We start from the raw sequence: 72,089 nt of genomic DNA, 5'->3' as shown, positions 1-72,089 counted from the left end.
AATGATGTCTTCCTCATTACATTTTAAGTTTGACATGAGCAAGACTTTGTCATGTTCACCTCTATCACATCATAAATATAGCAAAGGGTAAAACTTTTGCAACGTGACTAATGTATTGAATGATGCTTCAGCTTTCTTCTTACATTCAATCACAGGACATACAACTAAAGAACTTCCTTCTCCTACAAAGGACATGAACTCATCCTTTTTTATGGCTGCATAGTATTCCATGGTGTATATGTGTCACATTTTCTTAATCCAGTCTGTCACTGATGGACATTTGGTGGATGCAGCTGGAAACCATCATTCTCAGCAAACTATCACAAGAACAAAACCAAATACCACATGTTCTCACTCATAGGTGGTAATCGAACAATGAGATCACTTGAACACAGGAAGGGGAGCATCACACACCGGGTCCTATTGTGGGGAGGGGGTAGGGGACAGGGATAGCATTAGGAGATATACCTAATGTAAATGACGGGTTAATGGGTGCAGCACACCAACATGGCACATGTATACATGTGTAACAAACCTGCACGTTGTGCACATGTACCCTAGAACTTAGAGTATAATAATAATTTTTTTAAAAAGTCTAAAGAGCAAAAAAAAAAAAAAGAACTTCCTTCTCTTTTTAATCTCCTTTTTTATTCTCAATTAATTTCCTCTGCCTGCATCACCTCAAGTCTCTGGGGTGAAATCCACTAATGAATTCCTTTTGCAGCTTAAGCCAACTCCAATCTTGAGCCAATCTCAGGTGAAGAAGCCTGTAAATTATCACTCTCAGTCCTCTCTTGTACTCCTAGGTCTCATGAACTCTTCATTAACAACTCCAGCTTCTCTGTTACCCCAAAAGCCTTTTGCTGCCAAGAAAACCCATGATTCATGCCTCAGGAGATAGCCTTCAAATCACAACATGTTCTGTATCTGGCTGGCCAAGTGCCTAAAACTTATTTCTGCCTAGATCCTCCTTCATTCATTTCAATAAGCTGTTCTGCCTGGTACCCCAGTTTCCCACTTAGAACAATGGCACATCAGGACAGGAGAACATTGGCATAACAGAATGACTTATGTACTGCTCACTGTGTTGCAGAAGAGAACTATGTAGGGGCAACAGAAGAGATTTTCCTCTCATGTCACTGTACTTGTGGTTTCGCTAAGCACCTAAACTGTTTTACCTCATCTTATGTAGACAATGATTCATGTAATTGACTGTGTATCCTAATTTTAGTAAATATTTCTGCCCACATTATTCTGCTTACATCTTTTTGGAATGTTACTATTTTTCAAAAATTAATTTGGGATTAACCAACATTTTTTATTCTGCGCTGTTCTAGAGAAAATCATTTTCTTCATTTCTGAATAAGAGAAAATGAAATACAGATCTAAACAAATGCCACTGTAAACCAAGGTAGAGCCTTTGCACTTTCAGGTCACCATGATAACCTGGAGATTAGATTTTTCTGTGTCTGCACATCAATAATAAAACCAGGTTTCTCCAGGGGGGATCTACTAGGCTTGTCTCAATGGCTCAATACAGGTCCTTTGTTGTATTATTATCTCACCCTCATGGAAACATACTCTTGTTACAGACAACTCAGAATGACTCTCTATAATTTTTCTTTTATATTTGTATCTGTTTTTCCAATACCTCTGAAAAAGTTGATCCAAAAAATATAAGTTTTAATTGTAACCAGTCAATTCAGGAAGGATAAAGGTCAAAAACTTTCAAAGAAACCTTCATCCCCAACACCCTAAAGTTTGGGAGCACAGGTAGGCATCCAGAGGTAAACATTTGCTGTAACTGATAACAGGAGAAGGATCTGCTTATTCACCTATTATCAATTATGGGCACTGTATTTAAAGATCAGATGTTTTAGATTTATTTCTTTAAATTTCATTCATGGTACCATAAGTGAAGGTATGTCTGTCCACCCTGAATATATTTCCACTCCCTCATCTCAGTCACTCCAAACAATTCATATGCTAAAATTACCCATGCTAAATGGGGATTCTTTTTTACTAGCCAATATAGTACCTCAAATCCTTCCTTCTTTCCCTCTATTTCATCAGCAGGCAACTCTTTTGATACTTTTCTCTTGAGGAAATAGTGTGAATCAGAGATCTAGTCCCCCAGAGAAACTAATAATGGGCTGAGTATTGCCTGTCTCAGCAGCATCAGTGGGTCACTCTCCTGCGCAGGTAATTAGCTTCCTTTCCAATATGAAGAATCTTATATATAGCTTTGTCTTTGGGGTATTAATTACATAAATGAAGATGAAGTTATCTGAATTTCTCCTTCTAAAAATGCACATCCTATGACTGAAAAGACAGGTAAAAGAGATGCTTTTAATTACAAAACTTTTCCTGTCATGGTTGCTTCTATCTCTCTATCCTTCTAAACTCCTTTTCAATTTCTTCTCTTCTGTAAAATATTTGTGCCCCAAATCTTCTGCTTTCTGAAATATTTTATCTTTTTCTTCCACACTCTTTTCAAAATTTAATGATTATGTCTTATAAAACTAATCCCAAGTATAAACCCCTATGATAATTTCAGTTTGTCCCCTTAGTATGAAGTTCTTTAAAGATGCATAGTTTTCTGACTTTCATTATCTCCAATTCGTTATAAACTTCATTTTCCACTGCGAAAAGGATGTCTGGTCTCAGTTATTCCCATCCTATTTGAAAACCAGATTTAGTTTTAAACCAGAGGAAGGGAATCTCAAGTCTTTACCTCCCATAGTCTGGTATGATTCTCTCTCTTTTGATATTATCTTCCTCCACATTGGAACACTCCAGCCAATGCATAGGCTGAGAGGCTATCTCAGATTCAGAAAGATTCTGGCCTTATCCCAGGGGAGGGTACAGAGGAGCTGATGGCTATGAATTCCGAAATGGAACTGTTCAAGGTTGTTTGAAGAAATAAGAAAGGGAGTTGGGAAGAGAAATGCCCTGTGTAAAAGAAGAAATAATCTTTTTGGAAAGCAAGGCTAATTTTATTTTAAAACAAAATAAGAACTCAAGAAATAAGAGGGTTCTTCCAATAGGTTACAGTGATCCTGTCAAACATATATAGGCTTCTAGGTTTTTCTAAAGACTGTTTCTACTAAGAAAGTATGACCACTATTGAGAAAGACCATTAAACTGGAATTTAGGAGGTCTGACTTCTGATTCTGACTTCTTGAATGTATTGTTAGCCATTTAAACACACTATTGTTTCTCTTTCTACCTGTAGAATCTCAAAGTTCTTTCCCACTTCTGCACAAAACTGTAATTCTGAATATCCTTTTTTGTTTAATATATGTCTGCATTTCCTGTTTGAAGATATGTGTCCCAGATCCTAAATGACTGACAAATTTTAAATCTCCAATAGGAAAGATGACAAACTCTATGGAAACTTGGCTTCTGAAGAACTCCTAGGAGTTTCCCAAAGTCACCAGTGTTTCCTAAGAAGGCAGAGAAATCAAACACATGGTCTTTTCCTCCAAACAAGCTCCTTTGGGTCATCAGGATTTCTTTAACAATAATATGTAATAATTCCAAATGTTTGGAATTATTTAACAGAAGGGGTGGGACTTTCTTCACTTATTTAAATAATCCCTTTTTTATACTACTGAGTTTTCATCAACAAATACAAGCTTGTGGAGGAGTACTTTAAAATGCAACTTCTCTCTGTTTTTGTGGGGGCTACTATTTATTTCTCATATTAATAATTTATTACTCTGTTTTTTAGAAAATTCATTCATCAAGTATTTCTTGAGCTTTTTCTATGAGGCAGGCACTGTTTTGGGCAGGTAATACAGCACTGAACAAAGTAAAAAGTTTCCCTGCACTCATGGACTTTAGTTTTACTTTATGAAAAGCTACAAATATTAGAATAAGTAAAATACTGCCTGGAAGCTAAAGGCATATTGTGATCACTTATTCCCTAATTCTTTTAGGAGAGAACTAGAACTCACCTGTCAGTTAGCGGAACCACTACCAGTGATAGCCAACTATACATTCCATCCCACCATACCTCATTATCACACCCATTCACTCACAAGCTTAAAGTCTTAACTTTTCTCCACATCAGTGACTATTTCTTACAGCTTTTCTTTTACTTTCCATGTTTGCAGTGACAATATACATAAACAGTGTATGAAAACTCAAGTGAAATCTACTCTTTCAGGTGTTCATAATGCATCAATGTATATTGCTTTAAGCCATGAAGGTAACCTAAGTAAACACGTACCATGTTCCACCAATGCTTCTTTTGATCATCATTTTATCCTTCTCTTTTTTCTTTAGGATCCTTTCTTATTCCTTCACCTGACCCTTCTTTCATTCTCCACCTTTCTTTCCAATTCATCTTTATTCTTCCCTTTCCTTTTTACTCTCTTTAAACATTCTATTAACTCTGACTCCTCCACACTGATATTGAACACCCATAGTTTCATATTTTGGATTGTGATTGTTTTATTTTAAAATGGTAAATGTTCATGTTATAAAGATAATTTTTCAGTCTTTAGACTAATAGGTTCATGTAGCTTGGAATTTTCCTCTTTAAAAAAATTAATGATCACCCACACTCCAAGACAAACACCATTTCAGTAGCAATATGAATTTCAGTAGTAATAGGAATCTCCAAATCTGAAAAGTAATTCAGACATTAATTGCTTTAATTGTTTTGTAAATGATCTTATAAGATGAAATATCACTTTCATGATGAGAGTCCTAGAGTGCTTGGTTTATATATTGTATCTTAGTTTTAACAGGAAAAAACACTTGATCCTAAGCAGTAAACATGATTCTTCAGCTTCAACTTTATTTCCTTATAAATAAATATTTATGAATATGTGTTGAGCTTAGTAAGTCACCAAACACCTTCTGCTCAGCAGCATAAAGGACATACCCATGAAACCTCCCAGGCATAATCTTATTTACTCTATAATGCTTCCCAGGTTCAATTCCTCTCCCAAAATTCTTTGTTCCTAAGCCCCTGTGATCTGGGTGATCTAAATATGGGCAAGAAGTCCAGGGATAGCAGTATGAATGAAGTAAAAATAGTAAAACATAGTTTAAAAATGTACAGATGCTCTCTGATTTATAATAACGTTATGTCCTGATAAATCCACCATAAGTCAAAAATGCATTGAATATTCCTAATCTACCTCACATCACAGTTTAGCCTAACCTACCTTAAATGTGCTCAGAACACTTAGCTTATATAAGATCACCTAATACAAAGCCTATTTTATAATAAAGTATTGAACAGCTCACGTAATATATTGACTACTATTCTCAAGTACAGTTTCTTCTGAATGCATGTCACTTTCTCACCATTGTAAAGTCAAACAATTGTAGATCAAACTATCACAAACCAGAGACCATCCATATGTATTTCATTCAGAAAATGCTGGAAAGAGCATTTAAGAGAATACCTAGATGACAGAAGGTAGAAAGCCATACGCAAATTGACTGAGAGTTTTAAAAAATGCATGCATATTGTAGAGATAGAAATTAAATCTATTTGTCTCCATCTGCCATATTCTTCCCAAAATATTATCTCTTCTTATCCCATTGTACTATATTGCATTTCTTTGACCATTTATTGTGTATCTCTTAATATTTCCTACTTCATCATTACTAGCCTCACTCACTCTGAACTTGATTAGAGCACCCTAGCATTAATGTTTCTTATAATTATTTAATGATTACCAGAATTCTTTCAGTATGGCCAGCTCTGGTCAAAGTGAGGCAGGCGAGATGCTTTGTCAACTGCCTGGATGGAATGTCTCAAGAGGTTTCCATTTCATGATAGCATTACACTAAGTTCAAGAAGTTTAATCAGGACTCTTCACTTACTTAACTATACCTCCTTGAGAATTCCATCGATGAAAACATTATAGTCATTTGTAAAAATGATTGATTAGATGAGGGAAGTGGTAGAGTTCTTTATTTCTTTAGTTGGTTTGCCCTCTTATAAGAGTCAATCCTAGTTTTCAAAATTCTAAATAAGCCATTTATTCCTTCAGCTTTCTATGCCATTTGATGTTTTGTCAAAATATATACACAATATGTACATATGCACCGAAAGATATTTCAAAATCTAGAAACAGAGCTTTAGAGCTTTGTAAAGCTCTTTTAAAAATCAAAAGCAACTGTTATTTAAAATGTTGTACTATGCAATTTGTTTACCATTATTACTTTTAGTATTTTTAAGAAAAGTCTTTCCAATGTTATTATAAATGTGTCTATCAATATTTATTTTAATAACTGTTATTACAGTCCATCATGTACATACATTATACTTAAACCTAATGTTTGGTATTTAAATCATTTCAAGATTTTATCACTGTCAATAAAGTATGATGAATATTTCTATGCTGAAAACTTCTTCTGTAAAAATAGAATTCCAAGAGTATTATTGCACCAAAAGGCATGGACTTAAAATTCTTGATACATGATTTCAAAATATTTTAAGGTTTGAATCCGTCTATATTCCCTCCAGCAGTGTATAAAAGTGTCAATTTCACTGATCCTCAGCCAGTTTGGGTAATAATAATTGTAAAACTTTTTTTTTTTTTTTTTTTTTTGAGACAGTCTCCATTGCCAGGCTGAAGTGCAGTAGCGCGATCTCGGCTCATTGCAACCTCTGCCTTCTGGGGTCAAGCTATTCTCCTGCCTCAGCCTCCCAAGTAGCTGGGACTACAGGCATGCACCACCACGCCCAGTTAATTTTTGTTATTTTTAGTAGAGTCGGGTTTTCACCATGTTGGACAGGATGGTCTCGATCTCTTGACCTCGTGATCCACCCTCCTCAGCCTCCCAAAGTGCTAGGATTACAGGTGTGAGCCACCATGCCTGACCTGTAAAACTTTTTCCTAATTTAACAGAAAAATAATAGTATTAAATTGTATCATATTTATTTGATTTCTAAGACACACACACACATATATCTATATATACAAATAGATGTATAGCTTACATTTTAATTCTTCCTTCATTTGTTCATTTATTAGGTCTTGGAGATTTTGTGAAATAGTTTAAACTATTTTTTATATTATGAAGATATCAACCTTTTGTCTGTATAGCATTCAAGTATGATTCACGTGTTAGTGCTGGGTAGATCATTATACGCACATGTAGGAAACAGCTTTCAGAGGTACCTTAACTGTAATTATGCATTTGTATTCTCATTTCTAATTTTTATTTAATGTTATTATTGATTACATTTTTTAAGATTCTGTATTTTTAAAACTACTTAATATATTTTTATATATTTGCATACAATCTTGCCATTTTCTGGGATTTCATATTTATTTTTGTTTTTTACCTTTTTTTGCCTGAATTTTTTGAGTTTTTATGCATTCTTTTCCACTTTTTTAAGATGCTAATAAGTTCATGTATTTGAGCAAACGAGAACATTTAAAGCAATAAACTGCCTACAAGCACAGCTTGGTCCATATTACATTAACATTTTATACCCTGGGTTCCCACTATTTTTAAAAAATCTATTATCAAATAAAAGATTTGTTAATAATAAATTTTAAATTATTAACACTTAACACATTATTTTCAGTCCCACTAAGTTGATTCCTTCTTTTCTTTCAGGTTGCTTCAGAGTCTTCCCTTCTGTCTGATTCAATGGACCAAGTAAATGACTCTGTGGTAACAGAATTTGTATTACTTGGACTTGCACAATCCTTGGAAATGCAGTTTTTTCTTCTTCTCTTCTTCTCTTTATTCTCTGTGGGAATTATCCTGGGAAACCTCTTCATCGTGTTGACAGTGATCTTTGATCCTCACTTACACTCCCCCATGTATATTCTGCTGGCCAACCTATCGCTGATTGACTTGAGCCTTTCTTCTACCACAGTTCCTAGGTTGATCTATGATCTTTTTACTGATTGTAAAGTTATTTCCTTCCATAATTGTATGATACAAATGTTCTTTATCCATGTTACGGGAGGAGTTGAAATGGTGCTGCTGACAGTCATGGCATATGATAGGTATACTGCAATCTGCAAGCCGCTCCACTATCTAACTATTATGAATCCCAAAATGTGCGTGCTTTTGGTAGTAGCAGCTTGGGTCATTGGGGTGATTCATGCTATGTCTCAGTTTGTTTTTGTCATAAATTTACCCTTCTGTGGCCCTAACAATGTGGGGAGCTTTTATTGTGATTTCCCTCGGGTTATTAAACTTGCATGCATGGACACTTACGGGCTAGAATTTGTGGTCACTGCCAACAGTGGATTCATATCTATGGGCACCTTCTTTTTCTTAATTGTATCATACATCTTTATACTGGTCACTGTCCGACGACATTCCTCAAATGATTTATCCAAAGCATTCTTCACTTTGTCAGCTCACATGACTGTAGTGGTTTTGTTTTTTGCTCCATGTATATTTCTCTATGTGTGGCCTTTCCCTACTAAGTCATTGGATAAATTTTTTGCCATCGTGAACTTCGTTGTCACCCCTGTCTTAAATCCTGCCATCTATACTTTAAGGAACAAAGATATGAAGGTTGCAATGAGAAGGCTAAGTCAACAGATTTTAAATTCTAGGGAGATGACATAACAGATTTGGTTGATGACAGCACAGGATAAATGCCATGGACCATAGAGACTCTTATGATCACCATGATCACTACGGAATGTGCACATTTTTAGTATTGCCTTAAAAAACTGAGAAATCGGCCGGGCACGGTGGCTCAAGCCTGTAATCCCAGCACTTTGGGAGGCCGAGACGGGTGGATCACGAGGTCAGGAGATCGAGATCATCCTGGCTAACCCGGTGAAACCCTGTCTCTACCAAAAAATACAAAAAACTAGCGGGGCGAGGTGGCGGGTGCCTGTAGTTCCAGCTACTCGGGAGGCTGAAGCAAGAGAATGGCGTAAACCCAGGAGGCGAAACTTGCAGTGAGCTGAGATCCGGCCACTGCACTCCAGCCTGGGAGACAGAGCGAGACTCCGTCTCAAAACAAAACAAAACAAAACAAAACAAACCCAGAAATCTGCAAAAAAGGATGTATTAATTCTAATAATTTTATTTCAGATAAAGTTGCAACACTTTTTGTTAATCATAAAAATAAAGTATTATATATTTCTATCTAATGCATATACTTAAATTATTTTAACAGCAATGACCATCTTTAATTTTCATGTGGTTATTTTGTATCTGTATATAAGCACATACATATATATATATATATATATATATGACCTAGGTTTATTTATCAGCATTTTTATACTGATAATAAGCATCACTGGAAATTAATTTTCTTATGGAAATTACATAGATCCAATGGATAAAATATGGGTTTATATAAATGAGTAAGTGCTAAAATTAAGGAAGAAACAATTTCTATTTCAACTGTACTTTAAGTTAGATACATGGTAAGGTCAACAGGTTGTTACAACTCTTTAAGTATTATTTGCAGTTTGATTGTCAATATGTTTTGTACAATGTTATTTTAGAAATAGACTCTAGTACTCTGTATTATGCAAAATTTGTCTGTGTTACACTTTTTAACAACACAATTGTATTGCCCTTGAAATCTTCTTCAAAGCATTACTCGAGTCACTCCTAAAAAGCATCTACAACCTAAAAGTATTTGAAGAGATTTATTTCCTGGAGGAGAGACTCCATTGTGATCTTAAAAGAACATTTAATGTGTCTGCACTTAAGGTGCTTAGGACAAAGAAGATGATTGACATCTTTCAGGTAAAACCTGGTAAGCTTGGTGGTCCAGGAACACAACTGAGACATCACTTGGATATATTTCTATGACTGTTTTAAGAAACATTAATTGTGGTGACTCACTCAGCTCACTTTTAACTACTGCATGGTAATTAAAGATGCAAAATAAAATAAGTTACAAGAAATGAGGTTTTTTTATGGGTCAAAGCAATTTTTCTATATTTTCTCCACAAGTTGGTCATAAAAGTTCTAAGCATTCCTCTTTTTCTAAAATCGAAGCATTATTACTTACTCTCTTGTTAACCTATCTGGATTTTAATTTTGTAACTTTATCATATTTGTTTTGCTGTGGTTCTTTTTTTATACATATACTTTAAGTTCTAGCACCTTTAGACTCAGTGAGATAGCAAAAATATTCAAATAGACCAAAAAATTTTTGGCAATGCCCTCTAATTCTGTGTGTTTTCTCTAATGGCCAAGGGAAAACTTGTGAGACTATAAAAGTTAGTCTCAGTACACAAAGTTCAGACTGGCTATTCCCAGATCTCTTCAGGTACATCTGGTCCATTCATAAAGGCTCTTAATTAGCCAAGTGGTTTACTAAAAAGAACAATTCACTATATATTATTCTCTTAAAATTTTTATGCTTCAAGGGAGTACACATAAAGGGAAATTTGTACTCCTCATTCTCTGAAATTTGCTGTAGTCTCTTCCAGTTATGAAGAAGGTAGGTGGAAACAAATATATTAGAAGAATGAACCAAATTGTAGCATTTTATTGACAATGAGATGATTCCATTAGTAGGAATCCATTCTGAATAATTCCATTTTGTGTTTACCTTCTGGGAAAATGAAAGGATTCTGTAGAGTTAGCTTAAATGCTTAGAGGAATTAATATGAATAATGTTAGTAAGAATAACCCTTGTTATAAGTATTATTCTGGCAACAATTGTCGAGTCCTCCTCCTAACTCTTCTGGGCTAATTTGTTCTTTTCTCCCCATTTAATGGTCCTCTTCCCCATCTTTCCCCATGTCCGGTGTTTCTTGCCCACCTCCTTCTCTCCTTTTTATAATACCAGTGAAACCTGGTTTGGGGCATTTCTTTCACATAAAGGTGCAAATCATACTGTTAGAGTTGTGAGGATTTTTAGAGTTTTTGATGGAATAAACTGATTTAAAAACAGGAAAGCTAAGGCCCAGAGATTTTTAAATGATATTCCCATGATTACACTGTGAATTTGTGCCAGAACCCAAATGCCTACTTCCATCTCACTGAGACTTAGTATAAGGACACACAAGGCGTTTTTCTTTAAACCTAGGTAAAAGGTTTTTTTGTAAATGCAAAATTCTAATGGTTGAATTCCAAGAATAATCTACGGCATGAAAGATTTTACCTTTCAACAGTGACTGGCTCTTCCTGGTTGCTACAATGAGTGCGTAAGATTCTGAAGAACTCCTTTAATGGGCCTAAACTTAATGTTCAACTTAGAATAAATACAATTCTTCTAAATTTTTTTGAATAATTTTTGGAAAGTCAGAAATGAGCTTTGAAAGAATTATGGTGGTGAAGGATCCCCTCCGCAGCATAAATTCAGGAGAGAAATGTCTTAACTACGTTAGCAAGAAATTCCTTTTTCTAAAGAAAAGCATTCCTGAATTCTTACTAACAACAACCATCATAGAAAGTATTTTGCTACAGATGAGAACCCTTGGGTCAACCTCATCCTTGGCATATTTCATGTGGAAATATAATTTCAAGTTTGTCCTTGTCGATCAATGAAATGAATTAATTTTATATCAACACATATCTAAGGTCTATTCTAAATTGCACACTTTGATTCAAAAGAAACAGTTCAACCAATCAGTCAGGACAGAAATTATCTCACAATAAAAATCCTATCATTTGTACTGTCAAGGATTAGTATGATTATATTTACTACTGTGCTAAGCAGAAGAGAACTGAACTGAATGTTGATGATGTCTTCCACTATTAGGCTTCTCTTTATTCTTAAAAAAATTTAGAATCACTAAATTTTTATAGGACTTTAAAAACAGTAATATACTGCTTGCGTGTGAAAGACTAAGACATGGGATTCAGAGTAGTAAAGAGAAAAGTGGAATTTCCAAGCACTATGAATTACTGTGATTTAAAAAACAGCAAAAAACAAATAACAGTATTCCTCCAAAAAAGATGCCAAGTGTAAACTCCATACCTTCACATCTCCCATGGAATGTTAGTCATCAATTTCCATTTCTCTCTTTTACATCTTACTTGCCCATTAACTCTTATACCTAATCTAAAGATTGTTAATATGGCTATACCTCACCTTCAGGATACCTTTTATTTGTTACTTCTCTTCACTGCAAAACTTCTTGAAACAGTACTTATTTTCTCTCCTCCATACACAATTGAAATGGCTCTCAACTCACGCCCAGAAGTCAGCGTTCAGTCTCTCACCTAGCAGATAGCAACTTACAAAGGTGCCCCAACAATACCTCCTCGTGTCTAGACAGTTATCATTATCCTTTACCTTTTTTTGTATTTATTTCTGCTCCTAAAAGGGATCTGTATCTAATATATTGTTATACTAGTGCTTGTTATAATTATTATCAGAGTTAAAGCCATCACAATGTTCCCAATTACTTAGACTAAAGAACTGGAATAACTTTTTTTTATTTTCCACATCTTGCTGAAAAAATATTTTGTTATCAGTACCTTAATAATGGCTATTACATATTGACCATTACTATTTGCTAGAAAATTTATATACCTGGTCATATCCAATCCTCACAGAACTTCTATAAAGATGTGTCATTATCACCTATCTTTTCCAGATGTGGCCGTAAGACTCAAATCACTTAAGTAACCTGTCTAAGGTCATTCAGATACATAGTAGATATATACCCAGGATTTGAACACAAGCCTCCTGGCACACAAGCTCACATCTTAACCACTTTAATATGTTGCTCAGTGGGATCTTACAGGTCTTCATTCACCCCTTTCCTGCTCATACAACCACAACCTGCAGTTATCACCTATTGTTAGGCTTAAAATAATTACTTGGCTTCATTCCCAAGCTCCTTCCCTTCCAATTCATGTAGAATCCAGAGCTAAATTAAACAATCATTCAAAATTCTTCAGTAGTTCTTATCTCTATAATAAAACAGAAATCCTTTAGAAAGCATTCCAAAATCTCTTATCAATTTTATCTCCTATGAAACTCCTTCACACTTTCTCTCATTTAAACTTTATTGCATTTTCCTCACTTTTTCTCATTTCACTTTTGAATTCCCTATTCTTTTATCCTCTCTTAATTTTTAAGTATTATATTTATGATATTATTTTTTCTTTTTTCTATTTTTTATCTTTCATTTCATTTTGGCCTATTTTTTTCTCTTAAGAACTTTAATATCACCAAATAACGTGCGCTACAAACTGTTTTGTAGTTCAAAGAAAAAGGAGATAAACATAGGGTTGTGGCATAGACTTAATCTGGCAGAGAGACAAGCATAAATAATGGTATTTTATATTAGGGATAAACCTAACATTAATGGAGACACTGAGAAGATCAAGATAACTGAATTATAAGGCATAGCCAGGGAAGTAGTGTGAGATAAAATTATGATCTTCGGTTGTTGAATTCTGAATGTCTTTAAGTAATCAAGTATAGAAAGTCACTGTAAGAGTGAGCAGAATGATACAAAATGAGGCTTTGAATTTGAATATAATAATTCTGACTTCCTTCTCATTCTCTTCTTCAAGGTAACTGAAGCAGCTATTTCCTGGAATGAATCAACGAGTGAAACAAATAATTCCATAGTGACTGAATTCATTTTTCTGGGTCTCTCTGATTCTCAGGAACTCCAAATCTTCCTATTTGTGTTGTTTCTTGTATTCTATGGAGGAATCGTGTTTGGAAACCTTCTTATTGTCATAACAGTGGTATCTGACTCCCACCTTCACTCTCCCATGTACTTGCTGCTAGCCAACCTCTCAGTCATTGATCTGTCTCTGTCTTCAGTCACAGCCCCCCTGACTTTTTCAGCCAGCGCAAAGCCATCTCTTTCAAGGGCTGCCTTGTTCAGATATTTCTCCTTCACTTCTTTGGTGGGAGTGAGATGGTAATCCTCATAGCCATGGGCTTTGACAGATATGTAGCAATATGCAGACCCCTGCACTATACTACAATTGTGTGTGGCAGTGCATATGTCGGCATTATGGCTGTTGCATGGGGAATTGGCTTTCTCCATTCAGTGAGCCAGTTGGCCTTTGCCGTTCACTTACCCTTCTGTGGTCCCAATGAGGTCGATAGCTTTTATTGTGACCTTCCTAGGGTAATCAAACTTGCCTGTACAGATACCTACAAGCTAGATATTATGGTCATTGTTAACAGTGGTGTGCTCACTGTGTGTTCTTTTGTTCTTCTAATCATCTCATACACTATCATCCTAATGACCATCCAACATCGCCCTTCAGATAGGTCATCCAAAGCTCTGTCCACTTTGACTGCTCACATCACAGTAGTTCTTTTGTTCTTTGGACCATGTGTCTTTATTTCTGCCTGGCCATTCCCCATCAAGTCATTAGATAAATTCCTTGCTGTATTTTATTCTGTGATCACCCCTCTCTTGAACCCAATTATATACACACTGAGGAACAAAGACATGAAGACTGCAATAAGACGGCTGAGAAAATGGGATGTGCATTCTATAAAGTCTTAAATCTTATATCACTGTGAGATTAATCTCAGATAATGACATAAAATATAGTGAAGTTGGTAAGTTATTTAGTAAAAGCTCATGAAAATTGTGCCTTTCATTCCCATATAATTTAGTAATCGTCTAGGAACTTTCACATACATTGCCTCAATTTATCTTTCAACAACTTGTGTGTTATATTTTGGAATATAGATACAAACTTATCATGCTTTCAAAATATTATTTTGTTAATTCTTAAAACAAAGAAAGGCATAAACATAGTATTTGTGTACACCTGTACCTTCCTGTGTGTTCAGTAGAAGTTTAGTAGAAGAAAGGAGAGAAAATATAGCCTAGCTTATAAATTTTTTACTATTTTTATTTGGCCCATTTTGTGAAAAACATAAAAAAAGAACTGTCACATGCTTAATTTAAAAAATATATGCTTATTGGTAAGGAGATATATGTCAACTTTTAAGAGGTTTGAAAAACAAATGCCTCCCATTATAAGCGTTCATACTTCACCCTCCCACCACTGTAACAACCCACAATCCATGAGGGCATTATCAGGAGTGACTGGAAGAGTAATTTTGCCAATGTGAAATGCGCCTTCTAGGTATTTGACATCTGTGGTATAACTGCTCATAAGCAGTAGAAACAATTTAGAAGGATCCAGTCTCTCATCATGTGGCACAAATTACATTACTTGGGGCCGGGCACAGCGGCTCACGCCTGTAATCTCAGCACTTTGGAAGGCTAAGGCGGGCAGATCACGAGGTCAGGAGATCGAGACCATCCTGGCTAACACGGTGAAACCCCATCTCTACTAAAACTACAAAAAATTAGCTGGGCGTGGTGGCGGCCTCCTGTAATCCCAGCTACTCAGGCGGTTGAGGCAGGAGAATGGCGTGAACCCAGGAGACGGAGCCTGCAGTGAGCCAAGATCATGCCACAGCACTCCAGCCTGGGCAACAGAGTGAGACTCTGTCTCAAAAAAAAAAAAAAAAAAAGTATATTACTTGGATCCATCTATGTCATTTTCCATGGTTAATGTTTGAAAGCACAGGTTTTAAAGTAAAAAAAAAAAAAAGAGCTGGGTTCAAATCTACTGGCTCGTATTAATCACGATTTTGGACACATTACTTAGTTTTCATAAGTTTTAGTTTCTACATTTATAAACAGGAGATAATACCTATTATGCATGGTTATTATGAAGGAAAATGACAAAATAGATATAAATCAAATAGCCCACTTTGAGGCATATTAAGCATTAATAAACATTAGATACTATTAAAATCCTATATATCAACAAAGCCAAAAGTTTCAACTTTGATTTTTTCCCAGCATTCTTATGAAATATGACACATTCCAATCTTAACAGATGCTCATTTGGGATACTGTAGTTGTAAGTGGAAGTGTGTATATTTGTGTGCAAGTGTGTACTCATATACTTCCACCTTACCGCCCTAGAAAGGCATGCCGAAAATTTAAGATAGAAGTAAAGGAAAATATAAATTGAAAAAAAAATCCTTAACAAATGATTCTGACAAATATCTTCTCTTTCCAGGGAGAATCACTGAGTCAGAACAAAATTGAACATTAAATATTCTAAGAAAAAAGTAATCCAGTCTGTCAAAATGTGACTTGAATTATTAGATAAGGAGAGTCAGATGATAAGAGGGTTAAAATTATGTTTATCTTAGGAAAAGTAGAATAGAAAATTCATAAGCAGATTAAAAACACATAATAAAAGTAGTAAATAATGATGACAGTATCTCAAATCAGTGCAGGGGGGAAAGACCTACTAATGTGATGGTGGGATAATTGGATAGCAATAAGGGAAAATATATATTTAATCTATTTGTTACACCAAATGCCAGGACAATCTCTAAGTGAGTTCAAGACATAACTCTTTTTTCAAAAAACTCTACAAACATTAAAAGAAAACAAGTTAATGTTTTTATAATCTATCAATATGATAAAGATGGATAACATTGACTATCAAATTAATTTTTAATGCATAATAAAATTATCAGAAAAGTTAAAAGATAAGTGAGAAGAAACTACTTTTTTTTTTTTTTTTTTTGAGACAGAGTCTCGCTCTGTCTCCCAGGCTGGAGTGCAGTGGCGCGATCTCGGCTCACTGCAAGCTCCGCCTCCCGGGTTCACGCCATTCTCCTGCCTCAGCCTCCCGAGTAGCTGGGACTACAGGCGCCCACAACCGCGCCCGGCTAATTTTTTGTATTTTTAGTAGAGACGGGGTTTCACTGTGGTCTCGATCTCCTGACCTTGTGATCCGCCCGCCTCGGCCTCCCAAAGTGCTGGGATTACAGGCGTGAGCCACCGCGCCCGGCAAGAAGAAACTACTTATAACTCACATATTAAAATAGTAGTTATAATACATATGGAACTTCTAAAAAAAACCCAAAGTATTAATAGGAAAATGGGCAAAAGAGATAAACTTACAGTTCATACACAAGGAGAGTCAGTCTTTTTTTCTTTTTCTTTACAGTTGTAGGCAAAAAACTTTTATTTTGCATTTATTTGTAAAATTTACCCCCAATTTATTCATAATTCATTTAACTACTAAGTGCATTAATATGTACAATGCCATGGGAGAAACCAATATATTCAGAATTTCTCTTGAAATTTGAACGGAAGTTATGGGCACCCCTCCCCTGGGAAAGAGGCAGGCAAAAAAATTTTGAATCTATGCAGTAAAATATGTTACTTATATGAATACACACACACACACACACATAAACACACATACATACACACATATTATCTGAATTAGGCCTGGTCTTTTTTAAAAAAATAAATTCTGGGATACATGTGCAGAATGTGCAGGTTTGTTACACAGGTATACATGTGCCATGGTGGTTTGCTGCACCCATCAACTCATCATCGACATTAAGTATTTCTCCTAATGCTATCCCTCCCCTTGCCTCCCACCCCCAACAGGCCCTGGTGTGTGATGTTCCCCTCCCTGTGCCCCTATGTTCTCATTGGTCAACTCCCACTTATGAGTAAGAACATGTGGTGTTTGGTTTTCTGTTCTTGTGTCAGTTTGCTGAGAATGATGGTTTCCAGCTTCATCCATGTCCCTGCAAAGGACATGAACTCATTCTTTTTTATGGCTGCAAGAAATGCAAATCAAACCCATAATGAGATACCATCTAGCACCAATTAGAATGGCAATCATTTAAAAGGAAACAATAGATGCTGGAGAGGATGTGGAGAAATAGAAACGCTTTTACACCGTTGGTGAGAGCGTACATTAGTTCGACCATTGTGGAAGACATTGTGGTGTTTCCTCAAGGATCTAGAACTAGAAATACCATTTGACCCAGCAATCGCATTACTGGGTATATACCCAAAGGATTGTAAGTCATTCTACTATAAAGACACATGCACATGTATGTTTATCTCAGCACTATTCACAATAGGAAAGACTTGAAACCAACCCAAATGCCCATCAATGTTAGACTAGATAAAATATGGCACATAGACCTGATCTTAAAATCAAGCACAGAGATTGTTACTTTTACGTCTGTTCCTAATTGATAACCATTCAGTTATACCACATCTTAGCTTCTGGCCTACAGTGACCACATTTGGGGTTTTTCTTTCAAATTTCATTATAGGTTCAGAGGGTACATGTGCAGGTTTGAGACAAAGGTATACTGCATGATTCTAAGGTTTGGAGTACAAATGATTCCACCTGCCAGGTAGCAAGAATAATACCCCACAGGGAGTTTTTCAACTCTTTTCTCTCTTCCTCCACCCTCCCTCTGGTAGTCTATGGTGTCTATTGTTCTCATCTTTATGTCCATCTGTACTCGATGTTTAGCTTCCCCTTGTAGGTGAGAATATGTGGTATTTGGTTTTCTGTTTCAGTGTTATTTCACTTAGGATAATGGCCTCCAGCTGCATTCATGCTGCTGCAAAGGATATGACTTTCTTCTTACTAGCTGCATATATTTTGTGGTAGATATGTACCACATTTACTTTATCTAGTCCAAAGTTGATGGGCACCCAGGTGGATTCCATGTCTGCTATTGTGAATAGCACTGTGACAACCACACAAGTGCATGTGTCTTTTTGGTAAAACAACGTATTTTCCTTTGGGCATATATGCGGTAATGGAATTGCTGGATTGAGTGGTAGTTTAACTCTTAGTTCTTTGAGAAATCCCCAGAGTTCTCCACAGTGGCTGGACTAAGTTGCATTCCTTCCAGCAGTGTAGAAGTGTTCCCCATTCTCTGTAGCCTCACCAGCATCTGTTAAACAATCTTTAAATATATGAAAAAATGTTCAAGTCTCTCAGATTAAGAGACACGCAAAGTAAAATGATACTTAAATATCAATTCTAACCTATAAAATATCAAATATTTGACCTCAATATTTAATAATACAACCTGTTGATGAAACTATAGAGAGAAGCACTCTTATGTATTGTTGGTGAGAATACAAAATGGTACAACCTCTTGGCAATATCTACAAAAATTTACACATTACTGACTTTTGGTCTAGCAATCCTACTTCTATTCAAAAGATATATTGGCAAAAATACAAAATAATGGATGCACAAGTCTATTCATTGAAGCACTGTTTTTAACACTAAAGAATGGAAAGTAGGCCAGGTGTGGTGGCTCATGCCTGTAATCCCAGCACTTTGGGAGGCTGAGGCGGGCAGAACACTTGAGGCCAGGAATTCAAGACCAGCCTGGCTAACACGGTGAAATCCCATCTCTACCAAAAAAACAAAAATTAGCCGGGCGTGGTGGTGCACACTTGTAATTCCAGCTACTTGAGAAGCTGAGGTGGGAGGATCGCTTGAATCTGGGAGATAGAGGTTTCAGTGAGCCCAGATCGCACCTCTGCACTCCAGCCAGGGCAACAGAGTAAGACTCCATCTCAAAAAAAAAAAAAAAAAAAGGAAAATAACCAAATGATAATTAGTAAGTACTACTTGCATGACTTGTACACAATAGAGTATTAAGCAGCTATAAAATGAGTGAGAAACATCTCCAAATACAACTCTAAAGTAATCTACAAGGTATATCTTAACTGAAAAGAAACAAAAAATTGACACCAGAATGCTATTTTTATGTTAAGACAGGGATATATACATTGGATTTACATGCATATATAACTCATAAGTATACATTTTGTAAATATTTAAATAAGCATACTTAAAATGGCAAAAATATAATACACGTATAATTTTTTCATGGCAGAAGGAGGAAACGGCAAGGCACGGGGATAAAAGCTACGCTTTTCTGAATACATCTTATTTTATATTTTTGATTTTGAAATCATGTAACTGTTTTATGTAATTTAAAAATGTAATTAAATTAATAGAAAAAAATTACAACTGCTAAAAATCAAGAGCTGGCATTTTAATTAAGTTATATAACATCAGAGAAAAGAATTGTTTCATGGGACACTAACATACAGTCAAATTCATTTGGAACCCAGTGAATTAATGGGCCTAAGATAACCAACAGAAGCTAAAATGATGAGTAACTGTTTCAAAAGAAAACCTACATGAAATGAATCAGCTGAAAAATACCTGAACCTACTGATCAAGTTTTATATCACATGAAGTGAATACACATAAAGTATAATACAAAGCACACAGAACCAACTAGAAATGAGCCTAAACGGTAAAGAATCTATTTTATGACAATATACAGGAAATATGTGGAAGAGAGAAACATGCAAGAACACCTTAGGATTTAATAAGATAATCACAAGGTATGGAAAATTCAACAGGATGAATATCCTGGATTATTCAGCAAATACACAGAGCGAGAAAGCAGGAGGAAGGAATTCATACAGGTTTTTAAAAACTAAAAAGATATATTAACCAATGCAACTTTGAAACTTCTTTAGATCCTAATTCAAATAATTCAAATAGACCAAACATAACAAATGTATTTGAAACTATTAAAATAATTTACAGAATGACTAGGTATTTGATTATATCAAATATAGACAATAATAACCTTAAATGTACATGGATTAAATATCCACTTAGGGGCTGGGCATGGTGACTCATGACTATAATCCCAGCACTTTTTTTTTTTTTTTGAGACAGAGTCTCGCACTTTCACCCAGGCTGAAGTGCAGTGGCGAAATCTCGGCTCACTGCAAGCTCCACCTCCCAGGTTCATGCCATTCTCCTGCCTCAGCCTCCCCAGTAGCTGGGACTACAGGCGCCCACCATCACGCCCGGCTACTTTTTTGTATTTTTAGTAGAGATGGGGTTTCACTGTTTTAACTAGGATGGTCTCGATCTCCTGACCTAGTGATCCGCCCACCTGGGCCTCCTGAAGTGCTAGGATTACAGGCGTGAGCCACTGCGCCCAGCCAATCCCAGCACGTTGAGAGGCCAAGGCAGAAGGATTGCTTGAGGTCAGAGGTTCAAGTCCAGCCTGGTCAACACAATGAGACCCTATCTCTACAAAAAACAAATAAAAATAAAAAATTAAATTAAACTAATTTTTTAAAAATATATATTTCTTCTAAATTCTCCATCTGAAAGATATAGAATGACTTAATGAATTTTAACTATGACCTGACTATGTGCTGCCATGAACAAATGCACTTTACCTGTAAAAACACATATTAACTAAAAGTAAAGAGATGGAAAAAGATATTCCATGAACAGAAACCAAAATGAGTACAAGTAACTATATTTATGTCAGACAAAACAGACTTTAAGTCAAAACTAGTTTTAGAAAAAAGACAAAAATAGTTATTATACAAAGATAAAGGAATCAATCCAGAAAGAGGACATAGCAATTTTAAATATATATGCAGCCAACACTGGAGCAGCCAGATTCATAAAGTAAATATTACTAGATCAAAACAGAGAGACTCAAATATAATAATAGTGAAGGACTTCAACACCCCACTTTCAGAATTAAACAGATCATCTAATAAGAAAATCAATCTCACAGCCCTTGCCTTGGCGAGTCCATAGGGACCAGGGTTTGGTCTGAACCCCCAGCAGAGAGCACCTACCTCATGGAAAGGTGGCTGCATTTTTCTTCATGCAGTTTTCAGTCCTCACTTCTCCTCACCAAGCAGGGCCACCTGGCCTGGGACTCCTGTACAACCACCCTGTCCCCACCTGATCACTTCAATAAGAAGTAGCCCAGCATTTCTCCAAGGAGGAAATACCAGAGTCAATTCACAACCCCTAATGGTACCACCATAACAGCCCTTGGGCTGGGGAAGTTCGAGTCTAGTCACTGCGATGGCACCTTCGGCACACCACAACCACCATACAGAGAGGAGTCCAGCCCCCTCCCCCGGGAACCCCCACCACCCACTCCACCAGGCACGGCCCCCAGCTCATAACTGCAGATCAGTTGCCCCACCGATAGCTGAGCTTACCTACGGGCAGTGGCCCAGACTTTCCCTGGGGAGAGGCTCCCAGAGGCAAATGGCATCCTCTCTGCCCCTGTCACAGCAGCAGTTCTATCTCTGCTGTCCTCAGTCTCGGAAAGAAACAGAGCGCCTGAAGGCTACACCTGAACTTACAGCATGCCACAGTTCCCATATGGAGAGCAGAACAGTCTCTCCTCCCAGTAAGCCCTAAACCCCCTGATTCCCAACAAGCAGAGCCCTAACCTCATACCAGCAATACAGCTGCCCCACCCCACAAGCTGAACATTCCCAGTAATAGCAGTTCCACCTAGAGATGGAGCCCCCAGGGTCAACCAAAAGTCCCTCTGCCACTGCCTCTATGGTGGTACTATCCCTGCTACCCTTGAACTAACAAAGGAGCAAAGACCCCCCAGTGCTTTAACCACACCTCCAGTCAACAAAAAAGAAGAAGCCAGTCTGTCTCCCATGGGTCCTACCCACACCCGCTGCTGTTCACCATGGATAACAGAGTCAACAGTGTGAAAACGACCATACTGCCAAAAGCAACCTACAAATTCAACGCAATTCCCAACAGAATACCACCATTATTCTTCACAGTACTAGAAAAAACAATGCTAAAATTCACATGAACCAAAAAAGAGCATACATAGCCAAAGCAAGACTAAGCAAAAAGAACACATCTAGAGACATCACATTACTCGACTTCAAACTATACTATAAGGCCATAGTCACCAAAACAGCATGGTACTGGTATAAAAATAGGCATATAGACCAATGGAATAGAATAGAGAACCCAGAAATAAAGCCAAATACTTACAGTCAACTGATCTTTGACAAAGCAAGCAAAAACATGAAGTGGGGAAAGGACACCCTATTCAACAAATGGTGCTGGTATAATTGGCAAGTCACATGTAGAATAATGCAACTGGATCCTCCTCTCACCTTATTAAAAAATCAACTCAAGATGGATCACAGACTTAAATCTAAGACTTGAAACCATAAAAATTCTAGAAGATAACATTGTAAAAACTCTTCTAGACATTGGCTTAGGCAAAGACTTCACAATCAGGAACCCAAAAGCAAACACAACAAAACAAAGATAAATATATGGGACTTAATTAAGCTGAAAAGCTTCTGCACAGCAAAAGAAATAATCAGAATAAACAGAAAATCCACAGAGAGAAAATCTTCACAAACTATACATCCAGCAGAGGACTAATATCCAGAATCTACAAAGAATTCATACAAATCAGCAAGAGAAAAAAAAAAAAAAATCCTATCAAAAAGTGGGCTAAGGACATGAATAGACAATTCTCAAAAGAAGATATACAGCTGGCCAACAAACATATGAAAAAATGCTCAACATCACTAATGATCAGGAAAATGCAAATCAAAACCACAATGCAATATCACCTTACTCCTTCAAGAATGGCCATAATCAAAAAAACAAAAAAAGATGTTGGTGTGGATGTGGTGAAAAGGGAACACTTTTATACTGTTGGTGAGAATGTAAACTCATATAATCACTATGGAAAACAGGGAGAAGATTCATTTAAAAACTAAAAGTAGAACTACCATATGATGCAGCAATCCCACTACTGGGTATCTACCCAGAGAAAAAGAAGACATATGAAAAAGATACTTGCACACGCATGTTTAAAGCAGCACAATTTGCAATTGCAAAAATATGGAAACAGCCCAAATGCCCATCAATCAACAAGTGGATAAACAAAATACTATATATACACACACACACACACACAGATATACATACACACACATACACACACACACCATGGAATACTACTCAGTCATAAAAAGGAATGAAATAATGGTATTTGCAGCAATCTGAATGGAATTGGAGACCATTATTCTAAGTGAAGTAACTCAGGAATAGAAAACCAAATCATGTATGTTCTCACTCATAAGTGGGAGTTAAGTTATGAGGAAGAAAAGGCACAAGAATGATACAATGAACTTTGGGGACTAGGGGAAAGGGTGGGTGGGGGTGAGGGATAAAAGACTACACATTGTGTACTGTACACTGCTCGGGTGATGAGTGCACCAAAATCTCAGAAATCGCCACTAAAGAATTTATTCATGTAACCAAACACCACCTGTTCCCCAAAAACCTATTGAAATAACAAGTAAATAAGATATGTTCTTTAACCATGTTAAAGAACCATGTTCTGTAACCATGGTTCTGTGAATTATTTCAGGGGAAGAATCTACCACCCTATTAGCATTACTTAGCAAAAATAATTAGATTTATAACTTGGTTAGGGTGGAGCCAGGTGTGTAGGGAGAGGAGAGATTCAATAGTTAAAACTGGAATGTGTCTATGTGACAACTCATTATAAGTGAAACTCACCACAAGCTAGCCTTGAACTTACTGAATACAAGTCATGTTACGCACATACCGATGGTGGTTTGAAACCTGGACACAAAGTGTATCCTGTGTGATCCAGCTGTGGGGGTACAAAGAACTGTACCTGATATGGCTGAACCCTTTTAAATTCAAATTATTCTCCTGCTGCCACTGTACTGTATCCTTCATCTGTAATGAAACTATTTTATGAGAATAAATAATTTGATTCCCCGGAGCCCTTTCAGCAATAACTTAGCATGACTAATGTATAATTATGCAATTAATACACAAGGAATAAAGAGTGAAGTTCATATCCAATGAAGTGCATCTTAAAGTATTAATGCTACTGGAAAAAAATTTAGACATGCAAGAAATCAGGGAATATTGTATTGACAAATCCCTTCCAGAGGAATCAACAAGAAGACAAACTTCATCAAGGACATAACTGGAAAAATTTTTTCATGAAAAGACTCATAGTGAGCAATCTATATATTTAATTGTATATCTAATATTTAAATAAAGAACATTGTTAAAATAAAAGAATGTAAATACTGTATGTTCTGACAAAGAAATAATACAACCTAAACAAAATGGAAAGAGAAGGGAGAAAAGGGAAAGTAGAATAAGATCATTAATTGTTGTGTAGGAAATAGGAAGACTCAAGGATGCCCGTTAAAACTGTCAAACCATATAGTAAGAGGATAAATAAGAAAAGGAACTATTGAGGCACTAGAGAATTTGTAAATATATGTTACCCACACACAAAAAAAATTCTTCCTAAATAACGAAATAAAAATTTAAGAAAAAAGATGGGTCAAGTGGAAAAAGCAACACAGTAAATACAGCATAATATAAACAGAAAAAAAAATAATGTGGCAGAGTACAGACAAACATACAGTCTCATCAACATACATGAATGGACTTAACTCACATATTAAAAGCAATGAGTTTTTATAGAAATCCAAAATTCCAACTATATACAAGAGGTACAAGCGAAAGTAGTTGAAAAAGTCTTTACAAGTGGGAAAGTAATTGACAAAGATTCTGAGATATAGATTATCTAAACAATATAACAAGATAAACAGTAAGATAGATTTCATGGATATGTCCTAACACTAGCCTGATAATAGACAGTATCTCTTCTTCTCAAGTGCACTGAAACATTCACAAAATTTCATCATATAATAGTTCTTTAAAAAACACTAGGAAGTATCAGAAAGTAGAAATATCACAAAAATACTTTTTTTTTCATTTTAATAGACAGTTTGCTTTATTTTATGTGCTTTTTCTGGGTTTTCCCACTTTTTTTTTCCATCTGGGACATCCTTTCAATCTTCAGAGCTTTTATTCTTTTTTTCTTTTCAATTATGCTTTAAGTTCTAGGGTACATGTGCACAATGTGCAGGTTTGTTACATAAGTATACATGAGCCACGTTGGTGTGTTGCACCCATTAACTCATCACTTACATTAGGTTTATCTCCTAATGATATCCTTCCCCCTCCCACCTCCCCACAATAGGCCCTGGTGTGTGATGTTCCCCTTCCTGTGTCCAAGTGATCTCATTGTTCAATTCCCACCTATGAGTGAGAACATGTGGTATTTGGTTTTCTGTTTTTGCGATAGTTTGCTGAGAATGATGGTTTCCAGCTGCATCCATGTCCCTACAAAGGACATGAACTCATTCTTTTTTATGGCTGCATAGTATTCCATGGTGTATATGTGCCACATTTTCTTAATCCAGTCTATCACCGATGGACATTTGAGTTGATTCCAAGTCTTTGCTAGTGTGAATAGTGCCGCAATAAACATATGTGTGCATGTGTCTTTATAGCAGCATGATTTATAATCCTTTGGGTATATCCCCAGTAATGGGATGGCTGGGTAAAATGGTATTTCTAGTTCTAGATCCTTGAGGAATCGCCACACTGTTTTCCACAATGGTTGAACTAGTTTACAGTCCCATAAACAGTGTAAAAGTGTTCCTATTTCTCCACATCCTCTCCAGCACCTGTTGTTTCCTGACTTTTTAATGATTGCCATTCTAACTGGTGTGAGATGGTATCTCATTGTGGTTTTGATTTACATTTCTCTGATGGCCAGTGATGATGAGCATTTTTTCATGTGTCTGTTGCCTGTATGAATGTCTTCTTTTGAGAAGTGTCTGTTCATATACTTTGCCCACTTTTTGATGGGATTGTTTTTTTCTTGTAAATTTGTTTGAGTTCTTTGTAGGTTCTGGAAATTAGCCCTTTGTCAGATGAGTAGGTTGCAAAAATTTTCTCCCATTCTGTACATTGCCTGTTCACTCTGATGGTAGTTTTTTTTGCTGTGCAAAAGCTCTTTATTTTAATCAGATCCCATTTGTCAATTTTGGCTTTTGTTGCCGTTGCTTTTGGTGTTTCAGACATGAAGTCCTTGCCCATGCCTATGTCCTAAATAGTATTACCTAGGTTTCTTCTAGGGTTTTTATGATTTTAGGTCTAACATTTAAGTCTCTTATCCCTCTTAAATTAATTTTCGTATAAGGGTAAGGAAAGGATCCATTTTCAGCTTTCTACTTATGGCTAGCCAATTTTCTCAGCACCATTTATTAAATAGGGAATCCTTTCACCATTTCTTGTTTTTGTCAGGTTTGTCAAAGATCAGATGGCTGTAGATGTGTGGTATTATTTCTGAGGACTCTGTTCTGTTCCACTGGTCTATATCTCTGTTTTGGTACCAGTGCCATGCCGTTTTGGTTACTGCAGCGTTGTAGTATAGTTTGAAGTCAGGTAGCGTGATGCCTCCAGCTTTGTTCTTTTGGCTTAGGATTGTCTTGGTAATGTGGGCTCTTTTTTGGTTCCATACGAACTTTAAAGCAGTTTTTTCCAATTCTGTGAAGAAAGTCATTGGTAGCTTAATGGGGATGGCATTGAATCTATAAATTACCTTGGGCACTATGGCCATTTTCATGATATTGATTCTTCCTATCCATGAGCATGGTATATTCTTCCATTTGTTTGTGTCCTCTTTTATTTCACTGAGCAGTGGTTTGTAGTTCTCCTTGAAGAGGTCCTTCACATCCCTTGTAAGTTGGATTCCTAGGCACTTTATTCTGTTTGAAGCTATTGTGAATGTGAGTTCATTCATGATTTGGCTCTGTGTTTGTCTGTTACTGGTGTATAAGAATGCTTGTGATTTTTGCACATTGATTTTGTATCCTGAGACTTTGCTGAAGTTGCTTATCAGCTTAAGGAGATTTTGGGCTGAGATGATGGGGTTTTCTAAATATACAATCATGTCATCTGCAAACAGGGACAATTTGACTTCTTCTTTTCCTTACTGAATACCCTTGATTTCTTTCTCTTGCCTGATTGCCCTAGCCAGAACTTCCAACACTATATTAAATAGGAGTGGTGAGAGAGGGCATCCCTGTCATGTGCCAGTTTTCAAAGGGAATGCTTCCAGTTTTTACCCATTCAGTATGATATTGGCTGTGGATTTGTTATAAATAGCTCCTATTATTTTGAGATACGTTCCATCAATACCGAATTTACTGAGTTTTTAGCATGAAGGGCTGTAGAATTTTGTCAAAGGACTTTTCTGCATGTATTGAGATAATCATGTGGTTTTTGTCTTTGGTTCTGTTTATATGCTGGATTACATTTATTGATTTGCATATGTTGAACCAGCCTTGCATCCCAGGGACGAAGCCTACTTGATCATGGTGGATAAGCTTTTTGATGTGCTGCTGGATTTGGTTTCCCAGCATTTTATTGAGGATTTTTGCATCGATGTTCATCAGGGATATTGGTCTAAAATTCTTTTTTGTTGTGTCTCTGCCAGGCTTTGGTATCAGGATGATGTTGGCCTCATAAAATGAGTTAGGGAGGATTCCCTCTTTTTCTATTGATTGGAATAGTTTCAGAAGGAATGGTACCAACTCCTCCTTGTACCTCTGATAGAATTCGGCTGTGAATCCCTCTGGTCCTGGACTTTTTTTGGTTGGTAGGCTATTAATTATTGCCTCAATTTCAGAGCCTGCTATTGGTCTATTCAGGCATTCAACTTCTTCCTCTTTTAGTCTTGGGGGAGTGTAAGTGTCCAGGAAATTATCCATTCCTTCTAGGTTTTCTAGTTTATTTGCATAAAGTGTTTATAGTATTCTCTGATGGTAGTTTGTATTTCTGTGCAGTTGGTGGTGATATCCCCTTTATCATTTTTTATTGCATCTATTTGATTCTTCTCTCTTTTCTTCTTTATCAGTATTGCTAGTGGTCTATCAATTTTCTTGATCTTTTCAAAAAACCAGCTCCTGGATCCATTGTTTTTTTGAAGGGTTTTTTGTGTCTCTGTCTCCTTCAGTTCTGCTCTGATCTTAGTTATTTCTTGCGTTCTGCTAGCGATTGAATGTGTTTGCTCTTGCTTCTCTAGTTCTTTTAATTGTGATGTTAGAGTGTCAATTTTAGATCTTTGCAGCTTTCTTTTATGGGCATTTAGTGCTATATATTTCCCTCTACACACTGCTTTAAATGTGTCCCAGAGATTCTGGTATGTTGTATTTTTGTTTGCATTGGTTTCAAAGAACATCTTTATTTCTGCCTTCATTTCATTATGTACCCAGTAGTCATTCAGGAGCAGTTTGTTCATTTCCATGTAGTTGAGTGGTTTTGAGTGAGTTTCTTTGTCCCGAGTTCTAGTTTGATTGCACTGTGGTCTGAGAGACAGTTTGTTATAATTTCTGTTCTTTTACATTTTCTGAGGAGTGTTTTACTTCCAACTATGTGGTCAATTTTGGAATAAGTGCGATGTGGTGCTGAGAAGAAGGTATATTCTGTTGATTTGGGGTGGAATGTTATCTAGATGTCTATTAGGTCCACTTGGTGCAGAGTTGAATTAAATTCCTGGATATCCTTGTTAATCTTCTGTCTCATTGGTCTGTCTATTGTTGACAGTGGGGTGTTAAAGTCTCCCATTATTATTGTACGGGAGTCTAAGTCTCTTTGTAAGGCTCTAAGGACTTGCTTTATGAATCTGGGTGCTCCTGTATTGGATGCATATATATTTAGGATAGTTAGCTTTTCGTGATGAATTGATCCCTTTACCATTATGTAATGGCCATCTTTTCTCTTTTGATCTTTGATGGTTTAAAGTCTATTTTATCAGAGACTAGTATTGCCACCTCTGCTTTTTGTTGTTCTCCATTTGCTTGGTAGATCTTCCTCCATCCCTTTATTTTGAGCCTATGTATGTCTCTGCATGTGAGATGGGTCTCCTGAATACAGCAAACTGATGGGTCTTGACTCTATCCGATTTGCCAGTCTGTATCTTTTAATTGGACCATTTAGTCCATTTATATTTAAGGTTAATATTGTTATGTGTGAACTTGATCCTGTCATTATAATATTAGCTGGTTATTTTGCTCATTAGTTGATGCAGTTTCTTCCTAGCAAAGATGGACTTTACATTTTGGCATGTTTTTGCAATGGCTGGTACCAGTTGTTCCTTTCCATGTTTAGTGCTTCCTTCAGGATCTCTTTTAGGGTAGGCCTGGTGGTGACAAGATCTCTAACCATTTGCTTGTCTGTAAAGGATTTTATTTCCCCTTCACTTACGAAACTTAGTTTGGCTGGATATGAAATTCTGGGTTGAAAATTCTTTTCTTTAAGAATGTTGAATATTGGCCTCCACTCTCTTCTGGCTTGTAGAGTTTCTGCCGAGAGATCTGCTGTTAGACTGATGGAATTCCCTTTGTGGATAACCCGACCTTTCTCTCTGGCTGCCCTTGACATTTTTTCCTTCATTTCAACTTTGGTGAATCTGACAATTATGTGTCTTGGAGTTACTCTTCTCGAGGAGTAACTTTGTGGCGTTCTCTGTATTTCCTGAATTTGAATGTTGGCCTGCCTTACTAGGCTGGGGAAGTTCTCCTGGATGATATCCTATGGAGTGTTTTCCAACTTGGTTCCATTTTCCCCATCACTCTCATGCACACCAATCAGACACAGATTTGGTCTTTTCACATAATCCCATATTTCTTGGAGACTTTGTTCATTTCTTTTTACTCTTTTTTCTCTACACTTCTCTTCTCACTCCATTTCATTCATTTGATCTTCAGTCACTGACACTGTTTCTTCCAGTTGATCGAGTTGGTTACTGAAGCTTCTGCATTTTTCAAATAGTTCTCATGTCATGGTTTTCATCTCTATCAGTTCATTTATGGTCTTCTCTGCATAGATTATTCTAGTTTTCCATTCTTCCATTCTTTTTTTCAAGGTTTTTAATTTCTTTGCACTGGGTACGTAGTTCCTCCTTTAGCTCTGAGAAGTTTGATCAACTGAAGCCTTCTTCTCTTGACTCGTCAAAGTCATTCTCTATCCAGTTTTGTTCTGTTGCTGGCAATGAGCTCTGTTCCTTTGGAGGGGGAAATGAGCCCTGATTTTTTGAATTTCCAGCTTTTCTGCAATGCTTTTTCCCCATCTTTGTGGTTTTATCTGCCTTTGGTCTTTGATGATGGTGATGTACTGATGGGGTTTTGGTGTGGGTGTCCTTTCTGTTTGTTAGTTTTCCTTCTAACAGTCAGGACCCTCAGCTGTAGGTCCGTTGGAGTTTGTTTGAGGTCCATTGCAGACCCTGTTTGCCTGAGTATCAGCAGCGGAAGCTGCAGAAGAGAGAATATTGCTGAACAGCAAGTGTTGCTGTCTGATTCTTGCTCTGGAAGCTTCGTCTCAGAAGTGTACCCAGCCATGTGAGGTGTTGGTCTGCACCTAGTGGGGGATGTCTCCCAGTTAGGCTACTCAGGGGTCTGAGACCCACTTGAGCAGGAAGTCTGTCCGTTCTCAGATCTCAACTTCCATGCTGGGAGAACCACTGCTCTCTTCAAAGCTGTCAGACAGGGACATTTACATCTGCAGAGGTTTCTGCTGCTTTTGGTTTAGCTATGCCCTGTCCCCAGAGGTGGAGTCTACAGAGGCAGGCAGGCCTCCTTGAGCTGCGGTGGGCTCCACCCAATTTGAGCCTCCAGGCAGCTTTGTTTACCTACTTAAGTCTCAGCAATTGCAGAAGCCCCTCCCCCAGCCTCGCTGCTGCCTTGCAGTTAGATATCAGACTGCTGTGCTAGCAATGAGGGAGGCTCTGTGGGCATGGGACCCTCTTGGCCAAGTGTGGGATATAATCTCCTGATATGCCGTTTGCTAAGACCCTTGGTAAAGCACAGTATTAGGGTGGGAGTTACCTGATTTTCCAGGTGTTGTGTCTCAGTTTCCCTTGGCTAGGAAAAGGAATTCCCTTCCCCCTTGCGCTTCCCAGGTGAGGCGATGCCTCACCCTGCTTCAGCTCTCGCTGGTTGGGCTGCACCTGCTGACCATCACTGACTGTCCGACATGACCCAGTAAGATGAACCCAGTACCTCAGTTGAAAATGCAGAAATCACCCATCTTCTGTGTCGCTTATGCTGGGAGCTGGAGGCTGGAGCTGTTCCTATTCAGTCATCTTGGGCGCCCCCTCAAAAATACTTTTTCATAAGGCAATAACACTAGCAGTTAAAAGGAAAGGAATTGGGAAACACAGGGCCCTTTCATTCAGAAATTTTTCAACTTGCTCTTAAGTAACACAAGGATGATAGTGGAAATACAAAAATGAGACATAAATATTCTGAATAGAGATAATAAAACAGTGCATACCAGAATACAAACTGTTTCCAAGTTACAATGGTTCAACCATTTTTCAGTTTTATGATGATGGAAAGTGATATGCATTCACTAGAAACCATGCTCCAGGATGGGTGCAGTGGCTCATGCCTGTAATCCCAGCACTTCGGGAGGCCGAGGCAGGCAGATAACAAGGTCAAGAGATCAAGGCCATCCTGGCCAACATGGTGAAACACCATCTCTACTAAAAATACAAAAATTAGCTGGGCATTGTGGTACGGGTCTGTAATCCCAGCTACTCAGGAGGCTGCGGCAGGAGAATCACTTGAACCAGGGAGTTGGAGTTGAAGGTGTTGCAGTGAGCCAAGATCGCACCACTGCCTCCAGCTTGGCAACAGAGAGAGACTCCATCTCAAAAAAAGAGAAAGAAACCCTACTCCAAATTTTGAATTTTGTGAATGCTGTCTCACAATGTTGTGCAACAGCGGTGAGCTGCAGCTTCCAGTCAGTCAAATGATAATAAAGGTAGATAATCCATCTTGATATCTTCCTGAAGAACATAACACTTACTAACCACCAACAAGCATCAATAATTTCTACCAGCTATTCTCAACCCTCATCATTGTAAGAGAGAGAAACTGACTGTGTCAAAGTATTAGTCCCATCTCTCAGCAATTAACTTTAGCTCAATGTTTCAAAAATTCTTCAGGTCCTGTGTGATTTCAGCTATGTACATTAATGGTGAGTACCCATAAAACCATTCTGTTTCTTATGTTCAGTAACATATTTAATAAATATCAGTTATTCAATACTTTATTATAAAATAGACATTTTGTTAGATTATTTTGATCAACTGAAGTCTAATCTAAATGTTCTGAGCATGTTCAAAGTAAGCCAGGCTAACCTATAATTTTAGGTATAGTAAATGCATTTTTAACTTACAATATCTTCAGTTTACAGGGGTTTTATTGAGACATAACTTCATCATACATCAAGAAGCATCTGTATATGGGATATAGTTAAAGCAGTGATCAGAGGAAAATCTACAGCCTTAACACATTTATTAATAAAAATGTAGGAATTAAATTAATTATCAACTCAAAACTGTAAAAAGTATCTAAAAGAATAAGCAGAATGTACAAGTAAGAACCCAAACTAAATTAAAGTGAAAATTAATAAAATAAGAAGCCAAAAAACAGTAGATCAAATCAGTAAACCAAAAATCTTGTTCTTTAAACAAATCAACAAAGTAGACAAACAATTAGTTCATTAATCATGAATAAAAAAAAAAGAGAAAGCACAGAAATGAATAAGGAATGGTGAGAGAAATAACTATTGATAATCGGCAAATATAAAATCATTAGAAACAATGTTGTTCACATCTATGAAAAACATTTAAAGTTAGAGGGAATGGGTAATTTTCTAGAAAAATACAATTCACCACAATTGACTTCAAAAAAAAAAAAAAAAGAAGTGCAGCACTTATGTGAACAATTTCCATAGAAAAATATAGTTGTCATGGAATTATCACACACACACACACTAGGTTTAAATGTTTTCATGGAGAATTCCACTAAACCTTTAGAAATCAGATCGTCCAAAGGCAAATTAACAACCCTCAGCCATTTGAGGAAAAATATTACAATTGAGGCAAGATATACTGTACTGAAAGCTTGAGGAAAAAGCAGGACAGAAAGTTTCTTTGGGAAATTTGAATATTCAAAAGTGCTTACATATAATGAAAAATTTGGAAATCCATGAGCATGACCAAGGTGGGACAATGCTCAGAAAAGGCCTGAGAGACACTAATAATTTACCTTTAGTAATTCCTAGGCTGAGGCAAGAAAAAATAAAGGCTAAGGGAGATTTATATATGGCTTGGCTAAGTGTTGAAGGATCCCCAATGCAGAGTCAGTCGGCAAAGTCTGGGAGAGGTTTTTCATTTTTTTTTTTTTCTTTTTTGGCTCCTTGCAGTCAAGGAAATCTTTTTTAAATCACTAAATGCTAAATGAACACAAGCTAAAGGAACAGAGCCTTCAAACATCAAACATAAAAAAGAATACAGATATTACAAAAGCAGTTTACAAAAGTTACTAAACAAATAAAATCTACATTCCACAGTGAGTAACAAAAATAACCTTGAAAAGGGGGAAGATTTGGTTACCTGAAAAAACACATTATAACATCCAAAATGTCCAGTTTTCAACAAAAATTAAGAAGCATGCAAATAAACACAAAAGTATGGCCCATTTACAGAAGAAATAAATGAGACTATCCCTAAGCATAGATGTTGGAAATATTAGACAAAAACTTTATATAACTGTCTTAAATAAACTTAAAGAGCTAAAGAAACCCAAGAGAATGACAGATGAATAAATAAGAAATATGATTTTTTTAAAGGTACAAACAAATTCTGAGGCTGAAAAGTACAATAACTAAGTAAAAAGTTATTTTTTACTTAGGGTTCCAATAGAAGATTTGAGGAGGTGGAAAAAAGAATCAGTGAACTTGATATATCAAATGAAATGATTCAGTTTGAAGAGCAGGAAAACAAAAGAATGACAACAAAAAAGAGTAGAGCCTAAAGACCTGTGTAACAACATCAAGAATGCCTACATACAGAATCCTGGTGAGGAATGAGGGGCAGGAAGACTATTTGAAGAAATACGTTTGAAAACTTCCCAAATTTCACTAAAGACAAATATACACATTCAAAAAGCTCAGTGAACTTCATCAAGGAAATATACAAAGATATTCACACCAAGACATACTATGATTCAAATTGTCAAAAGGCAAAGTGAATGTTTGAAAGCAGCAAGAGAAAGGCAATTCATCATTTACAAGGGATCCTCAGTAAGTCTGACAGCAGATAGCTCAATGTAAACCATGGATGTCAGAAGAACTTAGGATGCATTTCAAAGTTCTGAAAGAAAAAAACACCGTCAACCAAAAATTCTATAACTTGGAATATTCCCTTCAAGTATTAAGGATAAATTACACATTCCCAAATTAAAAAGAAAGAAAGAAAGAAAGCTTTAAAAGTTCATGTTTGGTAGGCTGTACTTCAAGATACACTTTTAAAAAAAGATACCTTCAGGCCGGGCGCGGTGGCTCAAGCCTGTAATCCCAGCACTTTGGGAGGCCGAGATGGGCGGATCACGAGGTCAGGAGATCGAGACCATCCTGGCTAACACGGTGAAACCCCGTCTCTACTAAGAAATACAAAAAAATAGCCAGGCGAGGTGGCGGGCGCCTGTAGTCCCAGCTACTTGGGAGGCTGAGGCCGGAGAACGGCGTAAACCCGGGAGGCGGAGCTTGCAGTGAGCTGAGATCCGGCCACTGCACTGCAGCCTGGGCTACAGAGCGAGACTCCGTCTCAAAAAAAAAAAAAAAAAAAAAAAGATACCTTCAGATACAAACTAAAAAACAGTAGAAAGTAACTCAAAACCACATAAAGAAATAACTCCAGGGCCGGGCGCGGTGGCTCAAGCCTGTAATCCCAGCACTTTGGGAGGCCGAGATGGGCGGATCACGAGGTCAGGAGATCGAGACCATCCTGGCTAACACGGTGAAACCCCGTCTCTACTAAAAAATACAAAAAACTAGCCGGGCGAGGTGGCGGGCGCCTGTAGTCCCAGCTACTTGGGAGGCTGAGGCAGGAGAATGGCGTGAACCCGGGAGGCGGAGCTTGCAGTGAGCTGAGATCCGGCCACTGCACTCCAGCCTGGGCGGCAGAGCGAGACTCCGTCTCAAAAAAAAAAAAAAAAAAAAAAAAAAGAAATAACTCCAGTAAAGGTAACTATATAGGTAAATACAAAAGCAAGTATCACATTTTTTGCAAGTCTTTTTTAATATTCTATATAATTTTTAAAACAAATGCATAAAATAATGACTATAAATCTGCTGACGGGACATGATGTATAAAGATATGGTTTGTGAAATTAACAACATAAAGAAATTCATAGGAAACTAAAAAATAATAGAGATTTTGTACACTATTGAAGTTGTTTCAATTTACACTAAGTTGTTCTAAATTAAGAATGTTAATTGTAAATCCCCATGGTAACCACTAAGTTAATATCTTTTTAAAGTACAGAAAAGGAAAACAGAGGGTAAACACAGCGATATGCTACAAAATAGCAACTAAACACAAAAGAAGGTAATAATTGAGGAAACTAGAAACAAAGGAGATATAAGACATACAGAAAACAAAAGCAAAATGGTAGGAGTAAGCCCCTCTGTATCAGTAATTACATTGAATACAAATGAATTAAACTCTCCAATCCAAAGAAAGAGATTGGCAGAATGGACTTTTTTTAAGTGATCCGACTATATTGTTGGATCACTTTAAATCACAAGACACTCACTTTAGATCAAAATACACAATGAGTTGAAACTGAAAGGATGGAAGAAAACATTCCATGTAAGCAATAACCAAAGGAGATCTGAGGTAAATATACTTATATCAGACAAAACGGACTTTAAGTCAAAAACTGTTACAAAATAGAAAGAACAGTATATATTGATTTAAAAATTAAACAAGAACATATAACAATTATAAATATATGTACACCAACCAACAGAGCTCCAAAATACATAACGCAACCACTGAGAGAATTAAAGGGAGACAATTCCACAAAAATTGTTGGGCATTTTAAAACCCAACTTTAAATAAAGGATAAAACATCTAGAGCAAATATCAAGGGAGGAAATAGAGGATTTGAACAAAAGTATAAGCAAAAACTATAGAGAACTCTTCTCTCAAAAACTGCAGAATATGGTAAACATGGAACATTCTGCAGCATAGATGACATGTTAGGCTATAAGATAGCTCAATAAACTTAAAAAGATTGAAATCATGCAAAGTATCTTCACTGACCACAATGGAATGAAATAAAATATCAGTAACAAAAATAACCAGAAATTTTACAAATATTTGGAAATTAAACAACACAGTATTTACCAACCAATGAATCAAAGAACAAATCATGAGGGAAATTAGAAAATGTTTAGAGACAAATGAAAACAAAAAATATAGCAAGATGGGTGTGATATATCAAAAGCAATGCTCAGAGTTGTAACACCTACATTTTAAAAAAGAAACATGTGAAATCAATAACTAAATTTTACTCAATAAACCATAAAAGGAAGAGCAAACAAAATCCAGAGCTAACAGAAGGAAGGAAATAAAGATTAGAGCAGAGATAAATGAAATTGAGAATTAAAAAATTATACAGAGATCAACAAATCTAAAAGTTGGTTCTTCCAAAATATCAACAAAATTAATACACTTTTACATAGACTAAGCAAAACATCTCTATTCAGCTGATATTTTACAAGGGAGCCAACATTATTCAATGGGGAATAATAGCTTTTTCAACAAAAAGTGCTGGGAATACTGAATATTCATATGCAAAAAAAATGAAGTTGGACCCCTACCTCACATTATATACAAAATCTAGATTGGATCAATAATGTAAATATAAGAGTGAAAACCATACACACTTAGAAGAAAAACATGGAAATAAAACATTGCTGTGGATTGGCAATGAGTTCTTAGATAATACACCAAAAATACAAGCATGAAACAAAGATGTAGACAAAATGTACCAGAATCTGAAAACAAAGAATTAGAGGGGAATTTGGTGAAAAAAATATGGGAGAATGGGACATTCCTCTATGAATGCTTTTGTACATAATTGTACATTTTTAATTAAGTTAATCTTTTACACTTTCAAAGTGTGATATTAAGCAAACAAAGATAAGTTATTACAAGACTCTAAAACTGAATGCGATGAGAAACAAGTGAATCCAAACATATTTCAAATGAATGAATGACATAATCAAACTTAAGGGGAAAATAATAATCTGATGTTTTTTGACTGTTCTTTCTTTCATTTCAAATTGACTTTTGAACATACTTTGACTACATACCATCGCTTGAAATAATAAAATATCCGCCAAAAATTATTAAATCTTCTCGATAGGCTTTTTTCTTTTTATATTGGTATAAATATAAGAGTTCTGAAACAAATGTATGTGCATTGTAAGATTAAGCTAATGAGTAAATATTAATATATTTATATTGCTAGAACCTCAGATTCTCACTGTGAAAGGACAGAGATACAGATATGGAATAAGACAAGGAACGAGCCGGGCACAGTGGCGCACACCTGTAATCCCAGCACTTTGGGAGGCTGAGGTGGGCAGATTATGAGGTCAGGAGATCGAGACCAACCTGGCTAACACAGTGAAACCCCATCTCTACTAAAAATACAAAAATTAGCCGGGCATGGTGGCAGGCACCTGTAGTCCCGGCTACTCAAGAGATTGAGACAGGAGAATGGTGTGAACCCAGGAGGCGGAGTTTGCAGTGAGCGGAGTTCGCACTACTGCACTCCAGCCTGGGCGACAGAGACTCCGTCTCAAAAAAAAAAAAAAGGTAAAGAAGAAGCCCACTGAGTTACATTAGTATCAGTATTATCAATATAAATATGCAATGTGCTCTCTCACATGCTCTTTCCCTCTCTTAAAAACAATATATATATATATAAAATGTGTGCATATTATATAATACATTATATGCATAGACACACATGTGTGTCTATACATATACCTATATAATATATATACATATTGAGGATTAACAGGTGCTAGTAGAAAATATTAGCTTTCTTTGTATTAACAGGTGTTAGTAGAAAGTAGTAGTAGGTGCTAGGATAAAAGTCATAATTAAACCATGTTGGTGAATGAACGCACCATCACGTATAATCTTACTAAAAATAGAATCAAGCACGTGTCCTAGTCAAACCTCTGGATTCAACTGTCATTTGGATAAAATGCAAAGGGTAGTGGAAATGTTGATCTTCACTGAGAGTCTAATCAGCAAAATTCAGAGCGTGGAAATCAAGTGACAAAAATCCCAAATTTTTCAACAAATGTATGGAAAAGAAAACTTTGGAAAGAAACCTGTATGTTAGAAAAGATTTTAAAAACATGACAAATGAAAAAAATGGGCAAGACTAAATAATAGTGTCTTGTAATACATACATGAAAGATAAAGCCATGAAAATGCAAGGAAGTCTCCATTGTAACAGTCATGATTATAGTAACTTTCCAGGAGAAAGGCGGCTGCAATTGAGGAGAGTCACATACAGGACTTCAGGGCTGGCAAAGTTCTGTATATTGACTTATGTGATGATTACAGGGATGTTTACAAAAACCAAACTATAAGTTTGTTTTGTGCCATGTTTTGTATTGTGTGTTTTGTTTTCAACTTAAAAATAAATAAAACCAAAATCAAGTCTTCATTATCAAGTAGCACAAAGTCTCCAATCTATAACCACCTTTGTCTGGAAACCTACGTTTAACCACCATTGCCAGAGTCAGTACTGACAACGCATTCATATTTTTAACACTGAAACACAATAAACAAGGAAATTTTTGCTCCTCTAAAACAGGGCATCTTCAGGCAGTCAGAACAACTCAGAAAGTTTCTGTCAGTTGCATAAAACTCCCCTGTGCAAAGAGTTACACAAAATGCTGCCATAGTAAAGGTAGTTAACTAACGACACTAATTGTGCTTGGGCAGTGACCAAGTGGAACTTCAGAGACCTGGCATTGCTAGCCAGAAATCACTTGTCACGGGAATTGTCTCCTGGAATCACTGTGGTTTTCCCAGGGTAACTTAGGGGAAAAGTGGTTAATGGGTCACTTGGGGGTGGCATCTTCATCAGTAAATTACACTTACTTTCTCCTACTAAGAATTTTATTTTTGGCCATGAAGCCAAAAGTCAGCTCTTAAATAACAAGGGAAGCAAATAATCATTGAATAAAAATAGCAAAAAGAAAAAGCTGTGCAAAGAAATTTATGCTTTTAAAATTCATTCTACATTATGAATTCTACATTATGAATTATATTAGAAATATAAACCATAGCCTCATCACAGGCACTTAAATACACTGAAGCTGCCAAAACAATCTACTGTTTTGCCTATCTACTTATCAACTTCTTCATAGCAAACTGGGGGGAAGAAGGCAATGGAATGAATAAAATGAAAGCCACAAAAATCTAGCTGGGAGAAATATTTATGACACGTCCATAAAAAATTTTAATTAATGCAAAGTATTAACACCAATGATTGCAATAATACAGATCTTACAAATGATACTTTCAGTTTGAACAGACTATCCAAAAATTAATTTTCTATAGTAACAGTTTTTAAATAAAATATCAGTTCCTGAAACATATAAAATGGTACAATGAGTGAAAAAAAACAAATTCAGAGCAAACATAAATTAAAAGTATCTAAACATAGGCAAAGAGATGGAGATTTCTGGATAATCACTTAAGCCCATGGTTAAAAATAAATGCAAATGTGTTAATATTTACTGAATACTTTATCTGTGCCAAGCAGTGTATTAATGATTCATTTTTATTTTTCACTAAATTGTTCCTCTAAACTATAAAGTTGGTGTAGCCTACAAGTGAATGCAGGAAATCTGACCTAAAACCTGCACTTCTTACCATTTTGCTCATATTTATTCCCTGTGCATTTTTGTAACATATATATGTTATATTTACAGAAAGAGAGAGAGGCAGAGATAGAAAGTATGTAAAAATAATTTATGGAGTTTAATGTTATGTCAGGGTAATTACATGATTATATAATTAACAGAGGTTTCTTTTTAAATCAGCTATATCAAATAGAAAAATAAATGTAGGGATCAAGAGACTTATTCTGTCCATCTGTGATAGTTCTGTCATGATACTGCATTCTCAAGTCATTGCCCCAAAAATATGGTTTAGCTCAACAAATGCTTATTGAGTGACACTGGGTGCTAAAGATGTGAAGACGAGGGAAGGGAATCCCTTTTCCTAGCCAGAGGAACTGAGACACACAACACCTGGAAAATTGGGCAACTCCCACCCCAATACTGCACTTTACCAAGGGTCTTAGCAAATGGGCACACCAGGAGATTATATCCCACACCTAGCTGGGAGGGTCCCACGCCCACGGAGCCTCCCTCATTGCTAGCACAGCAGTCTGCGATCTAACCGCAAGGCAGCAGCGAGGCTGGGGCAGGGGGCGCCCGCCATTGCTGAGGCTTAAATAGGTAAACAAAGCCACTGGGAAGCTCGAACTGGGTGGAGCTCACAGCAGCTCAAGGAGGCCTGCCTGTCTCTGTAGACTCCACCTCTGGGGACAGGGTACAGCTAAACAACAACAACAACAACAAAAGCAGCAGAAACCTCTGCAGACGCAAACAACTCTATCTGACAGCTTTGAAGAGAGCAGTGGATCTCCCAACATGGAGGTTGAGATCTGAGAATGGACAGACTGCCTACTCAGGTGGGTCCCTGACCCCTGAGTAGCCTAACTGGGAGACATCCCCCACTAAGGGCAGATGGACACCCACACCTCACACAGTGGAGTACACCCCTGAGAGGAAGCTTCCAAAGCAAGAATCAGACAGGTACACTCGCTGTTCAGAAATATTCTATCTTCTGCAGCCTCTGCTACTGATATCCAGGCAAACAGGGTCTGGAGTGGACCTCAAGCAATCTCCAACAGACCTACAGCTGAGGGTCCTGACTGTTAGAAGGAAAACGAACAAACAGGAAGGACACCCACACCAAAACCCCATCAGTATGTCACCATCATCAAAGACCAGAGGCAGATAAAACCACAAAGATGGGGAAAAAGCAGGGCAGAAAAGCTGGAAATTCAAAAAATAAGAGCGCATCTCCCCCTGCAAAGGAATGCAGTTCATCACCAGCAATGGATCAAAGCTGGACGGAGAATGACTTTGACGAGATGAGAGAAGAAGGCTTCAGTCCATCAAACTTCTCAGAGCTAAAAGAGGAATTATGTACCCGGCGCAAAGAAACTAAAAATCTTGAAAAAAGAGTGGAAGAATTGATAACTAGAATAATTAATGCAGAGAAGGCCATAAACGAACTGACAGAGATGAAAACCATGACACGAGAAATACGTGACAAATGCACAAGCTTCAGTAACCGACTCGATCAACTGGAAGAAAGAGTATCAGCGATTGAGGATCAAATGAATGAAATGAAGCGAGAAGAGAAATCTAAAGAAAAAAGAAGAAAAAGAAATGAAGAAAGCCTGCAAGAAGTATGGGATTATGTAAAAAGACCAAATCTACGTCTGAGTGGGGTGCCTGAAAGTGAGGGGGAAAATGGAACCAAGCTGGAAAACACTCTTCAGGATATCATCCAGGAGAACTTCCCCAACCTAGTAGGGCAGGCCAACATTAAAATTCAGGAAATACAGAGAACACCACAAAGATACTCCTCGAGAAGAGCAACTCCAAGACACATAATTGCCAGATTCACCAAAGTTGAAATGAAGGAAAAAATGTTAAGGGCAGCCAGAGAGAAAGGTCGGGTTACCCACAAAGGGAAGCCCATCAGACTAACAGCAGATCTCTCGGCAGAAACTCTCCAAGCCAGAAGAGAGTAGGGGTCAATATTCAACATTCTTAAAGAAAAGAATTTTCAACCCAGCATTTCATATCCAGCCAAACTAAGTTTCATAAACGAAGGGAAAATAAAATCCTTTACAGATAAGCAAATGCTTAGAGATTTTGTCACCACCAGGCCTGTCTTACAAGAGACCCTGAAGGAAAAATTTCCTTTGAAAACTGGCACAAGACAGGGATGCCCTCTCTCACCACTCCTATTCAACATAGTGTTGGAAGTTCTGCCTAGGGCAATAAGGCAAGAGAAAGAAATAAAGGGTATTCAGTTAGGAAAAGAAGTCAAATTGTCCCTGTTTGCAGATGACATGATTGTATATCTAGAAAACCCCATTGTCTCAGCCCAAAATCTCCTTAAGCTGATAAGCAACTTCAGCAAAGTCTCAGGATACAAAATTAATGTGCAAAAATCGCAAGCATTCTTATACACCAGTAACAGACAAACAGAGAGCCAAATCAGGAATGAACTTCCATTCACAATTGCTTCAAAGAGAATAAAATACCTAGGAATCCAACTTACAAGGGATGTAAAGGACCTCTTCAAGGAGAACTACAAACCACTGCTCAGTGAAATAAAAGAGGACACAAACAAATGGAAGAATATACCATGCTCATGGATAGGAAGAATCAATATCGTGAAAATGGCCATACTGCCCAAGGTAATTTATAGATTCAATGCCATCCCCATCAAGCTACCAATGAAGTTTCTTCACAGAATTAGAAAAAACTGCTTTAAAGTTCATATGGAACCAAAAAAGACCCCGCATTGCCAAGACAATCCTAAGTCAAAAGAACAAAGCTAGAGGCATCATGCTACCTGACTTCAAACTATACTACAAGGCTACAGTAACCAAAATGGCATGGTACTGGTACCAAAACAGTGATATAGACCAATGGAACAGAACAGAGTCCTCAGAAATAATACCACACATCTACAGCCATCTGATCTTTGACAAACCTGAGAGAAACAAGAAATGGGGAAAGGGTTCCCTATTTAATAAATGATGCTGGGAAAATTGGCTAGCCATAAGTAGAAAGCTGAAACTGGATCCTTTCCTTACTCCTTATACGAAAATTAATTCAAGATGGATTAGAGACTTAAATGTTAGACCTAATACCATAAAAACCCTAGAAGAAAACCTAAGTAATACCATTCAGGACATAGGCATGGGCAAGGACTTCGTGTCTAAAACACCAAAAGCAATGGCAACAAAAGCCAAAATTGACAAATGGGATCTAATTAAACTAAAGAGCTTCTGCACAGCAAAGGAAACTACCATCAGAGTGAACAGGCAACCTACAGAATGGGAGAATATTTTTGCAATCTACTCACTGAAAAAGGGCTAATATCCAGAACCTACAAAGAACTCAAACAAGTTTACAAGAAAAAAGCAAACAACCCCATCAAAAAGTGGGCAAAGGATATGAACAGACATTTCTCAAAAGAAGACATTCATACAGCCAATAGACACATGAAAAAATGCTCATCATGACTGGCCATCAGAGAAATGCAAATCAAAACCACAATAAGATACCATCTCACACCAGTTAGAGTGGCAATCATTAAAACATCAGGAAACAACAGGTGCTGGAGAGGATGTGGAGAAATAGGAACACTTTTACACTGTTGGTGGGATTGTAAACTAGTTCAACCATTATGGAAAACAGTATGACAATTCCTCAAGGATCTAGAACTAGAAGTACCATATGACCCAGCCATCCCATTACTGGGTATATACCCAAAGGATTATAAATCATGCTGCTATAAAGACACATGCACACGTATGTTTATTGCGGCACTATTCACAATAGCAAAGACTTGGAATCAACCCAAATGTCCACCAGTGACAGACTGGATTAAGAAAATGTGGCACATATACACCATGGAATACTATGCAGCCATAAAAATGATGAGTTTGTGTCCTTTGTAGGGACATGGATGCAGCTGGAAACCATCATTCTCAGCAAACTATCGTAAGAACAGAAAACCAAACACCGCATGTTCTCACTCATAGGTGGGAACTGAACAATGAGATCACTTGGACTTGGGAAGGGGAACATCACACACCGGGGCCTATCATGGGGAGGAGGAGTGGGGAGGGATTGCATTGGGAGTTATACCTGATGTAAATGACGAGTTGATGGGTGCTGACGAGTTGATGGGTGCAGCACACCAACATGGCACAAGTATACATATGTAACAAACCTGCACGTTATGCACATGTAGCCTAGAACTTAAAGTATAATAATAATAATAATAATAAAGATGCGAAGATGGATGAGACATCATCTCTGCGATCCAAAAGCTTACTATCTAGTGGGAGAGTTACATATGTAAAAACAGTAATCTAATAAGAGCTAACAAGTGAAAACTAAGATAAATTAATAATACAAGATTACAGGGAAGGTTTCCAAAGTCAATTAGGCCTCAAATGAATCTTTGATTATATTTAAATGAAAATATAATTTCATTATATTTAAATGAAATATAGTTTAGAGGAAAGCACACAAGGATTAACCAAATGAAGACATGTGAAAGTTTTTCAAACAAAAAGGAACAGCAGGAGCAAATGCAAGGAGGCCTAAAATAAAGAGACATGTAAAAAGGTATAAGCAGCTTTGTACTACTTCCTGATAATTAGAAGAATATTGGGAACAACAAGAGCTAGAGAAAAGAGTCATAATTATGGAAAAATATTTATTAAATTATAAGAAATTTATAACATAAAGAATAGGAAGACCATGAAATGTTTTAATAAAGATGATGCTCTAAATTGACCACTCTAGCTGCATTGTTGGGGGAGAAATTTGAGAACAAGACTAGAAACTAAGAGAATAATTAGAAAAATGCAACTACAACGCAGATGAGTGATGATCAAGGTCTGAACTGAATAGTGGAAATAGAGATAAGGAGGCAAATTCAAGAAATGTTTGTGAAAGTAAAATTAACATGACCTGGTGTTTGATTGACTGTGTAAAGTGAAGGGAAAGGATGAATAATCAATGAATAATATTTATTCTACCAAATGCCTTCATGCCGCTCTGATGACAGGATAATATGTAAGCTTTCCTATATTTCAGAACCTGTATGACATGAGAAAAAGTAAAAAGGGGATAGGGGTAGGAAGTATCCTGAATTGACTGAGAAATAAGGAGGTATTCCACAGATAACATACAAAACATATTTAGTGTTCAAGGAATAATAACAAAGTGAACACCTATGTATCCACCACACAGGATATGAAATAGAACATAGGCCGGCTATGGTGGCTCACACCTATAATCGCAGCACTTTGGGAGGCCGCAGTAAGAGGATCACTTAAGCCTGGGACACAGGCTGCAGTGAGCTAAGATCACACCATTGTACTCCAGCCTGGGCCACACAGAGAGACCGTGTTTCAGAAAAAATAAAAATAAAAAAACTAGATGTCTTGGAGGATTGGAAAAAAACTAGGACCTTACTAGTGCCTTACATGCCCATTGAGCGCTCCCTGCCAATTGTGTTCCCCTTTATTTCCTACTTGATATGACCACTATCCTTCCATTCCATTGTATTCGTTTTTTAATAGACTTTAATGGATCTCAAATGATGCATTAGTTTTTTTCTTTGAAACTTATATACATGAAATTATTTTGTAGTTCTTTCACCTTTATCAGAAGGTACTTTCACCTTGATTCAAAAATAAGTTTGCATATTACAACCTTGTTGATGAATGTTGCTGTAGTTCATCCATTCGTATTGCTAAATGATATTCTACTACATGAATATGTCGGACTTCATTCATCAAATCTATTGTTGATGAACACTTGAAATTTTTCCAGTTTTTAACCATTACAAACAATGCTGCTATGAACATTCTTTTGTATATCACCTGGTTCATATGTGCAAGATATCCTCTGGAGTATATATTTAAAAGTAAAATTATTGAGTTATTCAACATTACCACGAAATGCTATAGTATTTTTTTAAATAATCCTACAAATTTACACTTCTACCATGAACAGACAAGCATTACCATTGCTCTTCATCCTTAGGCATGATATTTGTCTTTTGTTCTGGGGCCTTTGTTTTGTTTTGCTTTGTTTTTTGCTTAGAAGTTCTTTGGCTATTTGGGATATTTTTTTGGCTCCATATGAACTTCAGAATTTTTTTTAATTTTGTGAAAAATAATGTTCGTAATTTGATGGGAATTGCATTAACTCTATAGATTGCTTTGGGTGATATGGTCATTTTAGCTATTCATTTTTTTAATCCATGAGCACGGGATGTTTTTTCCATTTATTTATGTCATCTGTAATTTCTTTCATTAGTGTTCTATAGTTCTCCTTGTAGAGATCTTTCATTTATATAGTTATGTATTCCTAGGTATTTTTCATGGTTATTGTAAATTCAGTTGAGTTCTTAATTTTGTTCTCAACAAATTAATCTCAACAAACATTCAAACAGCTTGAATGTTTTTGGTGTATAGAAATACAACTGATTTTGGTGGCTTGATTTTTTATCCCGAGACTTTACTGAAGTCACTTATCAAGTCTGGGAGTCCTCTGCAAGACTTTAGGGTTTTCTAGGCATACAATCATGTCATGAGTGAACAGAGATAATTTGACTTCTTTTTTTCTAATTCGTATACCTTTTATTTCTTTCTCCTACCTGATAGTTCTGGCTAGCACTTCCAGCACTGTGTTGAATAGGAATGATGAAAGTGAACATCCTTGCTTTTCTCCAGTTTCTAGAAGCAACATTTCCAACTTTTGCCCATCCAGGATGATATTGTCTGTGGCTTTGTCATAGAGGACTCATTTTTTGAGGTATATTCCATCTATACCTATATTGTAGAGGGTTTTTATCATAAATAGATGTTGGATTTTATCAAATGCTTATTCTGCATCTAATGAGTTGATCATAGGGTTTTTGTTCTCAGTTCTGTTTATGTGGTGAATCATGCTTATTGATTTGTGTATTTTAAACCATTCAAGCATCCCAGGAATAAAGCCCACTCGATCATGATGAATTATCTTTTTGATGTGCTGTTGGCTTCAGTTTGCTAGAATTTCGTTGAGTATTTTTACATCTGTGTTCATCAGGGATAAGGATTTGTAGGAAAAGACTGAGAAAGAAAATAGAACAGGCCGGGCGCGGTGGCTCAGGCCTGTAATCCCAGCACTTTGGGAGGCCAAGGCGGGTGGATCACGAGGTCAGGAGATCGAGACCATCCTGGCTAAAATGGTGAAACCCCGTCTCTACTAAAAAAATACAAAAAAAATAGCCAGGCGAGGTGGTGGGCGCCTGTAGTCCTAGCTACTCAGGAGGCTGAGGCAGGAGAATGGCGTGAACCTGGGAGGCGGAGCTTGCAGTGAGCAGAGATTGTGCCACTGTACTCCAGCCTGGGCTACAGAGCAAGACTCCATCTCAAAAAACAACAACAAAAAAAGAAAATAGAACAGATCAATGAAACTAAGAATTTGTTCTTTGAAAAGATAAACAAAACTGACAAACCATTAGCTAGACTAGAAAAACGAGAGAATACTCAAAGCAATAAAATCAGAAATGGAAGAGGAAATATTGCAACTAATACCACAGAAATACAAAGGACCACAAGAGGCCACTATAAACAATTACAAGCCAACAAATTGGATAACCTAGAAAAAGTAGATAAATTTCTAGAAAAATACTACTTACCTAGAGAAAATCAAGAAGAAAGATAAAATCTGAACAGAACAATACTGAGTATGGAGAGTACATCAATAATAAAACATCTCCCATCAAAGAACATCCCAGGACCAGGAAATTTCATTGCTGAATTCTAACATAATGAGATCACTCGGACTCAGGAAGGGGAACATCACACACCGGGGCCTATCATGGGGAGGGGGGAGGGGGGAGGGGGGAGGGGGGAGGGATTGCATTGGGAGTTATACCTGATGTAAATGACGAGTTGATGGGTGCAGCACACCAACAAGGCACAAGTATACATATGTAACAAACCTGCACGTTATGCACATGTACCCTACAACTTAAAGTATAATAATAATAAATAAATTAAAAAAATAATAATAATAATAATAATACCAATCCTTCTGAAGTTCTTCCAAAAACTTGAAGAAGGAATATTTCCAAACTCATTTTACAAGATCAGCATTATTATTTTTTTAAGGCAGACAAGGACACCATAAGAAAAGTATGGGCCAACCAACATCCCTGATGAACACAGATGCAAAAGTCCTCAAAATGTACTAGTAAACAGAATTTAACAATGCATTAGGAAAACATTTACCATGATAAAGTGGATTTATCCTCCAGATGTTTCAACATACACAAATCAAATGTGATAAACCACATTACCAGAATAAAGGATAAAAAACATAGTTATCTCTATATATGCAGAAAAAGCATTTGACAAAATTCAAAATCCTCTCATGACAAACCCTCTCAAATTGGGCATAAAAGCCATGTACCTTAACACAAAACAGGACATATATAACAAGCTCACAGCTCACATCATACCCCACAATGAAAAAGTGAAGCTTTTCCTCTAAGATCAAGAACAAGACAAGGATATTTATTCTCGCCACTTCTATCCAACTTATTTCCGGAAGTCCTAGCCAAGCAATTAAGCCAAATAAAGAAATAAAAGATATTCATATTGAAAAGGAAGCAATAAAATCGTCTCTGTTTGATAACATATTATATATAGGAAACCCTAAAAACTCCACCAAAAAGCTATTAGAAATGATAAATGAATTCAATAAAATTGCGGAATTCAAAATCAATGTACAAAACTCAGTAGTTTCTTTATACTGACAACAAACCATATGACAAAAATAAAGAAATCAATCTCATTCATGATAGCATAAAATAAAACAGTATTGTTTGTTTAGGAGCCCATTTAGGATTGTATTTAGGAGTACATTTAACCAAGGAGGTGACAGATCTATATACTGAACACTATAAAACATTGATGAAAAAATGGTAGATGACACAAATACACGGAGAGATATTTTATGTCCATGGGTAGGAAGAATTAATATTCTTAAAATGTCCTTACTGCCCAAAGTGATTTATAGGTTTAATGCAATATTTCTCAAAATTCCAATGTCATTCTTCACAGAAATAGAAAAAACAATTTGAAAATTTATATGGAACCACAAAAGACCCTGAATAGCTAAAGGACTCTTGAGCAATAAGAACAAAGCTGAAGGCCTCACAATCTGACTTCAAAATGTATTTCAGGAAAGGAACAAAAGAAGGAAGAAGAGGGTAGAGGAGAAGTGCAGCAAGGGTGGAGGGAGGTGCCCATGCTGTGTCAGAGGAACAGGAGGAGTATGGAGAGGAGAAACCTCCCGGGTGGCAAGGAGCTCTTGCTCCTCTAGGCACTGCCCAGCCCCCTGAACCCCCACAGGATAAGGAAGCCTGTGTGTGCACCAACAATCAAAGCTACATTTGTGACACAACAGGACACTGCTGTGAGCAGTCTCAGTGTCATAACTACTGCTATGAACATTGGTGGTTCTGGCTGGTATGGACCATCACCATCATCCTGAGCTGCTGCTGCGTCTGCCACCACAGCCAAGCACAGCCCTCAAGTCCAGCAGTAGCAACATGAAATCAACCTGACTGCCTATCCAGAAGCCCACAATTACTCAGTGCTACCATTTTATTTCACCAAACTATGTATTACCTTCTTATGAGGAAGTGGTGAACTAACCTCCACCTCCTCTCCTCCCATACAGTGCCTTCCAGCTACAGGAGCAGCAGCAGCAGCTGCCTTCACAATGTGGCACTGCAGGTGACACTGTGGGTGACACTTGGAAGAGCAACCACTAGTCTGGGGCCAGCAGAAGCAGCACAAGACCCCAAGCATCACTGACCCTGACCCCTCTGACCTACCAGCTGACTGAGAAACAGCCAGCCACCAAAGCCCCAGGAGTAGAACCCAGTGGCTCTGTGGCCAGCCTGGGAAGCTGAACCCAGGGGCGTTCCTGGATAAGGATTCAGAATGTGAGGAGGAGCTGCTGAGAGATGACAGCTCTGAGCATGGCAGCACACCTTCAGACAGCAAAGACAAGACACCCAGGAGACATCACCACTTCACAGAGGCCTCAGGCATCGAAATGTGTGGGTACAGCCAGGGGCAACCTCACAATGACCTCAGAGATCAGCACATTCATAGATGGTGCTCTGGATGGGCCTCTGGACTTCTGTGACAGCTGCCATTTGCAGTCCCCTAGAGATGAGGCGTAAGTCCTCTACCCCATCTGAGGAGCAGGCTTGAGAGCCTGGGCATCCCCATCTGACATGGCTACCTGTGTGCCTGCTGGTGAACACAAATCAATGAGCAGGACTCTCCAAACTCCCAGAGCAGCAGTTCCTCCAGGTAGAGCAGGTCCTGTTAGCTCCCAAGAACTTGGCAAAGCAACCAGGATAGGGGAAAACCATGAGAAAATAATTAAATGACTTTCACAGAAAATAATACAGACACTTTGTGTTTTTTTCCCCCCTTAAGTCCTCTCCTGCATTTTCCTACATCTCCAGGTACAGCTCAAAGAGAGAAGCCCACTAAGGCTCAGGGTTTGTCATCTGTGGCTGCCAGTGTCTGCAGAGCCAGAATTAGGCTAATCCTATGGTAGGATGAGAGCTGATGGGCAGTTGTGTGGTAGGTTCATAGGGAGCATGCTGATCTCTTGAATTCCGGGTGAAAAGATCTATGCACCCTGTACACCAGGACAAACTAAAGCATCCTTGAAAGGTCCCTTCCCAGCAGGCTCTGGCTGGCTGCAGACTGGTTCAGGTGTGGATTATATTACCTTCTCTTTGGTTTTTCTGCTAAAAACAAATAACGAAAGACAGCTGGAAACAAGAACTTTACCAGTTGGCAGGTTTGGCTGTGTCCCCACCCAAATCTCATCTCAAATTGTAATTCCCATAATGCCCACGTGTCAAGGGTGGGACCCAGTGGAGGTGATTGGATCATGGGGGCAGTTTTCCCCATGCTGTTCTCATGATAGTGAGTACTCACGAGATCTTATGGTTTTATAAGTGTTTGACAGTTCCTCCTATACACACACATGCTTTTTCACCTGCCACCATGTAAGACATACCTGCTTCCCCTTCAACCATGATTGTAAGTTTCCTGAGGGCTCCCACCACAGCCATGTGGAACTGTGAGTCACTTAAACGTATTTCCTTTGTAAATTACCCAGTCTCAGGCAGCAGTATCCTTATAGCAATGTGAGAATGGACTAATACAGTAAATGGGTACCACAAAGAGTAGGGTACTGCTATTAAGATACTTGAAAATGTGGAAGCGACTTTGGAACTGGGTAACAGGCAGAGGTTGGAACAGTTTGTGGGGCTCAAAAGAAGACAGGAATATGTGGGAAAGTTTGGAACTTCCTAGAGACTTGTTGAATGCTTTTGACTAAAATGATGCGGACAATGAAGTCCAGGTTAAGTTGGTCCCAGTTGGAGATGAGGAACTTCTTGGGAACTGGAGCAAAGGCCACTCTAGCTATCCTTTAGCAAAGAGACTGGCAGTACTTTTCTGTCACCCTAGAGATCTGTGGAACTTTGACCTTGAAAGAGATTATCTGAAATTGGAACTTACGTGTGAAAAGAAAGCAGAGCATAAGTTTGGAAAATTTGCAGCCTGACAATGCAATAGAAAATAAAAACCATTTTCTGGGGAGAAATTCAAGCAGCTGCAGGAATTTACATAAGCAACAAGGATCCAAATATAAATAGCCAAGACAATGGGGAAAATGTCTCTAGCACATGTCAGAGATCTTGACAGCAACCCCTCTCATCACAGACCCTGTGACATAGGAGAAATGGTTTCATGGGCTGGGCCCAGGTCCCCCCTGCTCTGTGCAGCCTCCTTGGGACTTGATCCCAATTACTCCAACCCCAGTAGTGTCTAAAAGCGGTCACGGTACAGCTTGGGCCATTGCTTCAGAGGGTGCAAGCCCGAAGCCTTAGAGGTTTCCACATGGTGTTGGGCCTGCAGGTGCACAGAATTCAAGAAGTGAGGTTTGGGAACCTCCACCTAGATTTCAGAGGATGTATAAAAATGCCTGGATGTTTAGGCAGAAGTCTACTGCAGGTGTGAAGCACTCATGGAGAACCTCTGCTAGGGCAGTGCAAAGGGGAAATGTGGGGTTGGAGCCACCATAGAGAGTCCCCACTGGGGCACTCCCTAGTGGAGCTGTGGGAAGTGGCCCACCATCCTCCAGACCCCAGAAAGGTAGATCCACTGAAAGCCTGCACCGTGTGCCTAGGAAAGCTGCAGATACTCAATGCCAGCTGTGAAAGCAGCTGGGGTAGGGGGCTGTACCCTGCAAAGCCAATGAAGTAAGGCTTCCCAAGGACATGGGAGCCCACCCTTTGCATTAGTGTTCCCTGGATGTAAGACCTGGAGTCAAAGAAGTTTTATTTTGGAGCTTTAATATTTAATGACTGCACTGCTGGATTTCAGACTTGCATGGGGCCTATACCCTCTTTATTTGGGTCAATTTCTCCCATTTTGAATGGGAGCATTTATCCAATGCTGTATCCCAATTGTGTCTTGGAAGGAAATAATCTGCTTTTGATTTTACAGGCTCCTAAGCAGAAGGGACTTGCCTTGTCTCCCATGAGACTTTGGACTTGGACTCTTGGGTTAATGCTGGAATTAGTTCAGACCTTGGGGGACTGTTGGGAAGGTATGAGTGGTTTTGAAATGTGAGGAGATGAGATTTGATACTCCTCAAGAAAAGCAACCCCAAGACACAGAATCATCAGATTGAGCAAGGTTGAAATGAAGGAAAAAATGTTAAGGGCAGCCAGAGAGAAAGGTTGGGTTACACACAAAGGGAAGCCCATCAGACTAATAGGATTCCCTATTTAATAAATGGTGTTGGGAAAACTGGCTAGCCATATGCACAAAACTGAAACTAGATCTCTTCCTTACACCTTATATAAAAATTAACTCAAGATGGATTAAAGACTTAAACATAAGACCTAACACCATAAAAAACCCTAGAAGAAAACCTAGGCAATACCATTCAGTCCATAGGCATGGGCAAAGACTTCATGACTAAAACACCAAAAACAATTGCAACAAAAGTCAAAATAGACAAATGGGATCTAATTAAACTAAAGAGCTCCTGTGCAGCAAAAGAAATTATCATGAGAGTGAACAGGCAACCTACAGAATGGGTGAAAATTTTTACAATCTATCCATCTGACAAAGGTCTAATATCCAGAATCTACAATGAACTTAAACAAATTTACAAGAAAATAACAAACAAACCCATCAGTAGGTGAAGGATATGAACTGACACTTCTCTAAAGAAGACATTTATGCAGCCAACAAACATATGAAAAAAAAACTCATCATCACCGGTCATTAGAGAAATGCATATCCATACCACAATGAGATACCACTTCACACCAGTTAGAATGGTGATCATTAAAAAGTCAGGAAACAACAGATGCTGGAAAGGATGTGGAGAATTAAGAACACTTTTACGCTGTTGGTGGGAGTGTAAATTAGTTCAACCACTGTGGAAGACAGTGTGGCAATTCCTCAAGGATCTAGAACTAGAAATATGATTTGACCCAGCAATCGCATTACTGGGTATACACCCAAAGGATTATACATCATTCTACCATAAAGACACATGCACATGTATGTTTATTGCAGCACCATTCACAATAGCAAAGACTTGGAACCAACCAAAATGCTCATCAATGATAGACTGGATAAAGAAAATGTGGCACATATACACCATGGAATACTATGCAGCCATAAAGAAGGATGAGTTCATGTCCTTTGCAGGGACATGCATAAAGCTGGAAACCATCATTCTCAGCAAACTAATCCAAGAACAGAAAACCAAACATCCAATGTTCTCACTCATAAATGGGAATTGAACAGTGAGAACACATGGACACAGGGAGGGGAACACCACACACTGAGGCCTGTCTAGGGATAGAGGCTGGGGGAAGGTTAGCATTGGGTGAAATACCTAATGTAGATGATGTGTTGATGTGTGCAGTAAACCACCATGGCACATGTATACCTATGTAACAATCCTGCACGTTCTGCACATGCATGCTAGAACTTAAAGTATAATTTTAAAAAAAATCTCAAACAACTCACTGAAGTGTCTCAAAGCTGAACAAGTTTTACCAAAATGAATCCTTCTCAGTTAACTGATCAAATGGATGAATTCTGACCCTTTGAAGTCTCTTTCCCGAGTTAGAGCAGGGAACTGCTCTGAGTGTTAACTGTTGGTTTCACTGCAGTGTCCTACCATATTTTACAAGAAGATCAAAATGCAAACTGCAGACCTAGGCTTGATTCCCAAGTCACAGTCTGACCCCTGCTACAGGAGGTTACCCCAACTCAGGAAGAGATAGAAATAGGGAATTGAAGGAATAGTGAGGCGACCAGAGAGATTTGATTAAGTCTGGTTTCCACATGAATTAAAAGGAAGGATGTCGTCAAGGGTTTGGCGCTACAGTCAAAAGAATAAATAAGTCAATGAAGAAATACCTTCATTGTCTGTGGTTTTCATGCAGATATAACTCATGGAGGTAGATATCTCTCCAAAACAGACAAATCCAAGGCTGTAAAGTGAATGAGCATCTGCATTTGAATTCCACAAAACCAAAATCTATGTTGAACAAAGTGAAATCTGTACACAGCATTGCAAATGCAAACACATTCCTGTGTGAGGCACATCACCATTTGTCAGTTATTGTAAATATGTGTATTTTTAAGCAATAGAATTCAGCTTGTCAGTTTTCTGGGCAATCTTAGAGATGCAGTTCCTGTGCTGTGGTTGTTCTCTAACCACTGTGAGAAACCCAAATAAAAATTGATTCCCCCCACTCCAAAAAAATATGTATCACAAAATCATATTAATCAAAACAATGTGATACTTGCACAAAAACAGACACATTGACCAGGGGAACAGAATAGGAGCCCAGAAACAAACTCATGCATTTATGGCCAATAGATTTTTAACAAAGGTTCCCAGAACGTGTAATGAAGAATACACTGTTGTTTCAATAAATGGTGTTAAGAAAACTAGGTATCCAAATGCAGAAGAACATGAATGTGTATGGTGTGTACCCCTATCTCATACCATACACAAAAATCAATTCAAAATGGATTAAAGGTTTAAACATAAAACTGTAAAACTACTAGAAGAAAACATAGGGGAAAAGTTCCACAATGTTGGTTTGGTCAAAGATTTCTTGGATATAATCCCCAAAACACAGGCAACAAAAGCAAAAATATATGGGATTGCATCAAACTAAAAAGCTGCTGCAGAGCAAAGGAAACAATATGAGGAAGAGACAACCTACAAGTTGTGAGAAAATATTTGCAAAGCATACATCTGATGAAAGACTAATCTCCAAATGTATAAGGAACTCAATTCAATACCAAGAAAACAAATAACCAAGTCAAAAAATGGGCAAGGTCCTAAATAGACATTTCTCAAAAAAATACACACAAATGGCTAACATAAAAAAGTTTGTCATGCTAATTATCAGGGAAATGCATATTAAAATGACAGTGAGATGCTACTTCATACCTGTTAGAATAGCTACTGTCAAAACAATAAAAGATAACAAGTGTTGAAGAGGATACAGAGAAAAGGGTACCCCCGTACACTGTTGCTAAAAATGTAAATTAATACTATTATGAAAAATAGATGAAAGTTACTCATAAAACTAAAAATAGAATTACTATATGATCCAGCAATCCCACTTCCTTGTATATTTCCAAAGGAATTGAAGTCAGTATGCTGAAGAGATATCTCCAGGCTCATGTTCATTGCAGCATTGCTCACAATACCCAAATATGCAATCAACACAGGTGTCTATCAACAGACAAATGGATGAAGAAAGTGTAGTGTATATAAACAATGGAATACTACTCAGTCTTAATAGGAAGGAAAACCTGATATTTGTGACAACATGAATGAACCCAGAAGACATCATGCTAAGTGAAATAAGCCAGGCATGAAAAGACAAATATCACATGATCTCACTGATATATGGAATCTAAAAAAGTTGAATTCATAGAAGTAGAGAATGGAACAGTGATTATTAGAGGCTAGGAGTTGGGGGTAGATATAGAAAAGGTAGATGTTGATAAAAGGGTTCAAAGTTTCAGTTAGACAAAGTTTCAGTGAACTATTGCACAAAGTGGTGACTGTAATAAACAACAAGGTATCATATGTTTCAAAATGAACAGAGTAGATTTTAAATGTTTTCACCACAAAAAAAGATATGTATGTCAATGAGATCAACCTAATCATTCCACAATTTAAACATGTATCAAAACATTACATTATACCCCATAAATATGTACAATTATTATTTGTCAATTTAAATTGTTTCACTAATTTATATTGTTATTGCCTCACCAACTTCTTTCCATCAGGCAGATTCTCATAAAGACTATTTCTCTCTTATATAAAGCATTTCTTACACACCTCTTAATCATGGTAGCATTGACATTATTCCACCAGATTCTATCTCCAGTGTTAAAATAATCAAGAATCCAGAAATCTCCACCAGGGGGCCACCAATGCATATCAAAGTTTCCCACTTTCCTTTAGATTTACTTAAGGGTAGCTTACGGGAAAAAATACTTAAGTATTTCCCTTTTTAAAGAAAAAAATTATATGAATTCTACAAAATTATGGTAGAAAATTTAAGAAGAGCACATGCTTCCCAACTCATTCTAAAGGGCCAGCATTACCTTGATTCTAAAACAAACAAACAAAAAATTTACAAAATCCAAGATCCATTCCTGACTAAGGATAAAAGAAATTTTCAGCAAACTGAATAAAGAAAACTTTCTCAGCCTGTTAAAGAGTACCTATGAAAAAATTACAGCTATCATTATACTTAATGATGAAATATTGAATACATTGTAACAGGAACAAGTCAAAGATGTCTGCTATAACTAATTCTACTCAGCATTCAACAAAATGAATATAATAAATTCATACTAGAATTTTAAAAGTAAATTTCTTTATTCACTGACAACATAATCATCTATAAAGAAAATCCTACATAATCTATAAAACACTGATAGAACTAATAAGTTTTGCAAGTTTACAGAATATAAAGTCAAACAAAGATTATGTGCCCATAAGCTAAGAATAAACAATTGTAAATTGAAATAAAAACCAACATCATTTAAAAGATCATCAGAAATATGAAACTTAGAGATAAATATAAAGTACATACGCAAAACCTGTTCACCAAAAACTATAAAACTGAAGGGGTGGCCTGCCCCTCCACACCTGTGGGCATTTCTCATTAGGTGGAATGAGAGACTTGAGAAAAGAAATGAGACACAGAGACAAAGTATAGAGAAGAAAAAGTGGGCCCAGAGGACTGGCGCTCAGCATACAGAGGACCCGCGCCGGCACCGGTCTCTGAGTTCCCTCAGTATTTATTGATCATTATCTCTACCATCTCAGAAAAAGGGAAGTAGCAGGACAATAGGATCATAGTAGGGAGAAAGTCAGCAGAAAGAAATATGAATAAAGATCTCTGTGACATGAATAAGTTTAAGGAAAAGTGCTGTGCCTTGATATGCATATGCAAACATCTCCATTAACCTTAAAGCATAAAGAGCAGCATTGCCGCTAGCACATCCGCACCTTCAGTCCTAAGGCGGTTTTCTCCCATCTCAGTAAATAGAACCTAAAATCGGGTTTTACACCAAGACATTCCATTGCCCAGGGACGGGCAGGAGACAAATGCCTTTCTCTATCTCAACTGCCAAGAGGCCTTCTTTCCTCTTATACTAGTCCTCCTCAGCACAGACCCTTCACGGGTGTCAGGCTGGGGGACGATCAGGTCTTTCCCTTCCCACGAGACCATATTTCAGACTATCACATGGTGAGAAACCTTGGACAATACCTAGCTTTCCTAGGCAGAGGTCCCTGCGACCTTCTGCAGTGTATGTGTCCCTGAGTACTTAACATTAAGAGAACGGTGATGACTTTTAACAAGCATACTGCCTTCAGGCACTTGTTTAACAAAGCACAGCCTGCACAGCTCCAAATCCATTAAACCTTGAGTCACCACAGCACATGTCTCTCACAAGGACAGGGTTGGGGGTAGAGTTACAGATTAACAGCATCTCAAATACAAAACAAAATGGCGTCTCTTACGTCTACTTCTTTCTATATAGACACAGTGACAGTCTGATCTCTCTTTCTTTTCCCTACACAAAACATTGCTAAAAGAAATTAAATGGGCATAACATAGATGTAGAGATGTATTGAATTTATGACTCATTTTGAACAAGGAATACATACATTCATCAGATAAGAATTATGTTACAGGTCTAATAACATTCTAATCAATATGTGATGTCTCATAGTTCCTGAATCTAAAATATCAAAGAAAGAAACATAAAGTCATATCACGTTTAATGAGAAGGCCTTATTGTATCATTTATGAGATCTTCTTGTAAATCACCAGCTGCTTGCATACTCTTTTTATTGCTGCCTTCATCTCCTTATTCCTGAATGTATAGACGACTGGATTCAGAAAAGGAGTGAGAACTGCATCAAAAATAGCCAGAAACTTGTCCATCTGTGAATTAGGGTGTGGCCATGTATACACAAACACGGGTGGGCCAAAGAACAAAAGGACCACTGTGATGTGAGCTGAAAGAGTGGAAAGGGCCTTGGATGAACCACCTGAGGAATGTTTCCTAACAGTAAACAGGATGAAGATGTAGGAGATTAGAAGTATGAAGAAAGTACCCACACAGATAAACCCACTGTTGACAGTGACCATGAACTGCAATCTGTAGGTGTCGGTACAGGCTAGTCTGAGAAGCCGAGGAAGATCACAGTAGAAGCTGTCCAATACATTAGGGCCACAGAAGGGTAAATTAACAAGAAATGCCAGTTGGAACAGGGAGTGACTGACACCAAGGGTCCAGGCAACAGCCAGAAATAAAATGCACATTCTTGGGCTCATAATGGTCAGATAGTGGAGGGGCTTACATATGGCCGCGTATCTGTCAAAGGCCATGGCTATGAGCAGCACCATCTCCACACCACCAATGACGTGGATGAAGATTTGAGCAATGCAGCCTCCAAAGGAGATGACTTTGTGCTCTCGGAACAGATCATAAATCATCTTGGGAGAAGTAACAGAGCAGGCTCCTAAGTCAATGAAGGAGAGATTGGCCAGTAGAAAGTACATGGGGGAGTGTAAGTGAGGGTCAGTGGTCACAGAAAACACAATGAGGATGTTTCCGGTAATGCTTGCCACATAGAGCACAGAGGAAAACACTAGGAGGAGGAGCTGTTTCTCCCATGAATGAGTGAGTCCCAGAAACACAAACTCAGATACCACTGAGTGATTCTCACCATCCATTGGTCCAGCCAACTGGGCTGTGGCTAAAATTATGAGAACTAAGAAAATGGGGAGGAAATTATGATTATGAAGATAGTAATATGTACTAAAATCATTAATATTGCAATGTTCTCACTATGAATAAATAGTATACAGTTATTCAGTTCCTCACATATAAAAAATAACAAAAAATCAACATATTATAACAACATGTGAGCTGCAACCTGATTTAAACCCATCATCAATACTTTCAGTGTAATATCTGCTTTCAAATTAACAGGTTAGGTAAGGACAAAAGATTCCTGACTATCCATGAAATTCATCAGGTGTTTAAATCACCTGTGATATTGACTATTCCTCATTTCCAGCATATTCCATTTGTATTTACACATATTCTCATACTTTCCGTCCCTTCCCAGTTTGTACTCACAATTCTCTGACAGAAAGTAGACATAAGAGGAAAACATGATTAACAGATTAATTATCACCTGCAGTAAGAGGTGCCTGGGACAGACTTAGTTGAGATAGGCTGTGGATTGAGACAAAATATAGAGACTGGGGTATGTGAAATCGGAAAGCCCACAACTGTAAAAGAACAGAGTAAGTAGACTTTCACAAGAAATAGAATCACCACCATTATCCACTACATTTTCTCATGCTCACTGCTATTTAAGTGCCTCAGTTTCAATACAATCTTTCACAATTACGAAGCCCTAAATGGCTTCCCATCCTGCAACGATTTCATAAGGAGCCTATGCCACCTGTCGTGTAAGGCTTTTTCCATGCATAATAAATGTGTTTTGGAGGGATTTCGCCAGAGTTTCTGCTAAGATACGTCCATAAAATGGCCACAGAGGTTGTGAGAAATCTCTGCAGTTTCTCTTTGTCTGTACACATAAAGGTATTGAGGACCAGAACTTGGATTAGTTAAGATAATGTTTTAATTCTTCTCTGTCTCTCCCCTCCCTTGGTACCAGCTTTTATGTTCGTTGCATCCCCCACCCTTTCAAGTACACAGTACCCCCCTGCATGGTAACCTATTCTGATATTTGATATTATCATGCTTAATTTGACTGAATCCATTTGGATATTTTATCTTTAAGAAATCTGTACTTTCATACTTTTAATTCATGATAAAATTAGATTAATATCAAACATTAGTAAGTCACTTTTTAGAAGGGATATGAACTTTCTTATTGACCTCAAACTATAAAGTACAAACTGTGACATTAGAAATTTAGACCTTTAACACATATTGTATTTATATGTGAAGTGGAGGGTGAGCAGAAAACAGTGTTATATTTCTCTATGTCCAGATGGATACTCACCTCAATCATTTTCCTATAGTAGAAAGTAGTTCCTGAAAACACTTAATAGAGGTTAATTATTTTAGAAGTTCCTGAGGTACAAATAAAAGTGCTATGCTGGCATCATACATTTTTGCACCTAAAGCTCCAGTTCTTCTGACACAAAGGGCCATCTTCCTGGTGCCATAATTTATCCTAGACCCCAAAACTCACAGAGGCACACATGTCATCTCTCTAATACTTGCTCACCACCACCGGCATGAGTCTCTATCCTCTTCTACACGGAGTGATTATACTGTCACCTCTGGAGCTAATAGTCCACAGTCTCAAGATGCACACTTTTTACAACCAGAAGCCTATGGACTGGGTGAAAGAGCAGAAACAGCCACAGGTACTGCCTATCAGGATAATGTAAGTCAGCATGCAAATAACTGATCAGATGAATATGAATAGCAAGGTGATGAGGCACTGGGAAGAGGGGCAGGAAAACTCTGTAATTGCTGAAAAAGACTCAAGGCCTTCGGGAGGGAAAGCACATGTTCCCAGTGTGACAGGATAAAAATGCATATGGAATTATATAAAGACCATTTTATCCAAGTTGGTCATCATTCAGATGAAAAACGTGAGGCCTAGAAAAGTAAACTGAGTTTCCAAAATTCACACAATTGATAGAATAGGAACCAGAACCCAGGCCTCTTGATTCCTATTCCAGAAAGACAAGTTGCAATAATAATCAAATAATATGAGCAATCAAGTAAAAAATAATCTAGTAAAAACAGCAAAACTCAAAAAAGTGATTTTTATGGTTTCCAAAACCAACCATAGATTGCTATACATAGTAGCTATTATAAATACTGAATTATATAGCAGCCTAACAATAAATACATAAAGTGTGTACACAGTTAAAGATCACTGAACTAGTAAAATACAATAGTAAATAGCAACTTTTATTTGTGAAGTGATTGATCATTACTGTCAGAATTTGTTTACCCATTCTTCATATTTGTTGGCTATATAACCAGTTACTACAACTGTAAAAACAACTTAAGGTCATGTTTCTGTGAAGTCCATCCTTTTGGTCTTAAAATTTTATTATCCTCAAAGGTCAATTACAATCTCAATCTTTTCTTGTAATTTTACCAACAATTCTCCTTCACACTGATTTGTTCTTTCTCTAATTCCTGCAAATAGAACCAAAAAAAGTTGAAGAAATATGTATTGTACATATAACAAACAATCATATGTGGTATACAATATATATCAAATGAGTAGTAAGACAAACATTTGATGAGTTTTAAAGAAAAAAGTGTTATAGATATTGGAGGGCAGAAGATACAATTGCCATTAAGAACAGGTGGAGGAGGTTTGCCAAGGACATTGACCTGATCCTTTAGGAATTAGTGAAAATTTAATAGGAGAAGAATGAGGTGTACAATGTGTGAAAAATACCTAAATCAATATAAGAGGAGGAGACTTCTTCATATCAATGATCATTACTTCCATGTATATAATCATATTAGATACCCACATACAAATAGAAAGTGGATAGACAGTTCTTGATTGACAAGTTAGATTAATAATCCCAGATCATGGTAAGGCCATACCTTCAAGTCAATAACCTTTATTACTTATGGTTCATTCCTCTCCCTCATGTTTTCCAATAATTTTGCCATGCATAATAAAAATAATTCTCATTTAAAAACTTATAGTAGCCATGACTAATAATCTTCCAGTGAGAAGGTACCTAAGACTTTACAACATATTTCTTGCTGGGGATAAGATAGAAATAGCATCCCAAACCTACAGCCAGCATTCAACTCATTTTTCTTGAGTCTATGGAACAATTTGAAATACAGAAAAAGTAGAACAGAGATAAAGTTAAAAAAAGAAAAAAATATGGGAAGAGTGGGAGAAAGGGGAAATTACAAGATATGAACAATTATTTAAAAATAAAAGAGATAGCCTCAAAGGAGAAGAGAAGCCGCTAATCAACACTACGGTAGCATGAAGTACAGTAGTCTCTGTTTCTGAGAACACAGGTTAAAGAGAACATACATAAAATCAATTTCTCACCTTTAATACACTGATTTGGGGATGCTACTGACTTTGACATTGGGTTGCATTTAAAGGGGGAAAGGAAGGGCAGTTGCTTCTATTTCCTGCCCTGTTGGACTCACAGAGTTCCTGTGAAAAGCACAGATGATAACAAATGAAAATATTGACTTTTATACTATACAATAATATACACGTGCAATTCACTGTAAAAAGTATATTTGTTATTATGATTTGAGGATCCTACCATATGCTAATCAAGAGAAAGACATGTACAGAACAAAGACAGCAAGCACAGGAAATTTTTACTAGTGTGTGTTTTCCTTACGTTCTACCACCCCAGGAGCAGCTTCTGCTACTGAAGGTCACAGCAGAGTTATTTCCAAAAGTTGTGGCTCTACAGGGTGGACTTAACACATAGCTGTTTATTAACATTCAAAAGTCCAGAAACCATTTCCAAATTTTCACCTCTTTTATCTTCAAATCCTAAAAATACAAAAATTCACAAACTTACTTCCGTACATTATAGTAGAAAGGTTAATAATTTGGACTTTGAGGTCAACCAGGCCTGATTTTAAATCCAGGCTCCACCACTCACTTGCTATGTTAACATAACAAATTTCCTAGACCTTTCTGAGCTTCAGTTTCCTTATTATTGAATTAGGGATATAGGTTAGAAGGAAGACGTTCTAGTATTTGATTGTACAGCAGAGAAATTATAGTTATTGATCTGGGGATATGTAGTTAGAAGTAATAACTCCTAGTATTCAATTGTACAATGGAGAAATCATAGTGAAGAATAATCTATTATATATTCTAAAATAGCTAGCAGAGAAAAATTACAATGTTCCCAACACAAAGAAAAGATAAATATTTGGGGTGATGAATATCCCAATTACCCTGATTTGATCATTACACATTGTACACGTGTATCAAAATATCACACATACCCCAAAACATATACAACTATGATATATCAATAAAAAACAAAAAACCCAAAAGAATAGAAATCAAAAATAAATGCATAAATGCATAAAATGGGGATAATAAACCTCCCTTGCTTGCTTGCTTGCTCCCTTGCTCCATTTGTAAGAAATAAATGATATAATATAGGTAAAAATACTTAACCTCATACCTACCACATAGTATAGCACAATAAATGTTATTTATTATAAACCGAGGACTATCTACATAAGTGACTTTCAAGTATAAAAAATTATTTCTCAAATTTTAAATACTCCCTGATTCTCAGGTACGGTCATTAGACCTGGCTTTAGGTAAAGCTCTCATGTCTACACTTGCATTTAATCACTTAAGTATATTTCTCCCCCACCCAAAAAAAAGTTGCCGCAAGGTGGACACACTAATCAAAGACTGCCTGAGAAATGCAGGAAGAAGCTTTGTCCTCTGACCAGGCTACACTCTTTCCTTAATGGTAAGCCCTATAATCCAAAGCCATAAATTTCAATTCCTCACATAAAAAGAAAAAAAAAATGTATTTTATGACTACTTCAGATAACACTGGGTATTTCCCTTGTCATTTAGGAATAAGAAATGGAAAGAAGGTAAACGTGTAGACAGGAGAATTGGTAGATGCTTGAAAGGATTTCTGAAAACTGTTCCCATCCAGGTGTACAAATGTGTTGACCAGCCAAGGCAAAGCAGTCAAACCATACAATACCTTATCCTCAGGAAAACTGACTTTTCTCCCAAATTGCCTTTTTCATGAAAAATATAAAATTCTCCAGTTTCAACCTCATGTTAAATTTTACAAGTGAAGAAAACAGATAGTTATGCACATCAGAAAGTTAAATGGCGCGTCAAGACCAAATTCCTAGTCACAGTTATGTTCTGTTTCCAGTATTACCTTCTCACTTATTCATTTTGTTGAAATAGATTTACTTACTATGTGTCACATATCAAGAAAGACTGAAGTCGTACAAAGCCGATCCTTATGCAACGTGCATACAAATATACATCAGGCACGTGTGATGCATATAGAAGTGGAACAAATCAGGCCAGGTGCGGTGGCTCACGCCTGTCATCCCAGCACTTTGGGAGGCCAAAGCAATCAAATCCCTTGAGCTCAAGAGTTCAAGAAGTGTAACAAATCCTCTACAATGTAAGTAGAGTGAAAAGAGCTACAGTGATGAAGGAAGTCCTTATAGTGATGTGGCATTTGAGTATAGCCATAAAAAGGATAAATATTACAATATACAAATATAGGGTCTAAAGAAGTCTTTTCAAGTAGATTGTAAAATATTTCAAAAATGGTAAATTTGGTATATGTTGAAGCATACAGAGTGTCTACATCCTAAAAATCATTTTGGTGAAGAAGGGAAAATAAAATAAGAAAGGTAGTCAAGATTCATCTGTTGCCTATCATTAGAAACTTTTCAAAGGTATATGTGAATTATCAAATACATTTAGGGAGCCAGTGAAGGTATAGGTCCAGGGAATCGAGGATGAGGCCAGTAATTAGGGAAGATGCCCCATCTATAAGTGTGATGGGTCAAATGGAGGAAAAGAAAAACAGAGGGAAGGAGTTCGCTTAAGAGAAGATTGAAACAGAGCAGACTTGGGGAGCTACACAGAGGAACTGGGACTACACAGTTATAGCTGTAAGGCTGTAGAAACAGAAATAGAAATACTGATAAGTAAAAACCCAAAGGATTGGTGACTTATTACAGCTGGAGTGAATATGAAGGAGCGTGAACTCAAAGAAAATATCAAGATTTCAGCACGAATAAATAGGACAATCGTAGGTCAATTTTTAGAGATTAGAAAGTTGAACATAAAATATGACAGGGTGGAGAAAATAGTTATGTGTATTTTAAGCAAATAAGTAATTGTATAGTAATCCATATAAAAATAATAGATGGATGCATAAGAGTGCATAAGGTCCCTAAAGGAAATAATACACAGAAAAAAAAGGTTAAAAAGCAAAGACCCAACTATAGAAACTATCCACATTGATTATGTAAGGTAAGAAAAAGACCCAATAAACTAGACAGAACATCACAGAGGTAGGAGGACAACCGGTGCTGGCCTCAAGGAGCCAAAATAGAAGCGGGTATCAAGAATAAAGGAGGAGAAGAGAGAAGAAAGAGAGAGAAGAGAACTTCTGTGGCAGAAGATAAAGTGGGACGGTAGAATAAAGGAGAAGAAATACAAGAAAATTAAAACAAAATTTACAGGAATGTTCTACATTGTAAGTGGACAGTTCCGACCTGGCACCTTGTTGGCACACATTGTAAATGTCAAATGTGTTAATGGATGAATGAATGGATAATATAATGAATGTAATAGAGTTGTCAAAAGCTGAATTAATTAAAAGTTCCCACTAGAGGTTAGATGACAAAACTTTCAGAAATCTTCCATGCCACTCTGTTGTGACATCAATAGTGCTGGACACCTTGAAATCAAACCAAAAGGATTCCACGATGAGAATGAAAAGGGCTGAGAAGGGGAATGCTGGGTGACACAGAAGGTGACAAGGGGTGAAAGGTTTCTAGGCATTGGATAGACTCATGGATGTCCGAGCTGACCATAAGACACAGGCCATACAGGAAGCAAAATGAGACCCAAAGCGAAACAAAAGTAGGGCTAAACAGTTGGGAAAATGTGGGAAGAAGGATGAATAGTCGTAAGATTAACTCTGATTCTTCTCTGACAGTCTTTTACAGCTTTATTCTCATTCTTTGGGAGCTGAGATGTTCACTGTCCCTGCCTATATTCTTAGCTGCCTCTACACAGAGACTTTTCTTCGCAGTGCTCATTCCTGCTGCATCCTCCTTCTCTAGTGGCAACAGCAAATGGTCACACAGAAGGCTGACATTGCACCCAATTGAGGAGAATGTAATTCACTCATTGCCAGTCATAGACTTTGGCTCACTGATTTACTGAGTATAGATTTTTATTTCTATCCCTCACCTACCTGTTTTGCCAAGGGAACTAAGAAAACAGCATCATTAAAAATTCAGATAGGTACAGTTCTCACAAGAGTAACCAGATGCAGTACGGGATCACTGCAGACAGTTCTCACAAGATTAACCAGACACAGTACGGGATCACTGCAGACAGTTCTCACAAGATTAACCAGATGCAGTACGGGATCACTGCAGACATACACACATAGCTGTATAAAACAGGAAGAGAGTTGCTAATTACAGCCCCAGAGGGCACTGGCCAAAGTGATGCCTTAGAGATCCGAGAATGCCAGACTGAGATCACATGGCCTGGGGAATTATCACCTATGGTCGTTTTGGTTTTCCCAGGGTAGCCAAGCACAGAAATTGTTAATTGGGTGAACTAAGGCATATTTGATTTTCTTATGACAAAAAAAAATGCCTTTTGCCATTGTCTAGGGATACTTTAAATTTTTATTTTGTGACTAAAGGCTAATTCCCGAGGAATGTTAAATGTTGTCCCTTTAAATTTTTAATCATTTACGTAATGATTACCATAATATTCAATTTAAACATAAAATGTAATTGAAAGTATGAAACTAATATATGGACATAAAATCATATAATATTCCATGGAAAAGATAGAGAGAATGTATAAGGCAAAGAGGTTTAAAGTAACATCAAAACTAACACTCACTATACAAATTTTATTAAATCCTCACAATTACACTGTGAAGCAGGTGTTGTTAGTGCCACATAATCTCAAACAAATTATTTATTATCTAAAATTACATAGATATTAAAAGGTTAGGCCATATATGAATTTAGGATTCTCTCAAAAATTTTTTCCCTTTTTCCTACGTCAAACTTTCCTAAATTATAGAAAAGTCACAATGTTACCCAACATATTCACAAAACACATATAATCTTGGATCCAAATTTCAAGCAATTACAGCAGAAAAAATAAAACTCTAGATCAATCTCAATTGTGTAAATAAATTCAAATTTCCAGTCTAAGAGTCTCAAGTTGAGATACTTCTTTCTCTCTCTTCTTTTAAACCAGGAGAAATATAAATACGAGCCACAACCTTACAAAAGCTAGAAAATATTTACTATTCCACACCACAACATATGAAGAAAACCTTGTAGACATCAAAAATTTAAACCAGTCAAGACTGAACACCAAGATAAAGTGCATGCCTCTAAAGATCTTGAGCTAGTCAAGAAGCCCAGAAATCCCTAAAAGAGATATGTGTACTGAGGACTGAGGATCAAAACCTGTAATCTTTACTTGGAACAGAAATATTGCAGCATGTGAACCCTCCACGAGTGACAGAGAGAAAGGAGTTTAAAGGGAAATATACAAATTTATCACCTTTGGAATAATTAGGACACGTGTGTGGTGTAATGAAAGAAGGCAAGAAGATGGGGAAGAAGCCAGACAGATGGCAATTTTCATTCTAGTATGAAAGGAAAGGATAAGTCACAAGACTCATGACAAAATTAACAACTATGAATCCACTCTAAGCCAGTAGTTAACCCTGCAGCCCAGGAGTCATTCTAACAGATGAGAGGTGTTTTGGAGACAACATTCCAAAACTCATCTGCCTTCTATGATACCTACTACCCCAGCTCCTCCTCCGCAATATTCTTTCACAAATATGTAGAATATTCAAAGATTAATAATATTATATAATTATTTATAATAATTGTATTACAAAAATAAAACATGATAACCTTTATAAAAATACTAGAAGAAAAAGGGAAAATTACATAAGGTACAGAACATACAGATAAATTATACCACGAAGCAGTAAAAAATATGATCAAACATTCTAAGTTTTAAAAAAATATGCCTTCTCTAAAATGTATTCTCTCTAAAATGATATTTAGAAGACAGAATTGAAAATAAATAATAGAAAATATAAAGTGATAAAAAATAATCTGGCAAAATTCAGGGTGTAATGAATAAAGACAACCATGATAGAAATGAAGATCAATAAAAACAGGAAAAAAAGTGGGAAGTGGAGAGAACAATGCTGCTAAAAACACAGATAAAAATATAAATGACGGGCTTAAATATCCTGAGCAAAATGAAATAGAAAACCCAAGAAGGTGAAATGTAACATTAAAGTCAGGTCCAACAAATGAAAAATTAGTGTGAAAGATCTCACAATACTTGGTTAAAGAGTTCAAAGATAAAAGAAAACTTTTCTGAAATGAAGAAAACATTGAATCTAATGGTTAAAGGACTTATCTTTACCAAGAAAGAAATGTGTTATAGCATGCCCACATCAAGGCAGATGAATTTAATTTACCAGAAAATTAAATTCAAACTGAATTTACTTTACCAGAAAATTAAATTCAAACTGAATTTACCAGACTTCACAAACACAAAATAAACAACCCACAAAAATTAAAAAAAAAAAAAAAAGAGTCCCTATGAGGCTTTAATAAAGAAAACTATTAGAGGCCAGGTACAGTGGCTAACACCTATAATCCCAACACTTTGAAAGGCCAAGGCAGGAAAGTCACTTGAGCCCAGGAGTTCAAGACCAGCCTGGGCAATATAGCAAGACCCCCATCTCTATCAGAAAAACTTAAAAAACAAAATTATTAAAGTATAAACTCCACTAATCCACCAGAAATGAATAGAGATAACATGATACAAGTGAGCATTCTGAAGCCTAATATCAAAATGTTCTGGGGATTGTGGTTAAAGAACAGAATGCAGATGTTACAGACCATAACTGTATAAAGACTAATTATATTCATAACAAAAATAAGAAGAGAAAGATAGTAGAAATATATTCTGGTACATTCAACTTTCACAGTGGGAGAGAATCAACAAATTATGTTAAGGGCAATTAAATACCATTTTAAAAGATAAAGGTCATTATTAGAGAAATTAAATATAACAAAATCGAATAAAGTTGAATGATGAAGGTGGGAGAGGAAATCGGGTTTAAGGGGTAAAGTAGAAATATATTAAAAGAGTCAATGGAGAGTACCCTTGGAAATAACACAAAAATTAAAGAATTAAATATAATATATACAGCAAATAACTAAAATAAACTATAAAACTTCAAAATTATTAAAAATATGTACATACAAAATATAAAATATCATATACAGAGAAATGTTAATACAATGAAAATATTAAAATAAAAGCATAAAATTAATTCATTTATTTACCCTATTAGTATTTTTTGAACACCTATGTGCCAGGTATTGTGCTGAATGCTAGTAAGATATAGTTCCTGCATCTTAGAGTGTTTGTGGAGGAGACAGAGATTAATCAAACAATCACACAAATGTAAAATTGCAACCATAAAAATTACTGTGAAATAAAGTGAAAATTACTATGAGAGAGGGATTTGATGTGAGTCAGAGAAGTGTCCCCTAAGAAAGTAACACTGGAGCTGAGATCTAAAGGGTAAACAGAAGTTAACTGAGTGGAGAACAAAGGTTTTCCTGCAGAGGGAATTCTGCTCCCAGTGAGGCCAGAGTGGGGCCTTGGAAGGTGTGCCTGAAACCACATTGTGAGGACGTGAGGATAAGCATTGTGCAGGATAATGCTGAAATAAGTAGTGGAAGTACAGAATAAGAAATCAAAGACTATTAAGCAGAAGAATGATTTGACCAGACCTCACATTTGTAAATATCACTATGGTTACAATGTATAGAATGGATTTTAAGGACTTCAGATTGGATACAGGTGAGTCAATTATAAAGCAACATGCTTGCCAAGGCAAGAAATTTGATTCCTTAAACTAGGTATGGGAGTTTTGGAAATGAGATAAGTAGATAAATGTGTCATATATTTGAGATAATACATCACCAGGACTTGATGGTAGACTTAGTTGGAGATGCACTCACTAATGCGCCATCTAATGCTTCAAGTCTAATAATTATTCAACTCCTCCAGAGCCACCAATCCAATGGTTCTGAGCCCTCTTATGAGATAGGAATACAGATTCACTGGCTTATAAAAGGTGGTTGGATACAAATTACATTTCTGACAAAATGAAGACATATTCACATGGCTGAACTTTATTTTCCCTGATGGATAATCTAATGAAGACTATAGACAAATTTTTTAGTAGTTTGTGTGTTTTTTTGTTTTTAAAACCCTCTTTTATCCCTTTTTTCACTTCAGTTTCAAGTAAGTTTAGGGTTAAATTTTCAATGTGTACAGTTTAGCTAGAACTGGCTGAATTGTATGAGAAAAAATCTCCAAGTAGCCTTGAATTACTAATAGCAAAAATAGTGAGTTTTATCACACACCAGTAGAAAAGTCATCACATTCAAATTAGGTAGGGAAAAATCTAGAGAGTTAGAAACTTAGAAGACTTTACGTGTTAACTCTATAGTTGCAGCAATATTGGCCATTTGAGTTCTGAATCTTCTTTAAGTAATTTGCTCACCAGTTTAAAAATTTGTACACGAACAAGATACAATGTGTAGCTGGCTAGAGTCCCAGAAAACCTGGCATACCTTAATGTTTGAGAATAATAATTTTGGCCATTCTAGTATGAAATCTCCCTTAGTAAATCCCTCCCATTTATGGAGATACTTATAAGTATAGGCTATATACTTAGGTAGGCATAACATATACCATATGTTACAACACATACCTATACCATATGTATAAGTATAACATATATAAGTGTAGTATATATGTTATACATGAAGCCTGCCAGAGTACCAACTAGAAGTTAGTGTCCAGTGCCTTTCTTGTTTCAGTTTTTGATAATTTATTTCTCAGTGTGTGAGCTCAGAAAAGCAGGAAACCATTTCTTATCTTCAGCCAATTTCAGAAAAGATTCTGCAAAAAAAAGTATATATGATTTGATTATGATTTGAAGGCACAGATCAAGTCTAAATGTAGTAAATAAAGCATGACTTCAAGTTAAAGGTCTCTAAAATATGACCATAGAATGATAGTAGGAGACTTAAATGCCCCACCTTCAACAATGGAGAGATCATTTAGACAGGAAATAAATAAACTGTAGACTTGAACAACACTCCAGACTAAATGGATATAACAGACATATAGAGGATATTCCACTCGATAGTAGCATAATACACACTCTTTTCAAGTGCCCATGAAACATTCTCTAGGATGGATCATATGTTAGG

At 37.0% G+C, this 72,089-nt stretch overlaps 2 protein-coding genes and 1 pseudogene across 2 annotated transcripts; 2 read left to right on the top strand and 1 right to left on the bottom strand.

The window, feature by feature from the left end:
• The first annotated feature begins 10,719 nt into the window (after positions 1-10,719).
• Positions 10,720-14,411, top strand: LOC699917 (olfactory receptor 4F4). Its single transcript, XM_001088344.5, is given in 3 exon segments — positions 10,720-10,803; positions 13,453-13,720; positions 13,723-14,411. Coding segments are annotated over 3 exon segments (1,041 nt in total).
• A 35,203-nt stretch (positions 14,412-49,614) lies between these two features.
• Positions 49,615-50,670, top strand: LOC100430001 (WW domain binding protein 1-like pseudogene; annotated as a pseudogene).
• Positions 50,671-58,729: 8,059 nt separating this feature from the next.
• On the bottom strand, positions 58,730-59,714 carry OR4F3 (olfactory receptor, family 4, subfamily F, member 3). Its single transcript, NM_001193784.1, is given in 1 exon segment — positions 58,730-59,714. A coding segment is annotated over 1 exon segment (936 nt). The 5' UTR covers positions 59,702-59,714; the 3' UTR covers positions 58,730-58,765.
• Positions 59,715-72,089: the final 12,375 nt, after the last annotated feature.

Source organism: Macaca mulatta, chromosome 7, assembly GCF_049350105.2.
Source record: "Macaca mulatta isolate MMU2019108-1 chromosome 7, T2T-MMU8v2.0, whole genome shotgun sequence".
NCBI lineage: Eukaryota > Metazoa > Chordata > Mammalia > Primates > Cercopithecidae > Macaca > Macaca mulatta.
The sequence above is the reverse complement of the archived record's forward strand: the minus strand, read 5'-3'. Positions and strand labels throughout refer to the sequence as shown.